The sequence below is a fragment of the Emys orbicularis genome, chromosome 21 (genome assembly GCF_028017835.1).
Source record: "Emys orbicularis isolate rEmyOrb1 chromosome 21, rEmyOrb1.hap1, whole genome shotgun sequence".
In the NCBI taxonomy this organism is placed as follows: Eukaryota; Metazoa; Chordata; order Testudines; family Emydidae; genus Emys; species Emys orbicularis.
Window position 1 is genome coordinate 2832553 of NC_088703.1, and position 61543 is coordinate 2894095.

Here is a 61543-nt window from a genome sequence, read left to right on the forward strand (position 1 = left end):
TGGAGGGACGTTTCCTGCATGGTGGGGGTAGGGAGGGTCGGTTGGCGGGTTGGTTATTTTCCTTGGCCTCGGGTCGCGCTGGGTCCCTGACGGAGGGGGGTGGGACAGGTAGAAAAGCACAAGCTCTGAGACTTTGATAACAGTCCACAGCCGAGTGGGAGAGGAGAGGAGGGATATATACAAAGAAAGCACATGTGTGGGGGGTGCCTGGGCGGGGGGTGACTCTTAAAGGGGCGGCCGCCCCTTTGTCCCCCTCCCACGGCTCCCCACTCCCCTAAGGGGACTGGGGAGGTCACCCTCTCCGCAGCTCCCGCAGCTTCTCCGCCACCTTCTTCAGCGCGTGCTCGATCTCTTCCAGCTTCTCCAGCTCCCGTTCCTGGATGGAGAGAAAGCACGAGGGGCCGTGAGGATGGGGGCCCCCCCCAGGGCTCATCCCTACCACCCCCCAGGCCACTACATCCAAGCCACCCACCAGGCCTCTGGTTTATCCCCCCCCCCCGGGCTTTGCACCTCTGGCTGCCCCGGTGCATTCTGGGATCCCCGCGGCACCTATCCCACAATGCCCAGCGCTGGGAGCGCAGGGGCGTTTGGGCGAATCCTCCACACGATCATGGGTGGGGGAGGACGGAACAAGGAGGCCCAGCTGACCCCCATGTGGTTGCAATGCCGCGGGCTGCCCCGTCTCCTCTCCGCCCAGCCGGCCCCGCAGCTCCGGAGCTGGGTGGGAAACCTCACAGGGTTCGGCATGAGGAGGAAACGGAGACCTTGGGAGGGGGAGAGCCCCACCGCAGAAGAGCCACTAGCCCCGGGTCAGATCACTGAGCTGGGAACCCAGAGTCTGGCCCTTGCTCAACTTGATTGGGAGCAGGGACTCGAACCTGGATCTGTCCCGCGCCAGCTGATGGCCTTAGCCACCGGGCTACTGACGCTAGGGCGGGGCACCCCCTGGTTCGGACCACAAATTCCCACCCGGGCCCCTGACAAGACTTGGGTGGCAACTGGGGTGTTCAAGCGAAAAATTCTCAGCCGGCTCCTTTCTGCCTACGGAGGCCTGGACCCCCAGGGCTCCCCAAGGCTCTGGGAGCTGGGAGTACACAGGGGAGATTTTTTTTCATGGGCACAAAGGCGGTTTAGCTGGCTTTCAGCTGCTCAGCCCGGAGAGCTGGCAGGCTCCCAGGCTGGAGGCTACCCCCAAGATCACTACCCATGTAGCGCATGGAAAAGAGCTGACCTTGTCCTTCTCAACCTCCCTCTCTTCTTCCTCTTCCTCCTCCTCCTCCTCCTCCTCCTCCTCCTCTTCTTCCTCCTCCTCCTGGTGGCCATGGTGCTTGCCCTTCAGGTGCCCCGCCTCATCCTCGTGGTGCCTCTTCTTCAGCGGGTGGCCGAGCGGCCCGTGGCGGTGGCCGTGCCGCCCCTCCCCCTCCTTCCACAGCCGCCCGTCCCCGTGGAGGTGGCTCTGCGAGTCGGAGATTTTCACGCCCTTCTCCTCCGCCTCGAACTGGGCCGTCTCCTCGTCGCTGGCCTTCTCGGCCATCCGCTTGGCCGGGCCGCCCTTCCGCCGGGCCGGGCCCGACCGCTTTTCCTCTTCCTCCTCCTCCTCCTCGTCCTCCTCTTCCTCCTGCCCCTCCTCTTCCTCCTGCTCCCAATCCTCTAGCCCCCCGTGCTGCCGGCCTCCATGGTGGTACGGCGGCTCCTCCTCCGAAGTGTCCTCTTGGCTGAAGTGCCTCTTGGCTGGCGGCCCCGTTTTCTTGCTGGCCCCGGGGCCCCGGATCTCCCTCAGCTTCGGCGACGCCCGCCTCACCGCCTCGTGCCTCCTCTTCCTCTCCTCCTCCTCTTCCTCGCCCTCCAAGATCTCCTTGGCCGCCTCCTCCACCTGGGTGCTGTCCTCCCCGTGCGAGACCTTCTCCTCTTTCACCTTCTCCTCGATCTTCTCCGTCTTCTCATACTCCTCCTTCCGGGCCTCGCCCTCCTTCTCCTCCACTGTCTCGGAGGCGGCCAAGCTCTGCTGGAGGGGCTTGTCCCGCTTCCTCAGCTCGTCCCCCTCGGGGCCCTCCTCCGTCTCCTGCCAGGCGCCGTGGCTCGGGTGGTGGTGGGCGTTCTCTGGGGGCAAGGAGGAGAACAGTGAGCTGTTCCCGCCCCGGGGCAGTCCCGACCCCGTTGGGGATGGGTGGACGCAGGCTGGGGGGCTCTGTTGGCACGGCAAGGCCCGTGTCCACAAACTGCCCGTGCACCCAGGTCCCCCATCGTCCGGGTGCCCCAGCCCTCCCCCATTCTCCAGACCCCTCTCCCTTGGCTTCTCTGCTCCGAGCGTCAGCTTTGGTGGCAAGTGGGCTATTGCCCTGAATCCCATCCCCTGACCCCCCCCCAGCCAGGTCCCCTCCACACGCACTAGGGTTGGATGAAACTGGCGTCCCCTCTAGGGGGCACCAGCTCCAATCTGGCCCCAGGGCAGGGGATTGGCTGGCTCAGGGGGGTGGAGAATGAGACACGGGGCCTGTCCCCTCTAGGGGGCGTCGGCTCCCATCCGGCCCCAGGGTGGGGACTGGTTGTCTCAAGGAAGCGGGGAGTTGGACACGGGGCCTTTCCCCTCTAGGGGGCGCCGGTTCTGATCCAGCCCCAGGGTGGGGAAACTGGCTGGCCACGGGGAGCGGAGAATGGGACATGGGGCCTTTCCCCTTTAGGGGGTGCTGGCTAGCTCGGGGTGGGGGGGTATGGGACATGGGGCCTTTCCCCTTTAGGGGGCACCAGCTCTGACCTGGCCACAGGGTAGGGGGACTGGGTGGCTCAGCAGGGCAGGGGCACGGGGCCTTTCCCGTCTAGGGGGCGCTGGCTCTGATCCGGCCCTAGGGCGGGGGGCTGGCTGACTCAGAGGGGACAGAGAATGGGATATGGGGCCTTTCCCCCCTAGGGGCTGCCACCTACTTTCCAGACCCAGGTTGGCGACAGAGCCAGGAATAGGACCCAGGCGTCCTGACTCCGAGTGCGGTCTCTGTAATTCGTGCAGGGAGGGGGGCCAAGGCAGGTACCTTCATGGACCAGCTCCTTTAGCTCCTTCAGCAGGTAGTGATGGTGCAACATGGCCAGGACCCGCTCGTCTGGAAGAGACAAGAGGTGAACCCCACTCGTGAGCTTGTGCCGAATTGGTGCCCACGGGCAAACGACCCGCCCAGGCCGTGGGCTAGGAACGAGCCGCAGCCAAGTGCGCGGGTATCACTGAACTGCCTTTCGCCCGCAAGGAACGTCTCGTGCAGAGACAGCTGGGAAAAACGCTCCCGAGTGAAAGGAAATTCGGGGGGGGGGGGAGATTAACTAAGTGAATTAAGGTAGCGCCCCGAGTTCTCTGAGCAGTGCTAGGGGCTATACACACATATCATGAAAAGCTGGTCCCTGATTACAGTCAGATTCCCAGTGTTTCTGGTAGAAATGGGGGGAGGGGACTATAACCCCCTTTGCTCTCCCCGTGTCCTGGGCCCTGCGTGGTCCTCAGCTCATGCTCCACCACCTCTGGGCCCTGGGGCGGGGGGTGGGGGGAGAGAATAGCCACAGCGCAGTGCACTCTTGACAAGCCCCCAATCCACCCCCTTACTCCAATTCCACATCACTTGCTTAGGCGAGAGCCTCAAGGGGCTTTTCCCCACCCACCCCCACCAAGGCCCCGGGATGCTCCCAGGGTAGCCCCGAGGAATCGGAGAGCGATCAGGAGCTGCCCTCTAAGTCCGTTCCATCACAGACGGGACTGAGTCCTTGCCGAGCTGTAGGGGGGTGTTTGGATCTCGAGCCAGCTCCGCTTTCCCCAGGAGCCGACGGCCACGTCCCCCGGCACTCACCTTCTTTCAGGATCTTCAGGCAGTCGTTGGCGACCGGAACCGGGCTAGCTTTGGAGAGGGTGTCAGCCAGAACCTCCGTGATGCATTTGATGACCTGGCCAAGGGGGTGGTAAAAGTGAGTTTGGGTTTACAGTGACAATACACCAAAGATTTCCCCCCCCTCCCCCCCCCCCCGGGGTTTCACCACCTCTCCCATCTTCCGGGGCTGTCAGCTTCCGACCGCGCAGGGCCAGCGCGATCAGAAAACGGGAGTGCCATCGCACGGCTGCGACGAACGGGGGTAATATTTTTACGAGCCAGCGGCGTGCCTCAGTTTCCCTGCGGCATTCGTACGGCCGCCCATTGAGCGCCACTGGGAACGAGGGGCCGGCAGAACCGTCCCCTGCTTTGTCTCAGCTGGAATCAGACAGCTAAACCAAGAACCGGCCTGAATCAGCACAGGTGAGCGGAGGAGCAGGAAGATAGAGCCGATGGCTGAGACTTTGACACAGCAATTTCCAGCACCGCTCTGCAGGGAAGCGGAGAATGGCAGCTGGAAAGAAAGGAAAGCCCAGACCCCGGGAATCCAGGACAGTGGGAAACGCTGATTTTTTTTTCTCCTGACAAGGCCAAAACCCAAAACTTTTTTAGGAACTGACCATGGTGCATCATGGGAGATGTAGTCTGGTTCATGAGGAGAATGGGGAGTGGGAGGGGGACGAAAGCATACAACTCCCATGAGGCACTGCAGGGGCTCGGGTGGGCGTCGAACGGTTCGATTTCCCGGTGGGAAGAATGCCACCAAAATGGAGCATTTCCCATGGAGAATTTCGCTTGAGAGGAAACCCCGTTTTCCCACGGGGAACCGGTTCGTTCTGAGTTTTCTCAGCAGCCCGAGTCCTTACAACGTTGGCGGGGGCTCCGTGGCGTCTTGTGCTGCCTCGCAAACGAAGAGCCGACATAATCAGCATCATTAATAAATAATAATCCCTAGCGCAGGGGTTCTCAACCGGTTTCTTCCCGAGGCCCCCGCGACACACAATAAAAACTCCACGGCCCAGCTGGGTCGCAACAACGGTTTTTCTGCATATAAAAGCCAGGGCAGCGTTAGGGGGTAGGAAGCAGGGCAGTTGCTCAGGCCCCACATCACAGGGGGCACCACAAAGCTAAGCTGCTCAGACTTCAGCTTCAGCCCCAGGTGGTGGGGCTCAGGGTCCTGGGCTGCAGTCCCTTGTGGTGGGGCTTCGGGTTTCTGCTCTGGGCCCTGGAGAGTCTAATGCCCGCCATGCTTGGCACCCCCCTGAAAACTGCTCACCGTCCCCCAGGCCCTTGGTTGAGAACCACTGCCCTAGCGCTTGGCATGGGCAGATCACAAAGCCCTTTCCAAAGGAGGGCAGCATCATTACTGCTATTTTACAGTGGGGAAACTGAGGCACGCGGCTGGACCACGACTTCCCCAGCAAGTATAATCTGCCGAGTCCTGTTCCAATGTGCCACCCACCAGCTCACACTGCCTGCCACGTGCTTATAGACGCCCATATGCACCTGAGAACACTCAGTGGCACAGGGGAGAAGAAAGAGGAAGATGATGGGGGAGAATTGTTGTTAATTATTTGTGTTAGCGGATCATCTACCGACCTCAGCCAAAATCAGGTCCCCATCGCGCCAGGCGCTGCACAATCGCCCGGGAGAAAGACAGCTCCTCCCCCTAACGGCATCCAGGCGCGTTGCCAACTCTCGAGAATTTAGTGGGACTCTTGAGATATTTGCTGATTTCTCGCTAGCCCCAGATCCTGGAATCACGTGAATTCCTCAGAATCTCATGGAATCATAGACACGTCGGGATGGAAGGGACCGTGAGAGGTTATCGCATCCAGCCCCCTGCGCTGAGGCCAGACAAAGCAAATTTAGACCATCCCTGACCACGGTTTGTCCAGCCTGTTCTTAAAAACCTCCAGTGACGGGGATTTCACATCCGCCCTTGGGAGCCTGTTCCAGAGCTTCACTCCCCGGAGAGTTAGGAAGTTTGTCCTGATATCTCACCTCAATCTCCCTGCTGAAGATTAAGCCCATTGCTTCTTGTCCTACCTCCAGCGGACATGGAGAAAAATGGATCCTTGTCTCCTTTTTAACAGCCCTTAATCTATTGGAAGACTTATCAGGTCCCCGCTCAGCCTTCTTGTGTCAAGACTAAACAAGCCCAAGTGTTTTTTTCCTAGGCCAATTTTCAGGAAATAAAAAACCCGCATGCTTGTAGGGAAAAGCCTTTAACATGTGAATCTTGCAAGGTTCAAACAGCAAAAGGTAAATCAAAGGAGCTGAAAGTTTAGTTTAAAAAAAATCTCATGATTTTTAAGACAAATCTCGTGAGTTTTGAATGTTTGAGGTTGGCAACACCACAAAGAGACAAGCCAGACAAATGCACAAAGAGAGAGGCCCCACAGCTCTGTGGCAGAGCTGGGGAAAGAACCCAGGTGTCCTGAGTCCCAACTCTCTCTACTGGACTGTTCCTGAAGCAGGGACCCCAATTTAACCCCGTCAGGCGTCTCGTTCATTTCAGTGGAAATGTTTGGTTTGGTCTAATTTCTTTTTCTTTCTTCCTGTATTTTTTCTTTTCTTACCTTTTCGTCTTCCTCCGAGAGCTGGGTGGACAATGGCAGCGAATTGGCTGCAAAATAAAAGAGAGGAGGCCGGATAGTATTACATGCTTTCATTAGCCAGCAAGGCAATCACTAGAACGCAGGCGCTCTGCCGCTTCTAGGGTGTTTTCATCATTAGGTGTATTGCAGTAACTCATTAAAGGCTCCAGTTGAAACCGGGGCTGCACTGTGAGAAGTGCTGCACAGATACATAGGAAGAGACAGTCCCTGCCCCCAAACTCTTATGATCTAAATAGGCAACTCAAAGAAAGGGAAACTGAGGCACACTGATTTTTTTTTTAAAATAATTTATCCAAGATCAGACAGGCACTCTCTGAGAGATGATTGTAGCCTAGTAGATTAGAGTAGAGGGTGGAAAACTGGAAGTCAGGACTCCTGGGTTCTAATCCCAACTCTGGGAGGGGGAGGGGTTAGAACCGTGGGGACAAGGAATCAGGATGCCTGAGTTCTATTCCCAGCCCTGCCACAGACTTGGCTGGGTGACCTTTGTATTCCCTGCTCTGTGCCTCAGTTTCCCCACCTGTAAAAATTGGGATGCAAGTTCTAACCCACTGAAGCTTTGAGATCTGTGCATGAAAAGTGCTGCATATAAATAAAGCGTACAATCATATCACTTATTACAGGTACTAGGGTAGTGCCTAGAAGCCCTGACTGAGGCCAGGGCCCTGTTGTGTGAGGCACTGCACAGACACAGAGAGTGAGAAGAAAGAGCTCACAGGCTATATCGGCAACAAGCGGGGGAGGGAAACTGAGGCACGGCTGCAGGTTTTAACTCTGAGCAAAGCCTGGAGGGGAATCTGAGGTTGAACTCCAGTTGCTGCGTCCTCACTGCTATTTTAACCCGAGTTAGTAACACCCCTTTGGTTGCAGTGTGGACATACCCAGAGAAGGCCTCGCCCCGAGGTCACACGCACGCCCGCTAGCGCAGCCTCCCTCGCGGGGTCATTCATTGCAACCTCACAACTGCAATGAATCCAGGGTCAGCTGACGATAGAGGTGGAAAAAAACCCCATTCCCTGCCCGTCTACCTACCCCTCACTTAGCACACGCTGTGACGTACGCAGTGGCTCTGCCTTCCCGATGCTAACCACCCTCCAGGCACCAATTATTTTCCCTTCCTGGGCCTCATGCAGTTTTAATGCACCGGGCTCTGCTCCCGCAGCGAAGAGAAAAGCTTTTTTTGTGATCGTTGCCATCATTATAATGAGGTCCCCGCAGGCGCTGCTGGCAGAACAGCAAGGTCTCGGGCAAAATAAACCCCTGGGCTTTTGTTTCTGAGCGAAGAGCAAAGCAATCCGAGTGATTGAAGGCCGGTGGGTTTACAGGCAGACAGGTGTGTTGCTCTTGGAACAATGAGGGGGAAATAGAGGGGTTGGGGGGAAGAAAGAAAGAAAGAATACAGAGCTCTCACTGATGGCACATCCATGGGACTCAAACCCTCTCCCTTGTTAAAAGCACAGGTCTCTATCGCTTGAGCGAAAGGATTCGCCCCATCAGCTGCTAGCAGCAGTAGGCTGTTATCCTCATATGTGAACCAGCCACTAGAGGGGGCTGCATAACACACAGGAGAGTCCTTGTGGAGTCAGAGTGCTGGAATAGCAAAAGCGCCCCCTTGTGACCAAAGGAGGCTAACGCTGGTGGCGTCCCAAGGCCTCCGAGGAGGAGGCTGAAGGGGAGATGAAGCTGCCTGGCTTTGCACAGGCCCCGGCGTGCCAGGCTAGCCGTGCATCCTTCCTCGAACGCCCTGCAGCTGCCAACGCCCCAGCACTCACGCCATGCAGCTCGCAAATCGGGGCACCTCAGGGCCTGATCCAAAACCCAGTGGAAAGATTTCCTCCCATGGACCGGCGCTTGATGGCTCTTCAGAGTGGATCCAATGGGGCCTTCTCTGGCGGGGGCAGAGCAGGTGGTAAAGGGCTGTGGAGGGGGGGCTGCACGCCCCAGCAGCAGGTGCCCACCTATTCTTAGCTGCTCTTAGCATGGGGCATATCCATCAGCTGTTCCGAGAGGGCCAGCTGCCCCGGCAGGTGGACGCTGACACCAGCAGGGACCCAGCACCCGCGGGGGCTGGAAAGGGCCAAGCAGGGGGTGGGGGCTGACCCCAACATGGAGGTTTCAGGGCAGCAGGCGGCTGCATTCCTGGGTACAGCGGGAGGGCAGAATCCCGGCGCCGATCGCAGTTACACTGGGGCAAATCGGCTTGGAACCTGGCCCCCAGGCAGCACAGGATTCGAGCCCCGGCTCTGGGAGGGGAGCGGGGTCTAGTGGTTAGAGCAGGGGGGGCTGGGAGCCAGGACTCCAGGGTTCTATCCCCAGCTCTAGGAGGGGAGTGGGGTCTAGTGGTTGGGGGGGGAGGCTGGGAGCCAGGACTCCTGGGTTCTATTTTCAGCTCTGCCATTGACTTGCAGTTCGACCTGGGCGAAGTCATTTCCCCTCCATGGGGGGTGAATGATACTGACCCCCCCAGCTGGGGGAGTGCCCTTGCGGAAAGGAGCTGTTGACGTGCCAAGTGTCCTCCAGGCCCTGCTCTCCCACTCTAGCTGCCCCAGGCCCTCAGGCCGAGAACTTGGAGGGGCCACCCCCACCCTCTCCTCCTTATATAGGCCCTCTGCAATAGCTGGGCCCCTCAGAACCCCCCCCCCCCCCTCCGGTGCGGACTGAGCTCACACCTGAAGCACTCCAATTCCTGTACCCAGCGCTGGCGTGCAGCCCCCAGATCCATTTCCATGGAGCGACCAACTAACCCCAGCCCTGAATGGGGCGCGGGGCGGCCCGTGTTCACACAGCGGCTGGGACAAAGATTCTCCCTCGTAGGCGTCCTCCTCCCTGGCGTCTGCTGCTCCTTGGCCCCCAGGTGCTGCACAGACCCCCACCATACACACACACACGCTAGAGAGCGGGGCCTTCCTTGTGCTGAATGTAGCCTGGATCCCACCTGAAATCAGGGCCCCCCGTTGTGCCAGGCACTGCCCGGACCCTGACCGAGAGCAGAGCCCCCAGCTATGTCTGGCCAGGCACAGACACGGAGTGAGACACGGGGTCCCTGCCCTGAAGAGCTTGCCATCTAAATAGACACAAAGGGAAACTGAGGCACAGAGCAGGCAGGTGACTGGCTCAAGGTCCTGGAGCAGAGCCAGCCCAGAACCCTGTTCTCCTGACTCGCAGGCCAGTGCCCCGGCTGGCTTTGGCCGAGGCTCTGTTTCGATAACCAAATGCCGGCCGGGTAGCACGTTCCTGCCGGGGGGGGCCAAGCGACTCTGTGTTTGGGATCTTCCTGCGACAGCCAGACAGACGCAAAGGGCAGTTCGTTCCAGCCCGGCCCCTCTGCCTATACCTGAGTCCAATTCCTGCCAGTAGTTGTATCTGAAACCCTTCTATGCGGATAATTTCACCCACTACTGAGATGCAGCCGCCTCTGGGCTGGAGCACAGCAGTTGCTTCTATAGGAATCATTTCACCCATTGCTATAATGCAGCCACCTCTGGGCTGGCACACAGCAGCTGTTTCCACAGGCATCCCTCCTGTCAAACAGCTTCCTTATGCACAAGTCCCCCGGAGTCTGCTCCTTCCCCAGCACGTGCACTGACAATCCGCCCCTCCAGGGGGCGTGCTATCCGCCCTCCGCCCCCGGGGTTGTCCCCCTCTCCACACACACAGGCCAAGTGATGGCCTGCAGCAGGGGAGCTGTTGCTCGGGAACTCAGAGGCTGCAGCGAGGGACGCACTAGCCTTATATAATGATATTATGTAATGCCGGAGGAAGCACAACAGGACAGAGACAGCAAGCGGCTGGGATCTGGCTGGAGGAAGCCTTGGCCAGGGCCGGCTCCAGCATTTCTGCCGCCCCAAGCAAAAAAAAAAGCCGTGATTGGCGGCGGCAGTTCGGCGGCAGGTCCTTCGCTCCTAGAGGGAGTGAGGGACCTGCCGCCCCCGAATTGCCGCAGGTGCTGCCCCTCTCCCTTGGCCGCCCCAAGCACCTGCTTGTTAAGCTGGTGCCTGGAGCCGGCCCTGGCCTTGGCCCACCTTGCTCCGAAATCGGGCCTTTGCTCCTGAAAGCTTGGGCCAGATTCTGGGGTAAATCAGCCGCCGCCGGGGTGATGCCAGCAGGAGAACAGAATGAGGCCCCTTGGCTTTGTAATGACCGTGACCTGCTCGGAGACGGCTGGGAAAGCCTGAGGGGGGTGCGAAGTGAAGTCTGCCCCGCAGAAACGGATGGGAACCGAGTGCTGCTCCTTCGAATGCAGCCGCGTGAGGAAGTTCCTTGGCCCTGCACGCAGATCGAGTGCCACAGACACCTACCCGACTGCACACACGTGTATGCACGCACACGCGTGTGCAGATCACCCCGCAGACCTTCCCGCACATGGCCCCAGACACACCAATCTGGTGGTGTGGGGACAGTGGGGGTGCTGAGAGCCATCGAACCAAACCGTAAACCCGGCATATGATGGAAACCACGTCAAGCCAGGGGGAGCTGCTGTGTCCCCAGCACCCCCAGTTCCAGCCCATATGTACAGATCTACACAGCCAAGCATAGAGGCACCCGGACGCCCTCTATGCACATGCTCGTGTGTACACAGATCTGTGCGCGCACAGGGACCCACGGAGCTCTGCACACCCAATCTTCCTCTCCCTCTGGTACACCCCCATGACCGGACCGGCCTTCTGATTAATATCAGCACGTCTAGTTTGAAAGCAGCCCTTTCTCGCCCTGATCCGGTCCCCTCAGGCCCCGATCCGGATTTGCCTTGAAACCTGCAGACTAATTGCAAATTCTCCCCCAAGCAGGATCCCAGGAGACGGCCGGGGAAGCCGTCCCCTTCCGAACGCGGGAGCTGATTTCGCGGTGCTTTCGCACAGCGTTTTGAGCGCCGGGATAGTTAACATGCAGCTCAGATATTCCTCTGCCAGATGACAGGGGCGGGATGCTGTCTAGGGTGCTGAAAATCCTTCCACCCCCTCTGCACCCGGGGCTTGGCACACACCGGCTGCTGCCCAGACGGACTTTCATTTGGTGCCATCCAGCGTAAAAGAGGACTTCGTCCCACCTCAAGCCGAGCACCTCCTGCAGAATATCCCCGGCCAAAGAATAAAGCCAGGCTGCTGGTGAGTGCGCGTGTGTGTTTTTGCCAATGCAGCATGTTCCCCGGACGGCACGGAACATGGATTTCTGGCAGATACACCCAGGGGGCTGCGTTTTCCCAGGGATCAAACAATCACCACCTGCCCATGCCAGCCCCGTTTTAAAGAGAAATTGGCCACCCGCTGTCCCAGCCCAGGCGGGATCGTCCCCAGAAGGCAGGAGAATGGGAAAGCAGGACTGACCCAGGGTTGTGAGTTCAATCCTTGAGGGGGCCATTTAGGGAACTGGGGTGAAAAACCTGTCTGGGGATTGGTCCTGCTTTGAGCAGGGGGTTGGACTAGATGACCTCCTGAGGTCCCTTCCAACCTTGGTATTCTATGATTCAAGCCAGAAAGCGCAGCGGAAACTGACAATGATCAGACAACAGGGCATGGAAGAGGCACTTGGGGGCAGATTTACAAAGGTATTTGTGCACCTAAGACGCAACGTTGGGCACCGAAGGGGATTTTCAAAAGCACCTAAGCAGACCAGGAGCCTAACTCACCTAGGCACTTCTGAAAACCCGCCTAGCTGTGTCTAGCCCAGTCTGGGCCTCGCTTTGCCCGGCTCTTACCGTGCCAGCAGGACAGGAGCAAGACGCAGAGGCCGACGGCCAGCATGTTGCGCGGGCGGCGAGTCCCGTACAGCTGCCCAAATTCTGCTGCCGACGACGGGCAGGGGAGCTCACGGGCAGCAGACGCGGGTTGGAACGGGCCGGGGAGGCAGCCGCAGAACGGCTGGTGAGCCAAGGCCAGCGAACGTGCCCGAATCCCCACAGGTGCAGCCTTCGCGCGTGTGTGAGCAGCGCTGCCTCTGCATCTGAGGACAGGCAGCGGGATTTTAAATAGGAGGCAGGCTGCAAAGGAAATGATGTCAGCTCCGGGGGGGGGAACCCCCCCTTCCCCAGATCTCCCCCTCCCTTCCTCTCTTCACACTGGATTTATTCCAAGCCACCCCGGTGCCTAGCCAACCCTGGCCAGCAAACAATCTAGCTTGCCTCCTTCCTAGCACAAACTGGTCATTGGGTTTAAGGCCTGGGTTACCAAGGTAGCTAAAAGGTCTGGGCGGGCCAGATTCTGACCTGACGTGTAAATCCAGAGTGACTTTGTGGAAGATAACAGAATGTACACCCATGCCTGTTTGATCCGAATCTACGTCCACACCCGGAGCTCTCAACCTTTCCAGACCCCTTTCAGGACGCTGATTTGTCTTGCACTGAAAAACGACTTGTTTGCCAAATCCGACAGAAAAATACAAAGATGTCCCAGCCACACTGTTACTGACAAGGGGCTTCCGGTCTCATGTTCACCATCTCATTCTAAAAGAAATCAACTGGAATATAAATCGTGTTCTGACATTTTAGTGTCTAGTATATAGAGCCGTATAAACAAGTCACTGTATGAAATCTTAGTTTGTACTGACTTCGCTAGAGCTGTTTATGTAGCCTGTAGTAAAGCCAGGCAAATCTCTAGAGGAGTCGATTTCCACTACATGCATCTGACGAAGTGGGTATTCACCCACGAAAGCTTATGCTCCAATACGTCTGTTAGTCTAGAAGGTGCCACAGGACTCTGTCGCTTTCTACAGATCCAGACTAACACGGCTACCCCTCTGATAGATGAGTTGATGTACTCCCTGGAAGACCTCTGGGCACCCCCAGGGGTATGGGTGTCGGACCCGATCTTGTGGACAGTTTCCAAGCCAGCGCTCGACCGTCCACCCTCCATTGTAAACCCGGCTTTACAACTGCTGGATCCGGGCCCGCCCTGCGCCACGCAGCCCGTCTGACCCGGGTCTGCGGCTTGAGCTGCATCCACACTGCAAAATAACAGGGCCTGGACCCGAGTCGCAACAGGACTCGGGGTCTAGAAGGGTCCCAGGAGCTGGGTCCTGAGTGTTGCTGACTGGAGTCAGACTGATTTGTGTGTGGACAGAAGCGGGTGCGAGACTTCATTAACTAAGCAAAGTGCCATGATAGTCACGCCAGTCAGAGTAGCCCCTGCTTCCCCAGCAGCTCCGGGGGAAGGCGCTTCCCCGGCTTGGGTGAAACTCACACAAGCATAAGCGATGACAAATATAAGACACTTCCCTGCTTGGCTCCTCTCGGGAAATATGAGCCAGCCCAGCCAACGACACCTGGGGCTTGAAAAATGCATCGTTCACTTTAATTAAATTAATTTATCATTTTGATCGCGCTGCTGGCCCTTTAAATCAACCCCCATTAATGACGCGCTTCCCTTCGAACACTTGACTCCAGCTCATCTTTTTTTAATGTCGTTCCTATAACAACCCTCTTATTTTTGATTCCGAAGCTGGGGCCAGATCCCCCCCGGCGTGAATCGGCGTCACTCCGTTGCAGCCAATGGGGCCAGATCTGCAGCCGGTGTAAAGCGGTGTCACTCCGTTGCCCTGATTCACAGCAGCCGCTGCTCCGGGCCTCATGGATTTACAGCTCCAGGTCAGTTTCAGTCTGAAGTCAGTTAAGGGTGATTCTCAGCTAGCTGCCTGCTCCCGGTGCTCTCCGGCACCCAGGGGGGTGGAATGGCGCCAGGGCTTAGCTATGGCGAGCAAAGGAGTCAGGCGGATGCCGGGACGCGGGCCGGAACCACGCAATGGTCCTGGCCATCGATCCGGAGTGACTCCGTAATAAAGTACATTACAATCAGCATCATAGGTTCTAAGGCTGCCTGGATAAGGATAATTCCCCCAGCATTACAATGCAGCCACCTCTGGGTGGAAACGTGGCAGTTGTCCTATGGCGAGCGTTCACCCAGGTGCAGCTGGCTCTGGGGGGCAGCTACTGAATAACTCACAGCAACGCTATGCAACTGCTTTCATCCAGGGCCTGATTAGCGCCACTTCTAATTGAATTGGTGGGAGAAATTGAGGCCCGCGATGATGTCCACCACCGTGGGAAGTGCTGCGGGAGATGCAGAAGGGTGAGCCACAGGCAGTCACCGCTGACCCCAGTGAGGCACTAGGGGGCACTCTCCCCTCGCAGTCACCGCTGGCCCCAGTGGGGCACTAGGGGGCGCTCTCCCCTCGCAGTCACCGCTGGCCCCAGTGGGGCTCTAGGGGGCGCTCTCCCCTCGCTGTCACCGCTGGCCCCAGTGGGGCTCTAGGGGGCGCTCTCCCCTCGCAGTCACCACTGGCCCCAGTGCAGTCCAGCGGGAGGTTCAGTAGTGGGCGCTTTCCCCCCACAATCAGTGCTGATTAGAGCTGAGCAAATGATTGGTCATTTTGGGGCCCGCTCCCCCCCCCCAAAAATCAGGTGGGTTTGAGCCAAAAATGAAGTTTTTTTGGTTTCTCACCGAAATGCAAAAAATAAAATAAAATAAAAATGACTGTTTGTGCGTTGGATCGAACGCTGTATTCAAACCAACCCCACCTCCCATTTCTTTTACTTGTTTCATTTAGAAATTTAGCTAATTAGCCTTTTTTTAAATGGCCAGTTTTTCAGCCAAAACTATTTGCCGAATTCAACCCAAATTTACGAACCGTTTTGGTGCCCTGAAAAATGCTCTTTTTGGGGGTAACTTGACTCTTTGCAAAGGAAAAAAAAAAAAAACCCCGCTTTAGTGCTGACCTCCATGCTAGGGGGCGCTGTGCTGTGGGGGGCAGTAGGGGGCGCTCTCCCCTTGCAGCCAGGGCTGGCCCCGCTGCCGTTCTAGGGGGCGCTCTCCCCTCAGACTCAGCGCTCTGGGGCATCGCGACCCAGTTCCAGGCCCGGCTTTGGCAGCCGAGTTTGAAGAATTTGGCTCCCGGCCCGAGCGCCTCGCGAGGGATAATAAATGTAGACGGGGACAGGGCCGTTCCCTCTCGCTATTGTTCAGCGCAGCCGGGAACTGGCAATTAGCAGCTGTTGTACGCTCGCCTTCGTAGACACCGCTGGCCTCTTTGTGGCAGAGCAATTGTCAGGCTAAGCCAGGCATAAAGGGTTGCAACCTGTTCCCTTCACGGGAGCAAAGCCGCCCCGGGGAGGACGCAGGAGTTGAATCAAACCGGGCAGCAGGGCAAATTTCTAAGCAGCTGTTAGGTTTTCACATGCACCTGGACTACTCGTCTCTCTCTGAAACTGGCCGGCAAGGGCAGAGGTGATGGACAAAACAGATTTGTCCTACCACGTCTCTGGGATCCCAACGTGGCTACCGCCCATCCAGTCGCACCGGGGTCTGTTGTTCTTTGAGCAGTCGGCATTGCTCAGCTGCTGCGTTCCACACCAGAAGCAGCTGCATCTCAGCCCAGGGGGAGCGATCCCTGTATAAACAGTGGCCATCTTTCCACCCCAGAGGTGGCTGCATCTCAGTGCTGGGTAAACAGTCCATCTATAAGCAGCTGTCGCACCCCCACCTCAGAGGCAGCTGCCTCTCAGTGGCGGACAGCAGTTCTGTACAATCACGAAGGGTCAGATCCTGCCCCGAAGGCAGGGAAACCACTGCCCAGGGGAGCTGTTCCAGTACCCTGCACCCCTCTAAGCCCCCTGTCCTGCAGGAGTCACTCTCCACCGTGGAATAACGGCTGGAGTACAGAGAAGCGGGGGGCGTTCCCTGGTGACTCTGGACCACAGGAACAATTATGATCAATTTGCCACAGTCGATTGGCGCCTCCCCCTCCAACGCAGCGGGACTGGAGATCTCAAGGCGCGGGGGCAAAGGGAATTCCCTGAGGCAGGAGAGTTTTCCCAAGCACATGACACCCGACAGGGCTGAGCCAAAGCAAACGGAGGTCAGGAGATGCTGGGTCAGGCCCTTCCAGACCAATTGTCCCTCCCGCCTGGCCGGGGAAGGCTAGGCCGAAGATCCACAAAGCCAGGAGGGGAGGGGTGACCCCCGTTCCATACAGTGGGAAACAAAGTGATTTTGTTCCAAGATCATGAGTCAGTGGCGGAGCTGGGAGAGAACCCAGGACTCCTGACTTCCAACCCCCCATGCTGTAACCCACTGGACCCCCCCTCCCCCAGCTCCCTTCCCTAACCAGCTTGTGTTTTAAGCAGTGACCCTTGAGAATAGAAAAACCTTTTTCAATTGCAGATTTAATGGGTGGCACAATCTCATTCCTTTGATTGGCGGCTCTAGTCACCCCATGACCCACCCTGGCACCTGCCCCACTCAGGTATCTCTCTCCCGCTCTGAGCTCCTTGGCTGGGATCCTGCCCCCCCTGCAGTCAGTCCAGCAACCGATCAGGGAGCCTGGATCCCCCTCTCCTTCCCCACAGCATGGGCAGCTGCAAGGGCGAACCTCCCCACTCCACACACTGCCCCCCTGCTTGGCTGCCACAGCCCCCGGGAGACCCTGGCTATGGCCAACAGGGGAGACCAGTCTCCATGGCCCGTTCTGCCTCTCTGCTGAGGCTGCCGGCGAGAATCGGTGCCGATCCAGCTCTGTGCGACGCGGCTCCACCAGGGATCTGGGCTGAGACCCGGCAAACTCGTTTCTCCAAAGGGCTGGCCGATGGGAACACGCCGCAGCCAGCGCCGGCCCGAGTCGGATGAGAACCGGTGGCCCGCGGGGGGAAAAGCTCTCGATCTCGTCAGCCATCAGCTCCGCCGGTCATGGCTGGTACCGGCAGGGAGGTCGCAGAGCAGGACACGGAGAGGGAATTGTTAAGGGGGGAATGAATCTAGCCGTGGCCCCAGCAAGCCCCCAAAAGGCCTGTAGGCCAGATCTCTCCTCCCCCTCGCCAGGGGTTACTGATGGAGGAACCCAGGAGTCCTGGGTAGAAAACAGCTCCCTGCCTCTTGCCAGTGCTGGGGTCTGGTTCCAGGCAGCACAATCTAGTGCCGGAAGGATCTTGGGGTTTCTGAAGCACCTCAGACCCCATCCACATCGGCCCCATCCACGTGCCGCAGACCAACTCGAGGGGGCAGGAGAAGGGACGGGTCCCATGGGCTACCGAGTCTGGGCGCCACCCAGGGGGGAAAAGGGCTCTGCTCCAGTCTCAGCTGCACCGCGGAGCTCCCACAAGCCACCGAGAATAACCCGGGTGCGGCTCAGAGCCGGAAAACAAACCAGGAAAGGCCCCTCTGAATGCTGCCGGGGTGCGCTCGCGTGTCTCGTCTGCGTCCGGCTGGGCTCCCCGACGGCTGGTCCCCGTTACGGCCGCTCCCGGTAGGCGGCTCAGCGGCGCTTGGGCTGGTTGGGCCCGATGTATTTCAAGGGGGCGTAGCCGGGTTTGACGATGGTTTCCATGCCCAGGAACGGCTGCAGGATCGTGGGGACTCGGACGCTGCCATCCTGGGGGGAGGAACGGGGCTGGGGGCGGTTAATATGCAGCACCGAGTGGGGGGGAATCCACCCCCCACGGCTAAACAACAGCGGTGACTGAAGATATTACCCGTTAGCTCCCATCTGGAGCCCACCCCACCACCCGGCTCCGGGCCTCCGTCCGCCTGGGCAGAAGGATGCTCCCTGCGCCCCCAAAAAAATTGTATCTAGGGTGGGGGAGGAAGGGGGGAAATCTACTCTGGGGCCCACACTGCTGGGCCACCCCTGATTTTCTGCGTTGCTCCCCAGCTGATGGAGAGAAGGGGGCAGGGAGGAATTTTCCCCCAGCTTAGCAGGGACATGGGGATTTTCCCCCCACACCCCACTTTCCTCCGTAGCGCGGGATCATCTGGGGAGATCTCCCCTCATCCATTCCCTGCAAGTGCAGGGGCACTGGGGGCCCCTGGCTCTCGGGGACAAACGCTCTGGCTTGCCCCATGCTGCGAGCGCAGTCCAGTGATCTCCGGGCGCTGCTTAACGGCCCGTGCGATGCAGGAGGTCGGCTCTGTCTGGCCTGAAATGGGAACCGGGAAAGTGCCTGCTACATTCAAACCCAGCCTGGCTCCGTTTCAGTGGGGAACCTCCCCTCTTCTCTACTCCCGGCTGGGGCAGAGAAACTGAGGCTGCCACAACGCTGCCCTTTCTCCCCGGGCCATGTGGCCCAGCCCCCTCCACCCTGCTGCTCGTCAGTGGGGACAGCTGTCCCCCAGGCCAGGAGGTGCCAAGCCCAGGAGCTGAACGCAAGGCACATGGGGTACGGATGTCCCCCCCGGCGGGACGGGAGCGCACCTGGAGCTGGTTGGACTCCAGCAGAGCAATCAGCACCCGCGGGACGGCGCAGGCCGTGCCGTTGACCTGGGGAGAAGAAGGGAACGAATGACAGGATGGGGGGGGGCGGGTTAGTCCCACCCTCCCCACAGCTAGTCACCAGCCAGTGACCCGCCTCTGCTGGCCTCCTCAGCAGCTCAGGGACCTGTAGCCATGAGAATCAACCCCGTTTGCTCGCCCCCAAGGCAGGTGGATTTATTAACATGCAACTTTCCCCCTGCATGATCCAACCTGACAGACAAAGGGACCCCTGGCCTGGTACTGAGATGCAGCCCCCTCTGGGGCGGAGGCTGTTCATACAAGGATCCACCGCCTGGCACTGATATGCAGCTGCCTCTGGGGCGGGGCACAGGGGCCATTTATACAAGGATCCCTCGCCCGGCGCGGAGATGCAGCCACCTCTGGGGTGGGGAATGGGGGTTGTTTATACAGGGACCCCTCGCCCAGGGCTGAGGTGCAGCACCCAGGCTCTGGTAGGTCTCCCACCCAAGCCCTGCTAGATCTGACGCTCCCGTGAAATCGCTTGAAACACCCCTCACTCCTTCTCCCCTAGGGTTTTCCTTTGGGGGGTGTGAGTGTTCCCCATTTCCCCGCCGCCCCGGGCGCTCACCGTATGCGCGTAGCGGAGCTGCCCTCTCCGGTCGCAGTACATAATGTTCAGGCGCCGGCCCTGGTAGTCAGTGCAGTTGGAGGTGCTGGAGATCTGGGGAAGCAAGGAGGGGCCATGTGGCGGGAGGCGGCTTGGGGGACGGCAGTCATGTGACACACAAAAGCAGTCACGTGACCTGCCAAAGGAGTTTGGGTGTCCCCACATCCAGACCAGTCCCCTCCCCTACCCCTGGCCTTTTCCCTACCTTCCCAAGATAGACCAGTGGGTCTGGTGCCTCCCCCCCACTCCCCCCCCAATCATCACAAATGGACCCACCCCCCCAGTGTATTTGCATTAGGGGTGTGTGTGATTTTATATCTCCTTCCTGACCCCTCACACGGCTATTCACCCCCACACCCTGAAGCATGAGGGTGGACAGCCGTTGTGGTTGAGATCCTAACCTAAGGGAGCCAAGGCACATGGGGCAGCAGGAGATATCAGCCAGGGCTGCCCCCTTCACCCCAGATCCCCTGGACAAGCTGCTCGCTTGGCGCCTGGATTCCCCCCCACGCCCACCGCTCCAGGTGGCGGCTCTCACCTCACCATACTTGTCCCTGCCGGGCATCCAGGCTTCGATGTCGTATTTCCGGTAGGCGGGCAGCCCGAGCTCCTGGGTGGGCATATCCAGGACCCTGCCGCAGAGAGACCAGTCAGGCAGGCGGTGGGAGGTATGGACTGATCCCAGCACTCGGGGCACCTGGTCCGGAGCAGGGCGCTGGTGCCGACTTCCCAGCCCAGCGGGGAAGCGGCCCTGAGCCGCCAAGGAGGGCGGCAGGGTAACCCTTGTGGGGGTGCCCCTCACCCCTGTCCCATACTCCCCTTTTGACAGGGGCCTGCAGAACTCCCAGCCTCCCCTCCCCTGCTCACCTGTAGTGCAGCCCTAGCTCGGAGAAGATCTCCTTCTGCAGGGCGAGGAAGTCCTCCAGCAGGGCGGCGCTCTCCTCCCCGCTCTCCGCCGCCGTCACCCCGAACATCTCCACCTGGGGGGGGAGGGAAACTGGCGCGTCAGGCGGGAGGAGCCGCTTCCACCCCGCCTGGTACTGGGTGCCGCTCCTCGCGCTGTCCCACGGACCTTTTATTGGGGAGGGGGTCCCAGGCCGCCTCCCCTCGACCTGCATCCACCCTGTCCCCCGGGGCTGGGATCTCGGAATGCCACTCTGCTGTAAATGCCCTGCGACGGGACCCTCCTGACCTGAAGATGCCAGGCTGGTGGGGAGTGGTGGGCCCAGAGGGTGTCGGTTCTGATCCAGCCCCGGGGAGGAGGTGCTGGCGGTCCGTTCCCTCAGCGGGTCAGAGGCTAGGGTAGGACAGAGGGTCTCAGTCCAGGTCCCAGGTGCCGACACAGATAAGCCCCCTCGGCCAGTAGCTGGAGCAGCCCAGAGCGGGATCCAATATGGAAACTAAGCACCTCTCTGCTCACCTTCTCCCCCCAAATCAGCAAAGGGAAGGTGGCCGTGGCTCTTGGAGAGGGGTCTAGTGGTTAGAGCAGGGGGGCGGGGAGCCGGGACTCCTGGGTTCTCTCCCCAGCTCTGGGAGGGGAGTGGGGTCTAGTGGTTAGAGCAGGGGGGCTGGGCGCCAGGACTCCTGGGTTCTAATCTCCCATTCCCCCTCTCCCCCCAGTTCCTGCTTTCCCCAAGGGAACGAACGGCCCCCCTACCTTGGTGAACTGATGGACTCTGTACAAGCCCCAGGGCTCCTTGCCGGTGTCTGTCTCTGTTCTGTAGCACGTGCTGGAACACACGGTTCTGGGAAAGGGGAAAGGGACAGGCCAGGCCATGAAATTAAACCCACTGCTCCAGCCCTCTCCGGGGGTGGGTGGGGGAAAGAAACCCCACAGCTGCCATGGGAGTGAGCATCATTAACCCCACTGGACAGAGTGGGGAAACCAAGGCACCGAAGTTCAGACTTTGCCCTGTTCGACTCCGAGCCAGGAACAGAACCCCAGGACTCCACAGGAGAGGGCTCGGGGCAGGCTGGGGAGTGAAGGAGGTTGGGAGCGGGGGGGGGGGGGGGGGGGGGGAAAGAGGTGCTGTGGGAGTCAGGATTCCTGGGTTCTATCCCCCCCCCCCCCCTTGCGAAATACAACAAGAATTTACTGTGCACACCGTCCCCAAACCCCTGGCAGGGAATAAACGACACTGGAGGGACAGAGAAACCAAGTGGGCCGAGGGAGGAAGGGCGGGCGGGCGCGATTCCGGATGAGCCAGAGAGCCGCCAGGATGGGTGAAATACGGGGCGTGTGCCCGGGGCGGCGAGCAATGCGGGGGAGAAGGCTCTTGCGCTGAGTGCGGTGGGATTGCATGGAGGGGCGGGGCCGGGAGGGGAGCAGAGAGACAGATCAGGAAGGAAGAAGCCGATTGTGAAAAACAAACCAAGTGGAGCAAGGGGGAAGGTTATTACCTGACTGGCATGTCCTCCAAATTCACGGCATGATCCATGAAGTAGCCTGGAAAAGGGGGGAGGATTTCAGTGAGGGGCACAGAAGAGGCCGATGGGGTGGCCCCCTCCATGCTAAGCCCTTCTCCTGGGTCCAGCAGCAACAAGACCAAGGCCCCTGCGCTGCTGGACGGCTGGAGAAAGCAGGGAAGAGACAGAGCCCCCTCTACCAGCGTTAGAGATTGCTTCCTGGGCTGGCTAGCGACCGTCCTGCTGGCGCAACGGAGCTAAAACATGTTCCCTGCAGGGGGAGTTTTGGGGGGGGAGGATTAATGTAACTCCCCCCCCATTGAAACAATGAACTCCCCCCACCACCACCATGGGGACAGCACAGGCTGCTCAGCCTGGCTCGAGGCCCTGGCACACGATGCGCTCGGAACAGCACTAAGTGCCCGCCCTGACCTAGGGCAGAGGGTCACTCTGCTCCAGCCCAGAGACAGGCCCCGCTGGGTGCCCAGAGGTCTTTGAGACCTGCCAGCTGGAAGACGGGTGAGCGTTGGCAGTTCCTGGTTTGGGGTTTTCCCCCCCAGATCTGTTCTCCCCGGAGCACTTTTGTTCTGAATAAACAGGCCGCGACTGGCCACCGGCTAACCCTGCCGCCAGGCCGAGAGAACAGACCGGCGGGGGCTGAGCTGCTGGTGGAACTGTGGCAGCTGGAGAGTTAAGGCTCCGCCGGAGCTTGGGTCCAATTCCCAGCATGGGCAGAGGTACCCGACGCCGTAATACCCAGGCCGTTCACCGACGACTGGAGAAACCCCCCCGGATTGGCGGAAGACACAAGCCTACGGCACGCTGGAGGAACCAGGCATAGAAATGGGACGGCGTTCGTCCGCTGGCCACTGTGTGACCGACCCGGCCTCGAGACGACTGAAGGCAGCATTGGCACGGCCGGGTGGACTGGCAGCGCCCGCCCGCTATTCCCCCGGCTGCACCCGAGTGCTGAGAACCCGGGGAAGCTCGGAGACGCCTGGAAGAAAGCCACGCAGCGTGGGCACGGCCGCTCGGTGTCTGAGCGCTCTGTTGGAGACATACCCGCCCTCGCTCCGGTCGCGTGAGCGTGCGAAAAAGTGCGGCCGGAGCGGAGTCGGGGATAGTCTGAGGACGTGCCTGGGGTCTTGGAGGGGAGGGGCCACACCGCTATTCTTAGCCCGCTGGCTCCGTCAGAGCTGGGAACGACAGCTCCCAGCTCCAGGGCAGACGAACTCAAAGCCTCCCGCCAGGAGGAAGAGGATGGTGGGATCCTGCCCCCACAAAGGTGCCGGCTGGAGGCCTGAGATCTAAGCGGAGAGGCAGGTGCCGGCAGAGTTCCTAGCTCCCGGAGCGTTCGAGGAGCTCGGGAAAGAAGCTGTTTAATCCAGTTTCTAAGGGCCTGGCCTCAGAGCCGCCAAACTTACAACTGAAAAATAAGTTTTCCCAGGCCTAGGTCTGGGCCCTTCTCTCTTTTGCTCAGTTTCCTTTTCCTGTTTACACACAGCCCCAGCGCGGGGCAGGGCGCACCGGGATTGCATCCCGGCTGCCAGCTCCAGCCGGTCCCTTAAAGGGGTAATATGCCCCGCCGCCGGTGTGGGGTCGGAGGTGCAGCGAATGCAGGAACCGTAAACGATCAGACATCAGCCCAGGGGCCTGGCTCCCCTTGGGGCTCAGGGATGAGACCGACCTCATCTCACATTGACCCTTCCACCCCATCCCCACTAGTGCCGCTGAAATGCGGCCACCTCTGGGGCACAGCGCGTTTTAGTGTTGCACCAGGAAGCGGAGGAAGGACACGGCCCGCCGGTTCCTGCCTCACCTGCGATGCCGACCTCGGAGGTGCCAGCCAGGCACAGGTCCTCGAAGCGGGACGGGTCGATGTTGTACACGGGGGACGGGACGGCGTTGGGCTGCATGCCACAGCCTTCCTGGAGGGCAGAGGTTGCAGAGCCCTGGTTATTTCCGTGGTGTCCAGCTCTCTGGCAGAGCACCCCAGCCCTGCACCTCCAGTCCTGGGTGGCCACCCTACCGGCTTATCCAGAATCACGCCTGTCCTCCCAAATTCCAGGTTCCGAGAGGTGGCCGGCCACTCTGCACGGCCGATGGACCCACGGCCCTGCTACGAGTGGGAGAAATGGAGGGCAAGGGAGACTGCAAGGGGCCTGGAGCAGGGTGGGCAGACCCCCGGGGAGCACCAGTAACACGGGAGGAGCAATGTATGACCCTGGGAATACAGGGCTTGGGCGAAGTTGGGTCAGCTGCCACTCTCAACGGAGAGCCGGGGGACGGGGTGGGTGCCTGGGAGCTGGGGGCAGAGAGGGACCTGGGAGCCGGCAGAGCTGGGGGCGAATAGGCACCCGGGAATTGGCACTGCTGGGAACGCAGAGACAGGGGCCGGGAGCCAGCGTCACTGGGATCCCAGAGCTGGGGGCAGGCAGGATCGAGCTGTAACAGGAACACAGGGATAGGGGAGGTGGGGACCAGCGCTGGGAACACGGCGCCGAGTCAGCCGGCCTCTGGGAGACCCTACTGCCAAGGCCAGCAGAGAAGGGGGGGAATCAGAGACATCCGTGTTCCTGGGCAGGGAGGGGCCGGGGCTCCGTCCTCAGGGCACTTACAAACACAGCTCCTCGCAGCAGGTCGGGAACAGCCATTGGAATGAAGCCCTAGGCGGGGAGAGAGAAAGGAGAAGATCCTACAGGCCAGCGCTCAGCAGCGGATCCAGGGCGACTGCCCCAGCATGCCCTGCAGGGACCCTGGGGAGATTGGGTGCCGTGACCCCATTCAGCCTCTGCGGAGGCTGCCGACCAGGGGGTTGAATTCTGGGGGCGGTTTGGCGTTGCCGACAGCAGGAGCTGGCCTGAGACCGACCAAATGCGGGACACAGGGTCTATCCGAGGACGCTGGCGGGGCACGGAGCAGCAACTCAGAGGGGAAAGCCTCAAAATCCTATTAATGAACCCAATCCTTGACACCCCCTCAAACACGGACTGGTCAGCGGCACAGTCTGGAACAGACGACTTGACGACGACTCCTCTCCCCTCCGCCCCCCGGCTGCTCTAACCACTGGACCCCACTCCCCTCCCAAGCCTGGAAATAGAACCCAGCAGTCCCAGCTCCCGGCCCCACCCTCCCCTTCCACGGCTGGGAGCAGAACCCAGGAGTCCTGGATCTCTGCTCTAACCACTAGATTCCACTCCCACCCTCCCCAAGCCCAGAAATGGAGCCCAACCTCCCAACCTGCCCTGTTCTAAGCCCTAGACTCCACTCCCCTTCCAGAGCTGGGAACAGAACCCTGGAGTCCTGACTCCCAGCCCCTACCCATTCCAACTACCAGTCCCCACTCCGCTCCCAAAGCTGGGGAGAGAGCCCAGACGCCTCGCAATCTGCTCCAACCACTAGACCGTGCTGCCCCCACGCCGCACGGCCGGAAGTACCTGTTTCACCAGCTTGCTGACAGTGAACTGGACGAGGGCATGCTGGAGCATGGCTCCGGCCCCTCGGAGATAATAGGAGCGGTGGCCTGAGATATGAGAGAGGCGCCTGTATGGGGAGAGACAGGAAGAGAGACCATTTCAAGCCACTTCCACTGGGCAACATGGTCCCGGAAGCATGGCGCAGCGGGCACAGCCCTAACCCAGAGCCCAGCTCTGCCGCTGGCTCCCTGTGCGATCACGGCCAAGTCACCTAGTCTCTCCAGACCTCAGTTTCCCCAGCTGTATAACAGCACCGCCCTACCTCACAGGGCGGGTCGTGGGGAGCTTCAGATTGTCAGTCACCATTCCAGGACGTTGAGCAACTGGAGAAGGCTCAGAGAACGATTAAAGGCTTGGAAAACCTGCCTTATAGCGAGAGACTCAATCTACACAGCTCAACCAAGAGACGTTTAAGGGGCAGCTTGGCCCCAGGTTATAAGTACCTCCGTGGGGAACAACTATTTAATAACGGGCTCTTCAGTCCAGCAGAGACAGGCCTAACATGATGTCATCGCTGGAAGCTGAAGCTGGACACATTCAGCTAGGAAACAAGGCGTACATTTTACAGGTGAGGGGAATTAACCACTGGAGCAATTGACCAAGCGTCATGGGGAATTCTCCATCACGGACAATGTTTAAATCAAGAGTGGGTGTTTTGCTAAAAGTTCTGCTTTGGGGCTGTTCTCTGGCCTGGGCTATACAGGGGGTCAGCCCAGACGATCATGGTGGTCCCTTCTGGAGGGGAATTTGTGCCGATCCAAGGGTGGTGGGCGAAGGAATGGAGACAGAAAGAGCTATTGTCCCGTTTAATCGACTCACGAAGCCAGGACACACGCGCCAGCCCCGTGACGCCCGGGCAGACGCGGAGAGAGAGGAGCCTTTTTCCATGACGGGCCATTGCCCTCACCCGAGGGCAGTGGGGGAGTCAGGGGAGGCGCGCCTGATGTCGGAAAGTGCCTGAGGCCCACAGCCGAACAACAGGGAGGATAAAGGGCAGCCCATACAACATTTATGGCCCCTCCATTCTGCAGGGGGCCGGGGCGTCAGCAATCAGCTAATGGGCACTGAGAGAACGACAGCTGATCTGCAACTCACGGCCCCTGAGGCATCCGGAAACAGCAGGTGGCTGATCACTTTAGTGCCGCCTGATGCCCTGGCTACAAGAACAACACGCCTATCGGAGGGTGCCCTGAGGACCAGGCAGGTCCCTCCTTTGATGTGATTAGAGCGGGGGTTTGGGGGCGCATCAGGACTCCTGGGTTCTATTCTCAGTCCAACCTCTGAATCCCTCAGGCAGCTCAGTCAAGTCACTGCCTCGCTCTGTGCCTCAGTTTCCCCACCTGGGAAGTGGAGAGAATAAGACATCCCAGCCTCTCAAGGGTGGGGTTTTTAGAGGGGCTGATTCAGGGTGGTGAAGCTCGAGATCTTTGCTATTTCACAGAGAGGAGGGAACTGAGGGGGGGGGGGAGGAGGGGGTGAAGGGACTTGCCGCCAACTCACACGGCAAGGCAGTGTCAGAGCCAGAAACAGAACCTGGGAATCCCGACTCCCAGCCCTGCCCACTCTAACCACTAGACCCCACTCCTCTCCCAGAGCTGGGAACAGAACCCAGGAATCCTAACCCCATCCCCCTGGTTCTAACCACTAGACCCCACTCCCCACCCAGAGCCAGGTACAGAACCCAGGAGTCCTGACTCAGGCCCCGTTTGCTCTAATCACTAGACCCCACTTCCTCTTTGTAATTCAGACCTAGGCTCTTCCATGAACATGTCCAATGGGACCCGTCTCCCCATGTCAGCTGGTAGCTGTGTGCTCCAGTCTAGCCAGAGCAGATCACGCTGTTAACTCCAAACAGGCCAGAGGTAGGTTCCCAAGAATCAGTGTCTGACAGCTGCCATTTTGGGAGACATCCCAGGGGGACTGAACCAGGCACCTGGAGAGCTGAAATCACAAGCTGCTACGAGCCAGGCCTCTCGATCTGGCTCTTAACAGACGCGCATCCCCTACGGACACGAGCCATGTAACACACATGGCCCAGCGCGTGGCACTTGGGCATTAAAGTGCCAGATCCGCAGCTGGTTTAAGCTACCAGAGCTCCAGTGAACTCCGTGGCGCTCCATCCCTTTGTAGCTGGTTGAGGACGTGGGTCGTTGACGATGGCGGTTTCTTTTCCTGCCTCCCCAGGTCTGCGACGTTCTACCTAGACAGCAGGCAGTTGCTCCCCCAGCAACCATCTGCCGCCCTGCCAGAGAGAGTTTACGGCTCTCCCCGCACAGAGCGCAAAAGATGCAAGGCAGATTTGCCTGATGGCGGACGGGCGGGCGACATTTACGAGTGATCGGCGGCTTCTGGGGGCCACCTTGTCTTGGCTGTTTTAAAGAGAGAAGCCCTTTGACTCAAACAAGCCCCAATCTGCCATCCTGCCTGGACTAAGGTTCTGCTCTCTTCTCCCCCAGGACTGCCCCGGTAGACAGCATCCCCAGGGCCTGATTTTCACAGTCCATAAATGGCTATTAGCCAGGATGGGTAAGAATGGTGTCCCTAGCCTCTGTTCGTCAGAGGATGGAGATGGATGGCAGGAGAGAGATCACTTGATCATTGCCTGTTAGGTTCACTCCCTCTGGGGCACCTGGCATTGGCCACTGTCGGTAGACAGATACTGGGCTAGATGGACCTTTGGTCTGACCCAGTACGGCCTTTCTTATGTTCTTATGTGCTCAGCACCCACAACTTTGAGGTCAACGGCTCAGCGCCACTGGAAGTCAAGCCCCCGGCCAAACAATCCTCAGCTCCCCCTGATTAGATGTGTTCTAGGAGCCCCACTGAAACCAGTGCCCTGCAGAGGCAGTCCCCGCCCCAAGGAGCTCACAGGCTGAGGTCAGGGTTGGGAGGGGAAACTGAGGCACGGAGCGGGCACGTGACTTGCCCAAGGTTACTCAGCATGTCAGTGGCAGAGACAGGAATAGAACCCAGGTGTTCGGATTCCCGTGCCTCAGTCCTTAGGCCATAACGCCTTCCTTGTTACTTCACCCTGCAGGAGACCGGAGCTTGTTCCCTGCCGGAGCTATTCAGAGCCTCTGGCCTCCATCGCCCGGGTTTCAAAAACCCGGCCCCCAGCATAGGGGGCAGATCAGGGACGTGGCCAGAGCGTACCATGCTGTGGTTATTCTCTGCCCCCCGCGGCCCATGGGGGTGGAACATGGGTTAGAGCGGCCCTGAAGCTTTGCACCTTATTTCAGTCTATTTGTCCAGCTTCAGCTTCCAACCAATGGAGCTTGTCAGAGCTTTGTCTGCGAGACCGAAGAGCCCTCTCTCTTGTCACGTTTCTGCTCTCCACATACGCACTTAGAGACTGGGATCAAGTCTCTCCTTAACCTTCTCTTCGTTAAGATAAAACCGCGATTGGGCTCTTTGAGTCTAAGGCAGGTTTTCTAACCCTTTCATCAGTCCCGCGGCTCTTCTCTGACCCCATTTACCCACATCTCTCTTGAATTGTGGGCCGCAGTACTGGACATGGGATTCCAGCAGCGGTCGCACTACCAAAGTGATATTCAGGGCATGGAGTCTCCATGCAGCCTTTCAGCACATGGGACCAGCAGCAACGGTGGCTTTTGCACACAGCAGGCTGAGAACCACAAACTTGGATCACTTTGGGGGGGAGGCGTTTAATTTGTCTCCAAATGTCCCTCCTTTTGGGGGGTGGGGGGGGGGAGAGAGAAGAGAAAGGAGGGAAGATGCATCAAAATTATTTTCCTGGCTTTGCTCTCTGCCTAATTTAAGGGAACTCCGTACCATTTAACGTGGAGGGCTCAGAGCCGGGCGGCCAAAGCCTACGTATCACGCAGGCCTTGGTCTCAGATTTCAACCCAAAGTTCAGTGTAACGTAGCCCTAACAACAAACCTTTCCCCCCCACCTGCCCCCTCATCTTACCTTTGTCTGATGATATCCAGGTCTTCCCCAATTTCCAGGTGCCCCCTCACTTTGAAATCAAAAGCTAAAATGAAGGGGAGGGGAAACAAAGTGTTAAAGTCACAACGGGGTCCCAGGAGACACGTCACAGCTGTAGGGGACTCTTCCCCTCCCTGAAATCAATGGACACAGTACTCGGCGGGTGCATCTACTGCGCAGGATCCAGAGAGCAAAAAGCACTTTGCAGTCGGGCAAACCACCCAGGAGATTGGGCAAGTGTTAGCCCCTGTTGCAGCTGGGGAAACTGAGGCACAGAGCAGGGAAGTGACTTGCTCAAGGTCACAAAGGGGGTCAGTGACAGAGCTGGGAAGACACGGTCAAAGTTGTTTTGTTTCTCAATTGCAGGACAGGACCCAGGAGTCCTGAAACCCAATCGTCCTCTGCTCTAACCCTTTAAATCCCACTCCCCTCCCATAGCTGGGGACAGAACCCAGGAGTCTTGTCTCCCAGCCCTGTTCTGCTCTAACCACTAGACCCCACTCTCCTTCCAGAGCCTGGGATGGAACCCAGGAGTCCTGACACCCAGACAGCTAATGCACGAATGACCATACACTCCGACTATCAGCATTCTCCCCTCACAGGGATGATGCATGGCTGCTCTCATCCTACATCTTAATATTTGGTGTCTTCCCACCCCGGAAACACACACACTGCTGCCGAAGACCTACAGAACCCAGGCTCTCTCTGCCTGTAAGCTGCTGCTCCCAGAGTTCCCCGGGGCTCATGGGGACAAAGCCGGTCTTTCCCCTTCTCCCCAGCAGATGTTCCCATCTCCAAGGCAGATTTGGAGAAGGCAGGTCACAACCAAGGCTAACCAGGGGCCAGATTCCCCCCAGCTGGGGGAAGATGGGATCAGGAATGCCAGCTGTAGATGGGCTTTGCAGCCGGCCTGTGTGACCCCCCCTCATATACGGGGTCCGAAACCCCCCTCTGAGAATCTGCTTCCTACCTGGTTTCTCTCCCACGACCTCCACCACCCTCGCTTGGCTCTCGTCTCCGATGGGCTGGAGGAAGGAAAGGTCAAAGGTCACATGGGACCACCACAAAGGTTCAAGAGAGGCATGGGGAACGCACTCCAAAACCAAAGCGGATGAGCCCCATAATTACATGGATCTCTCTCTCTCTGACCCGGCCTCGGGACACGGCACCACCTGGAGGCTAACTGAATTCCAGGGTACCGGAAAGGGAATTGTGGGAGTTTGCGCATTCGACCCAAAGTCCCACAATTCCAACGGCAGCGTGAGAAAAAACCCGCAATGCAGAGTGCGCAGCAGTGGAACACTGCATGCTGGAATACTTACCCAGAATGCAGCGCGCCTATTTACGATCTGCAAGGGAAGTAGCTCTAGCCGGATTAGCAAGGAAGTGTGGGCACACTCCTTTGGGTCAGTTATACCTGTATTATCAGAGCCAAGACACCCTTTCCGCAATAGGCAACCCTAAGACCATAAGAACAGCCATACTGGGTCAGACCGAGGGTCCAGCTAGCCCAGTATCTTGTCTCCGACAGCGGCCAGTATCAGAGCTTCAGGGGGAGCGTACAGAGGAGGGCAATTCTGGAGAGATCCACCCTGTCTTCCCCTCCTGGCAGTAACCGCACCCAGACTCCCTGATCCGCTTCTCCTGTGTCTGTGGAGGAGAGGCCATTGGTTAAAGGTGGGGAGCCGGGCACAAATCAATATAGCTAATGGGAGGGGAGCAGGGTCTAGCGGTTAGAGCTGCAGATACTCCACACCGTTAGCAAAAAAGTCAGGCCATGATATTGTAAGAACGGCTGTGTGCTATGCAAGGTGCAACACTCCCCTTAGTGGGCATATGTAGGATGGATGGATAGATAGAGAAGATTTTAAGGCCAGAACAAGGGAACATTAGATCATCTAGTCCAGGGGTGGCCAACCTGAGCCTGAGAAGGAGCCAAAATTTTACAATGTACATTGCCAAAGAGCCACAGTAATACATCAGCATCCCCCACATCAGCTCCCCCCTCTCCCCGCGCCTCCCACCCACCGGCCTCCCCCTCCCTCCCGATCAGCGGTTTTGTGGTGTGCAGGAGGCTCTGAGGGGGAGGGGGAGGAGTGAGGGCATGGCAGGCTCAGGGGAGGGGGCGGGAAGGGGTGGAGTGCGGGCATGGCCTCTGGCAGAGCCAGGGGTTGAGCAGGGAGCACCCCCTGGCCCACTGGAATGTTGGCGCCTGTAGCTCCAGCCCCTGAGTCGGTGCCTATATGAGGAGCCGCATATTAACCTCTGAAGAGCCGCATGTGGCTCCGGAGCCCCAGGTTGGCCACCCCTGATTTAGTCTGACCTCCTGTAGAGCACAGGGTGGAGATTTTCACCCAGCCATCCCTGTACGGAGTCCAAGCACTTGTGGCTGGCTAACGCGTCTTCCTGAAAGGCATCCAGTTGAGATTTGAAGCGATCAAGAGCTGGAGAGCTGATACCAACAGTTAATCACCCGCACTGTTTACCGGTGCCTTCTTTCTAACTGGACTTGGTCCGGCTTTAACCTCCAGCCGTTGGTCCAGTTCTGCCTTTCTCCGCTCGATTATAGAATCTTCTCACACCTGGTCTTTTCTCCCCGGGAAGGTATTTCTACACGGTGATCAAGTTACCTCTCCAGCTTCTCTTTGGGACACTGACCAGATTGAGCTCCTTAAGTCTCTTCCTGTCTGCCGTTTCTTCCCGCCCTTGGATCCCTTTCGTGTCTCTTCTCTGCCCCCTCCCTTGTACACGAGCAGCTGCTTAAGTCAAAGCTCAGGGACAGACTTGACTGAAATAAGGTGAAAGTTCCATATAGACATCTAAAGCCCGGGTGACTGAATCCACATCCATTACAGGCTCCTAGCTTTACCGAGATCTCTTCTGTACTCATAGAGTTTCCTCCCAACTCTCATTTTAAGCCTCGCAGTGTCTTGAGTGACTATTGTGTACCAGTACAGCAACCCTCTGTCCCATGACCCAGCAGCCCCACTTACCACATCAGGGTGGGTCCAGTTCGGCAGTTTCAGAGCCTTCAGATAGTACTTTTCATCCAGCTCCAGCTCCTCTTGGTACAGGGAATTCAGCTCGTGACGTATTTCCCGTCCTCGGTTCCGTAGCGCCTGGTAATCGGGAAGCTGTTTGGGGGAGCAGATGAGCATATAGGGAGGAGGAGTGAGTCTCCGACAGATCAAAGATTAAAAAGGAGCCTGATATATATCCAATGGCTGAGTTTTAGCGCACTCTTTGTGGTTCATTGCCCATATGCGCCTGAGTATTACAGGATCTTCCCAACAGCTTGTACCCGGTACTGTATTACAGCATTCATTTCCACTGCCTCTTTCAACCACAAACCTCAAAGCAGCAGCCACCTCCTTTGGAAATTTAGAAACTGGGCACAGAAAGGCGACCCGCCCAGCGTCACACAGCGGCAGACCTGGGAACAGAACTCGGACATCAGGCCAGCCAGTCCCATGTTCCAACAACTAATCCATGCGCCCCCTCCCAGAGCTGGGAACGGAACCATTCCACGGGACACCCATCACACGCTCTAACCACCGGATATCCCCTCTTTTCTTTAAAGCCCTGAACATCAGTGATTTGAATTGCAGTAAAGCCTAGAGGTCACAATGAAGACCAGAGCCTCATTGTATTAGGACAGAAAAGAAGATACAGTTCATGCACCAGAGGGCTTAAAATCTAAAGACAAACAAAGGTGGGGTAAATATAAAAGATGTATTATCTTCATTTTACAGCTGGAGAATGAGGCTCGGGGTCACACAGGAAGTCCAGTGCCCTAACCCCCATGCCCTGACTTCCTCTCAAAGCCACCTGGCCACGCTTCATCCTGTTGCCCCAACCTCCATCCTTCCGAGTGAAGGAGGATTTCTAAGGAGCTCTCCATATGCTCCTGCCAGGGCTTGTAAGGTACGAGGCCTTCTGCTAACGGCACATTCATGCTAAAAGCAGGGAGGGGCCAAAACCAGCGGCCACAGATCAAACAGGCCCTGCGGAGTCCTAAAAATGAAGCCTTTTAACACAGCTGATCACCTGCAGTTTTCTGTCACACAGCTCCACTAATACATACCTATTCAGGTAGCTAGCAAGAAATCCAATGATCTGTGCATGCTTAATGTCATAGTTTAAAAACCCAAGTCAGTTTCTGGACTAATAAGATGTGGCCTTTGGGCTTCTGAACGGATTATCAAAGCATATTTGGGTTGCTACAGTCTGATCAATTTCAAATTTTCAGGGAATATTTTAGGCATCAAGACACTGAGCCCAATTGATTTGGGGGGATTCGGAAAACAGGATTTCAGTGCTTTAAGTGAGAGCAAAGTCAGACTCAGTGTGGCCGTTTGCTGCAGCAGGTGGTGGACATCTCTCTGGCGCCCCCTGCTGCTGCTTATGCATCACAGGCAACAGCTTAATATTCTGCTCTCCTTGGGTTTACAGCTCAGTCTACTTAAGGAATGAAGTGTGTGACCCTCTAGCGCCCATCTGCAGAGGTCAAGCGTGCACTTAACGCTTCCTTCCGCTTCCACAGATTGTTACATTAGCAAAATCTGGCTCTTACCGCCTGCAACGTGCTCTTGTCCTGGGTCTCCTGGGAGGGAAAAAAGAAAAACAGTAGGTAGTAAGAGTTATTTCCTTGCTGAAGGGTGTGTGGCCTAAAGAAAACAAAACCAGGGGTGCCTGGATTGTATGAAAGTGAGCATTGTATGGAAATATTGTATTGCACACTGGGGCTGTTTGGAAACATAGGGGAGAAGGGGGCTGTCTGGGGCCTAGCAGAAAATCTCACCCCAGGGCCCGGGAGTAAATCTACACACTATGCTCCCGATTCCCTGCTAACTTATCACCAGTGTAACTCCACCCACTTCCCTGGGGTCGCTCCGGTTTTGCACCAGCGTGAGGGGAGAATCAAGCCCAAAGTTAGACAGCTGCTGGATTTTTCAAAGACCCACAAGCGTGAAATGGATCTTAAAGCAGGACAAAACCCATAGGGACGGGGTTAGAGAGCAGCGGGGGGCAGGGTTCGTCAATCATGCTTGGCAGGGGGTGAGGCGGAAGGAAAAAAAACTCAGACAAAACATGCACAAATGGCCCATAGAGTTAAACAGAAAAACCCACAAGCAGCAACTGGATTAAAAAAAAAAAAAAAAAACCACTTAAAAATCATCAAAGTCCAAAGTCATATTTTGAGCTACCATGGCAACCCACGTGGTCATACAGTGACAGACTGAAAGATGCACCCACTGAAGTCAATGGGAGTTTTGCCAACAGGAGTTGGGCCCAATTACAGTCCTTTGCTTTCTGGTAAAAGGCACTTGACGGACTCTCTAATGGATACAGTTCACCCAGCACTAAAATGAAGCCGTTGTCTCTAGAGCGATCAGCAGCCAGGATTAGTGACGGGAGGGGGAAGAAGATCTGACCCCCCCATGCTTAAGAAATGTGCCACATGGGGGTTTTAGTGTTCAGTTTCTGATCTCATCTGAACAATCCACATAACATAAACTACGGAGAATTTGAATTAATGGGAAGGATAAAGGTTTGCATCAACTGCTGGATCCAGGCTCTAGATCCAGAGAGTCCAGGGGTTTCAAAGCTGATGTTTGGTTCACTATGTCATCCCCTCTGGCTACAGTAGAGGGGACTGGACTAGATGACCTACGGAGGTCCCTTCCAGTTCTACATTTCTATGATTCTATACACACAGGCACCTTTTCAAAAGGGCCTAAAGTCATTCACGGCCGAGGAGATGGCAGCTGAGGCACATGAAGCCAGGATACAGTGAATAAGGTGTCTGTGCAATTTCCAGGGATGCCTCTCGGATAAGTTCTGCACTGTGACAGCCATGGGATGGGGGGTATTTTTATTTTGGGGAATAGGACGGGTGCTGCTGTGGAGACTCACCACGAGGTGTTTCACTTGAACGGAGACTTCCTCTTTCTCAGTTTCAAGTTTTCCAATCTCTTCCTGCACATTCACCAGCCTCTTCCATGTGGAGAGCTGGTGGGGATGGAAAACAGCAGCATGAGTGCTCATAGCGGGGGTTTCTCTAACAGTCGCTCCCCCGAACGCTACAAAGCGGCAGGTATTTTCCATTCTGCAGATCATTTTCCCGTCTCGCTCTCCCAAACCCTCTCTATCTTCCTTTCCCATATTTAAAGCAACACCTTCCCCCTCCCGAATCCAACTCTTCAACTTAACCTCCTAACCTTACACCCTTCCTGCCCAAATCCACCTCCTCTTCCAGCTTCCCCTTGCCCTGATCTGTCTCCTTCACCACACAGAGGCAGCTGCAGCATTGCTGCTTCTGCTCAGAACTTTATCCAAGCAGCAGAAATTGCAACCGGGAAATTTACAAGGCCCTAGTCAGTTTCAGGGCTGCTGTTCAGAGTCCTGTGAACAGCAGTGACAGAGCCCAGAATCAGGTCAGGATCACCCTGTTGCTTTTACTTCAGGAAGCTGGATCCATCTTCTCCCTATTAGCTGGTAGCTGATCTGAAAGATGGAGCCATCACACCCAGCAGGGGCCAGGGACAACGGCAGCACACAGGAAGGAAGTCAGTACCCTCCACTTCAGCAGCCCCACACACCCCATTCTCTGTTACCCCTTCCCCAAAGGCCCCTCCCCAGTTCTCTAAGCCCCACTTCATATCCCATAAACCCATCCACTGTAGACTCCCCTATCCCCATAAACCCCTCCCAATAGGCCCCGCCCACTCCTCTATAGTCCCCACGATGCTTACCTATAAGCCCCTCCCCTTCAGCCCATCCCATCCCCATAAACCTCCCACTCCTTTTATAGCCCCCATCCATGCTCCCCCATAAGCCCCTCCCCACAAGCCTCACTATAGGCCCCGCCCACTCTATAAATCCTTCTCATCAGCCCTATCCTATCCCCTCTCCACAAGACCCTCCTCCCTCTAGCACCTGCCTCAACCACCCATATCCCCTTTGCCAAGCGGTTCATTTCCCCTGCCCCCTCCCCTAAGCCCCACCCCCTTACCGCTAGTGTAAGCGGGGGAATGGTCCCGCTATTGTGGGGAACTTTCCTGGCTTCTGCACTACCCCGGTGAAGTGGGCTAGCGAAAGGATCCGAGTCCTCGCTCCCACTTCCTTTACCCAGAGGCCTCCCTGCCCTTGAGGACTCCCCTTCCACTCTCCTGTCTGGCAGAGTCCTCGTAAACCCCGACAAGGCTGGGCCCAGGATTCCTGGGGGGCTTGACCCCCAACCCTGCTGTGGTCACCTAGGACAGGGGCTAGGGTGTCCCCACTCCGGGGTACTCTCTTTGCACTGGGCACCTCCCTGACCCACTGATCATCTTATACAATTTAAAGCAAATACAAGTTATTTAATTAACAATTACTTTTAAAAAAGAATAAGGAAAAATGGAAAAGGTTAAAGGAAACACATCACCCTGCTCTGAGGCAGGGAATATCACAAGCAGTGTCTCTGGAACGTCAGGGCAGTTCACAGTCTGTTCCTTGTAGGTCCCGAGCCTCCTTCTCAGGCCCTGGCTGTGCTGCAGGGACGCTGTGGGTTGGACACTTGCTCTGGCGGTGGCCACACGCTCTCAGGCTCTAGGTGGCAGGACCCTTCTTCCCAGCGTCGCCCCCGCCCTGTCAGGGTTACGATCCCCCTCCAAGTCTGGCCTGCAAGGCCTCTTGGCTGAGGTATCTCCCTGCGCTGGGTCCACTGCCAGGGTCCCCCTCACTCTCCCCAGCTGCTCACCGCACCCAGCTCCGGACTGCTCCAGCCCCAGCTCCAGCTCCACTCTGCCTCAGCACGGCTGCTGCTGCTGCTCTGCCTCCAGCTCCCTGGGCTGCTTCTCTGGCCCCTCTGGCTCTGGTTGCTGCAGCTCTGCCCCCAGGGCAGGTCTGCTCTGCAGGCTGCTTCGGTAACTCTGCTTTGGGGCTGCAGCTCTGCTCCCAGCAACTTAGCTCAGGCCCCTGCTCTCTCCTGGCTGTGCTCTGGCTTTGGGGCTGCAGCTCTGCTCCCAGCAACTTAGCTCAGGCCCCTGCTCTCTCCTGGCTGTGCTCTGGCTTTGGGGCTGCAGCTCTGCTCCCAGCTCAGGATCTGCTCTCCCTGGGCTTTGTCTCTGGTTCTGTGGCTGCGCCTCTGGCCCCTCTGGATCTGGCACGGTTCTGCTCTCCAGCTCAGCTTGGGCCCCTGCTTTCTCCTTAGCTCGGCCCCACTCAGTCTGACCCAGGCAATTCCAGCTCACACACGGAGGACGGGACCTCCCTCGCCTCCTGACCCTCTGATTAGCCTGCCCGCCCTGTCAATCAGGCTGATCTGGAGCATTGGCCTCTCCCCATTGTTCCTGGGGACTGTCAGTCTCAGGCTCCTGATTTGCCATCGACCCTTCCCCTTTTAGTACTGGGAGCAAGCCAATCAAAACACCCCCACTGAATGTTAGTAAGGGGGCAACAGTCCCCTTACACTAGGCCCCTCCCATGTCCACAAGTCCCACCCATTTCCGCTGGGTCATTGCCCACAAGCCACACCCCTTTCCAGCTAAGCCCCGCCCCTGCCCACAAGCCCCACCCCCTTTCAGTTAGGCCCCTCCCCTGCCCACAAGCCCCTCCCCTGACTCACGATCTCGCGCAGATCCCGGGGCCCCAGCGGCCCCTTGCGGGTCTCCAGCTCCCGCTCCGCCTGCTCGGGCCGGGCGCTGAGCGCCGCCATGTCCAGGCGGGGCCGCGCGCTGTTCCCTTCCCGCACGTGCTCGTACAGCCGGCTCCGCCCCGCCGCCCCCTCGCTGCTCCGCCGCCTCCCCGCGCCGGGCAGCCCCGGCCCCGGCAGCGCCCGCCACGCCCGGACCCGCCGCAGCGCCCGCCCCAGCGCCATGGGCGCCGCCATGTCTGCCGGTCATGTGACACGCTCGCCCCGCCCCTCTCCTGCCTTTCCCGCGCGAGCCGACCAATCGCAGCGGGCCCCCACGACGAGGCGGGAGGGCCAATCAGAACAAAGAATCTGCCCCTCGCCCGAGCCGGCCCCACCCCTGGAGACTGGTCGCTAAGGCGGGAGCCAGCTGGTTGCCATGGGGACGGGGGGCAGGGAGGGGTGCTAAAGGACCAGGAGAAGCCATCCCTCCACCCCCAAGAGAGACCCCCCACAGCAGCCCTACATCCCCAGCAACCCCACCCCCCTCCACCCAAGGACACTGCCTCAGGGCAGGGGGAGACTCCCCCGACAGCCCCCTCTCCCAGAGACCCCTCCTGTATCCCCCAGCCCTCCCCAGGCCAGAACAGCTCCCCCAGGGAAAGCCCCCCACCCAGAGACCCACAGTGCTCTCCCTGTCCCTGACTCCCCCATGTGACCCATCCTCAGAGCCCTCTTGTGTACCTCAATCTGAGCCACACCCCAGAGATCCCCCCCTCCAGCCAAGACTACCTCCATCCAGACTGAGTGACTCCCCAGTGCACCATCACCCTGAGTGACTGCCCTGGAGACCCCCTGGTACCCTGCAGAGTCCCCCTATGTACCACAGCCTGATCAACACTCCAGAGGCCCCTCTCCCAGGAGCAGAGGAAGACCCCCCCCCACCCAAGCCTGAGTGACTCTTCCAAAGAGACCCCATAGCCAGAGACACCCCCTCATATGCCCCGGGAACTGAGACTACAACTCAGCGCCCTTGCTCGGAACACAAATTCATCCTGTCTCTCAGAGAGGAGTTCGAATTTAATGAGCATGGTCTGCGTGTAAATATCTCACAACAGTACAGAGCAAGTAGTTGTGTCTCTGGAGGATATCTGCCACGACACAAATGCAGACGTGATTAAAACTCCTTTCCTACGAAGCCGGGAACTTGACAATCCCACGACACCTCTCGGCACGGCGGCGCTTATTTCTTCTTCTGAACATGGGCGCAGTCATATTTCCCACGCACTATTTTGAGCTTCACCCCAGGCAAGTCCTGTGTCCTTCCACCTTCCACCAGCACAATGCTGTGCTCCTGCAAATTGTGACCTTCTCCGGGAATGAAGCAGATCACCTCCTTGCCGTTGCTGAGCCGCACCCGGGCGCACTTTCTGTTGGCAGAGTTGGGCTTCTTGGGCTTGCGAATCATGGTCTTGAGGACCACTCCCTTGAGCTGGGGGTTGCCAAAGGTGGGGCCGAGTTTGGGTGGGGGAAACTTTGGCTTGCCCTTACGGTGTATCTGGTTGAGGGTTGCCATGGTGCGGGTTTCCAGCTGGCCCAGAGCTTGGGTTAATGGCCATCTCCCTGGTACGAAGGCATGAGGGAAAGCATTGATACCTATAAGGAAGAGAAGTTTCATTAATTACCACTGGGGAACAATCCCACTAATCCAAGCTGGCATCCCTTTCTGTACCAATGGTCCATCTATTGCTGTAGGAGACCAGAACAATGGTCCATCTAGAATAATGCCTAGCTCTTACCTAGCCCTTTTCATCAGTAGATCTCAAGGCACTTTGCAAAAGAGGTTAGCATCATCATCCCCATTTTACAGATGGGGAAACTGAGGCACATGGAGGGAAAGTGACTTGCCCAAGATCATTCCGCAGGCCAGTGACAGAGCCAGGAATAGAACCCGGGTTTCCTGAGTTCTGCTCTAGTGCTCTCTCCACTAGGGATTATGTCTCATGCTGTGCTGGGCCCATCTAGTATAGCATCAGACATCTTTCTAATTCATTATCCCACCTCTTGCCATGCTAGATAGGACCGTGGTACCCTGCCTCCAAACCGTGCTTCAGAGAAAGGCATAGACCCCTGCCCAATTATTCAAATTGTGCAACCCTGGGATTATTTCTTCCTGTCCCCCAGCTGGTTGTTCCTGGAGCAACAAAAACGATAAGAGATTTAGAACAGAGTTTCTCAACGACCAGTCCGTGGAGCGGCGCTGGTCCCTGAGATCTCTCACACACAGTTTAGGAGGCAGCAAGATGGTCCCTGGTATCGAAAAGGTTGAGAAACACTGATTTAGAAGACCTATGAGGAAAGGCTGAAAGAACTGGGCACATTTAGTCTAGAGAAGAGAAGACTGAGGGAGAACAAATATGTACATGGGGGGGAGATAGCCTAGTGGTTTGAGCATTGGCCTGCTAAACCCAGCGTTGTGAGTTCAATCCTTGAGGGGGACACTTAGGGATCTGGGGCAAAATCAGTACTTGGTCCTGCTAGTAAAGGCAGAGGGCTGGACTCAATGACCTTTCAGCGTCTCTTCCAGTTCTATGAGATAGGTATATCTCCATATATTGATAAAGACAACTAATCAATTGTTCTCCATTTCCTCTGAGGGGAGGACACGAAGGAACCGGCTTCATTTCAAGGGAGATTTTGGTTTTATATTAAGAAACTTTCTAACTCCAAGCATGGTTAAGTACTGGAACAGGTTACCAAAGGAGGTTGTGGAAGCCCCATCGTTGTCTAACCTGTGCTTAAAAACCACCAAACACCTGCCAGGGATGGTCTATGGGTAGTTACACCTGCCATCCTGCCTCAGCATGGGGGAAAAGGCTAGATGACTTCTCGAGGTCCCCTCCAGTCCCACATTTCTATGAAGACTGGGAGCCAGTATAGTTGCTAAATGCACTTTTTGCATCGCAAAGCAATACAGAGCAACACTCCAGAATCAGAGTCAATGCAATGAACAGAAACAGATACGTACTCCATCTCAAAGGTGATGCCAGCAACCTCAGGAAACCCCTGCACGACATTCTCCGCATTAAAAGCTCACTAAAGCCCCAGAGACCATGAATACAAGTCCCCTGGAAGAAAGGAAAACAAGAAGTTAATATTTCTGAAGGGCAGGGACCTCACTGATAGGCATGGTCTCAGTCAAGTGAGACAAGATGGTTTATGGGATTGGTAACTGACTACAGAACTTACCATTTTAAAAATCACTAGCCCAGAAGAAAAGCGAGTGAGAATTGTTACTATCTGACAGGGGTTTGTTGCTGTACATGGCACGAGTCTGGCAAATCTCTGCCCAGTTCCTAGGCAAAATGACACATCCAGGTTACAAAGCTGCTCCTTTGCCAAGTACTAAGCGTCACAGACCCACTTTCCTAAAGCAGATTCCTGCAGATTCAGACTGAATGGTGCATGTGCATGGAAGGCTTAGCCTGTTCTCTACCTGTGTAGGGACACACCTGTCCCACCAGGGCTGGGAATCTGACAGTGGTTTTGAAAAAGGGGGCACAGTAATGGGGGCAAGGAAGGGGTGTGTGTGTGGGGGGGGGATTTTTCAGCAGGACAAATCAGCTGGTTTGGGGAGGGTACAAATCCCCTACACTCCCAAAGCAGCTGGGAAGGGAAGAGCAGGACAGGCCCCAGATTGTGAAAAAGGGGGTCACCCACATCCATGGAGGAGCAGCTAGGCGGGGACCACCAAGTGGAGAGGAAATGGGGTCCTCTCCCCAGCCCCAGAGTAGTAGTTGGGGGAGGAGGGGCAGCTGAAAGGCAGGGCACTAAGTGGGGAGGGGAATCCCAATCACAGGGCAGCAGCTAGGGAGGGGAGGGGAGGGGGGGGGAGAAACAGGAAGGAACTAGGGACACCAGGTAAGGCGGAGAATAGAGCGAAGTCAGGGCACCAGCGGGTGGGGGGGGGTCTCCCCCAACCACAGAGGGGCAACTGGGGGGGGGGGTAAGAGAGGACCCGGTGGGGGGGAAGCTGGCAGGAGAATGGGAGGTGTGTTCCCACGCCCCAGAGACGCAGCTGGGGGAGGGGGGATCCCCCCCACATCCACAGACCAGCAGTTATGGGGTCACCAGGAGAGCAAGGGGGGGTCCCCCCGCCAGCCCGAGCAGCAGCTGCGGAGATGGAGGAGGCTGGGCACCAGGCAGGACTGGAATGTTTGTGCCCCCCCCTCCCGGGGAACAAGTAGGGGGAGGGGCCAGGATCCTGGATGGGGGAGGGGGCTGTGTCGTCCCCCCCCCCATGCACCGGTGGGGATGGGGCGGCGCAGCCCCTCGCTCTCCTCCCCCCCCTCCACACTGACCTCACTTCTCAGCCGCCATCTTGCCGCCCCCACCGAGCCCTCAGCCGCTCGGCCCCGCCTCCCACTCTCTGATTGGCTCCGACCGCGCCGCCTCTTGGTTGGCCACACGGGAGCCCCGCCCATCCACCCTCTACCGGCGGCGCCACCGTTCTGGATTGGTCACCGCTGGGCTCGCTCGGGCGGGTAGGCCGGACGCAGCTGTCGCTCAGGGAGCCTTGCTCCTCCTGATTGGCCGGGGAGAGTCAGGAGGCGGGATCGTGGTGGGGTCCTACGGGACAGCGCTAGGGTCATTCCGCGCACCAGTCACAGGCCTGACTGCAGTGTAGCTCTGGGAGTGGGGTCTAGCAGTTGAGGTTGGGGCTGGGAGTCAGGACTCCTGGGTTCTATCCCCAGCTCTGGGAGGGGAGTGGGGTCTAGTGGTTAGAGCAGGGGGCTGGGAACCAGGACTCCTGGGTTCTATCCCCAGCTCTGGGAGGGGATGGGGTCTAGTGGTTTGAGCAGGGGGCTGGGAGTCAGGACTCCTGGGTTCTATCCCCAGCTCTGGGAGGGGAGTGGGGTCTAGTGGTTAGAGCAGGGGGCTGGGAACCAGGACTCCTGGGTTCTATCCCCAGCTCTGGGAGGGGAGTGGGGTCTAGTGGTTTGAGCAGGGGGCTGGGAGTCAGGACTCCTGGGTTCTATCTGGGACTCTGGGAGGGGAGTGGGGACTAGTGGTTGGGGGGGGGCTGGGAGTCAGCTTTCCTGCTGAGTCCCTGTGTGAGCTTCAGGCCACGTCCTCTTCCCCTGTCCTAGCCAGAGCTTGTCCCACTGCAGAGTGGGTGGGAGGACGGGGAGCAGCCAGGGGGCAGTAGGGCTGGGTCGCTCGCTGCCTGGGGAAGGCTTTGGGGAGCCTTGGGGCACTAGCCACACCCAGCGCACACACCCCGTTACTGGCTGTCAGGGGCGCTGTCATCCCAGTGGGTGATACTGAGGCAGGCGCCTCTCGCCCAGCCGCCCCCCAGCGATGCTTCGGCCTTTCGTTGCCCCTGAGAGCTTCCTTGGGAGCAACGTGTCCCTGCAGAGCTGTCTCAGGCTTCACACGCTGTTTCGTGCACCCCAGTCCTACCTGCACGATCCTGAGCTTCGCCCCCCTCTCTGGACATGCCGGGCAGCAGCTGGATCTCACTGCGTTGAGCAGCAGCATCTCCTTGGATGGCTTCTCGCCAGCTTGCAACCTGCTGCTGAGGGAACTCAGGAGGCACAACTGCCTGCCCCTCCTGGGCCAAGCCGCCCAGCACAAACTCGGGGAGAAGGGAAAGGGGGAGAGCTCTTCCCGTACAGCCCCCACACTGCATCATTTCATTACCACCACACCCCACTGCAAACTCCTGTCTGCTGCCTCCTGCTCTCTCTCAGCTGTGCCTGGTCCCCAAGTTTCTTCCTCTCATTGAAGGGAGAAGAACTGGGCCATTCAGCTTGGGCCTGTCTCACCTTCAAGCCAGCTAAGCTGTGAAAGCACCCACACCACACGCTGGTCAGAAAAGCGCTTTAATCTTCATTAACAAGCCGCACAGCTGGTTGTATCATCTTCAGCGACTCCATTTCGGGACAGAGCCTGTGAAACTAACCAGTAAATACATTCCCTGGCCCCCCTTTTCCGGTGGGGGACCAGCTCAAAACTTCCAGGCCCTTTTATTAATATAAACAATTCAGGTGAACAGGAAACCCGTTAGCTCCTCAGTAACTAACCTACTGGGGATTTCAGCCCAGGCCCGTGGGATCATTTTAAACAATAACAGCCTGACCCAAAGGGCCACCATCCATCCCAGCTCTCTGCGCACCAAGGGAATGGGCTGGGAGGTTGCTCAGCGCTAGGACTGAATAGCTACCCTAGTTCCCTTCTCGTTCTCTCCGGTGTACACCAGGCCTAAGTCCATTGGAGTCAGCAGGCCTCATTCTTCACTCAATCATTTGAGCAGTAGGAGAATTAGAGCCTCAGACTTCAGTGGGGGCAGAATTTGGGCTTTTTTTGAGAGAGGTAACACAGAGCACCAGATCCCCCAGCATCATGCCTCAAAGTCAATGGGACGGTATCCCCTGCTGGTGTAAGAGCAAAGACACCAATGGCAGGACATTAGTTCATACCAGCGGACGTTCTGGCCTGTCTTTACTAGCAGGGCTAAGGCCCATCCCGATGACCGCACCCAGGACCACCTGAAGCACTGAAGGCTGTAGCTGGGCCACGTGGCAGAAATTACACCCCAGTCCCCTAGAAAGGTCTTGCCCCTCAACCCCTGCTGGGAGTGGGTTCTGTGGCTCCGCCTATAACCCTCTGCCCATGCCCCGTGATCATGCGTTAGTACAAGTGTGGACTTTGCCTTACGCCCACATTGTCCCCCCAAAATGGCGAGGGAACTGAACCAAAGCACTGCTAGGCCCCGGTTCTGGTCTTACGTAGACCTGTGTGAATCTGGAGTCACTCCACTGGAGACTTTCCAGATTTACAGACTTCAGAATCCGACTCTTGGTTTATGTCAGCAAAAGGCCTGAGCGTCTACCACGCCCACTGGCTTTGCTGGGATGCGAGAACAGACCCGAAGGTTACGTTCCCCATAAACTCCTGGCCAATCAACAAGCAGCAATTTACGTTTGTCTAAGGGCTGCCCGGTATGGTATTCTCGTGAGCACTGCACTACCCAAAACTTGCAGGAGCTGGGTTCTAACCCACCTTCCCCAGAACCATGCAATCTAATTAGCATGGGGGGGGGGCGTATTTTGCTCACCTGCCTGTGAATCTGGTTTCACATCAGACAGGCAACACCACAGGCATCAGCTGGCAGAAAAAACTCTTCCGTTAACAGAACACACAGCGAGGTCCCAACCCACCTCTCTGCAGCTTCCTAACGGAAACGTGGCAGAGAAGAGCTGAAAATTCCTCTGTGACATTGCACTCTATATGATTTTATGAAAGTATGCTGATGAGTGTGAATATAATGTAATTGAAATATGCTTCATGCAAAAGGTCTCTTGTAAGGTATAATTACAATGCTTATAATCTTCTGAGTGTGGTCATCCTATTTGTATAAATGTATCACTCTTGTATCTGAAACTAGAAATATGAAATATAACTCTGAGGGCCTATTGTAATTATGCAAAGTGTGGGCCATTAATGGTGGTTTGGAATCTTGATGGCTCCCATTAACCAGGACAATTGACTGTGGATGGCTCTGTTTGCAGGCAGCCTTCCTGTGAGTGAGCCTGGGAGAAATGAAGGCTTGGGGGTCTTACAGTGACATGTGATCATGTCACCTGAACTGGAATCCATCTTTAACCTGGTGCTTTTCCATTGAGAAGGAGGGGGTGGGAACCCAGAGAGGGACAAAGGATTCCCGCCTTATGCAAAAGATATATAAGGGGGTGGAACAGAACAAAGGAGGCAGCCATCATGAGAAATCCCCTAGCTACCACCTGAGCTGGAACAAGGGCTGTACCAGGGGAAAGGATTGTGCCCAGACTAGGAAAGCATCCAGTCTGTGAAAGAAACATCTCTGAGGGTGAGATTTTATCTGTATTCAGTTTTAATACTGTATTAGGCTTAGATTTGCGTGTTTTATTTTATTTTACTTGGTAATTCACTTTGTTCTGTCTGCTATTACTTGGAACCACTTAAACCCTACTTTCTGTATTTAATAAATTATTAATTAACCCAGAGTATGTATACCTGGGGGGGCAAACAGCTGTGCATATCTCTCTATCAGTGTTATAGAGAGCAAACAATTTGGGTATGTCTACACTACGAAATTAAGTTAATTTTATAGAAGTCGATTTTTAGAAATCGATTGTATACAGTAGATTGTGTATGTCCCCACTAAGCACATTAAGTTGGCGGAGTGCATCCTCACTACCGTAGCTAGCTATCCCACAGTTCCCGCAGTCTACGCCGCCCATTGGAATTCTGGGGTAAGCTCCCAATGCCTGATGGGGCAAAAACATTGTCACGGGTGGTTTTGGGTACATGTCGTCAATAGCCCCTCCCTCCGTGAAAGCAACGGCAGACAATCGTTTCGCGCCTTTTTTCCTGGGTTACCCGTGCAGATGCCATACCACGGCAAGCATGGAGCCCGCTCAGCTCACCATCACGCACTTTAAAAGCTCGCTGGCGCTGTTTGCTGACTAGGTCAGACCTCAGCACAACCAACATTCCCATTGTTATTGCTGCTTGCTGTGTGCTCCATAATATCTGTGAGAGTAAGGGGGAGACGTTTATGGTGGGGTGGGAGGTTGAGGCAAAGCACCTGGAGTCCGATTTTAAGCAGCCAGACACCAGGGCGTTTAGAAGAGCACAGCAAGGCGCGCTGCGCATCAAAGAGGCTTTGAAAACTAGTTTCATGATTGGCCAGGCTTCGGTGTGACAGTTGTGTGTGTTTCTCCTTGATGCAAACCCGCCCTCTTTGTTGATTTTAATTCCCTGTAAGCCAACCACCCTCCCCCCTTCAAAATAAAGTAACTATTGTTTTGAAATCATGCATTCTTTCTTTATTAATGAGATAATGAACAAGGTAGCCTGGGTGGGGTGGGGGAAGGAGGGAAGGACAAGGCCACATTGCTTATTGTACCTACATTAAATTGTAGCCTTCTGTTGCTTGGGCCATCCTCTGGAGTGGAGTGGCTGGGTGCCCCGAGGGGCCCCTCCCACCCCACGTTCTTGGGCGTCTGGCTAAGGAGGCTATGGAACATGAGGAGGAGGATAGGTGGTTATACAGTGGATGCAGCGGGGGGTCTGTGCTCTTGTTGGCTTTCCTGCAGCTTCAACAGACGCTTCATTATGTCCGTTTGCTCCCCCATTAGCCTCAGCATAGTGTCCTGTCTCCGCTCTTCACGCTCACTTAATTCTTTCCTGGCCTCTGCCACTGAACACCTCCATGCATTAAGCTGTGCTCTATCAGTGCGGGAGGACTGCATGAGCTCAGAAAACATGTCATCACGAGTGCTTTTTTCTCGCCTTCTAATCTGCGATAACCTCAGGGACGGAGATGATAGGGGGAGCGTAGAAACATTCTACGCTCTACGATTCTGGGGGGACTGCATGGTCACCACTGCTGCTGAGTTTGCCACGCTGACCAAACAGGAAATGAAATTCAAAAGTTCCTGGGGCTTTTCCTGTGTATCTGGCTAGTGCATCGGAGTTCAAAGTGCTGTCCAGAATGGTCACATTGGAGCACTTTGGGATAGCTCCCGAAGGCCAGTACTGTCGATTTGCATCCGCGCTACCCCAAATTTGACTCAGCAAGGTCGATTTTAGCGCTACTCCCCTCACCGGGGGGGCAGTACAGAAGTCGATTTTAAGAGCCCTTTAAGTCGATGGAACGGGGTTGGTTGTGTGGACGCATTCATTTAAAATTGACCTAACGCGGCTAAATTCGACCTAACCCCGTAGTGTAGACCCGGCCTTTCTGAGTTTACCCTGTATAAAGCTTTATACAGGGTAAAATGGATTGATTTGGGGTTTGGACCACATTGGGAGTTGGGCATCTGAGTGTTAAAGACAGGAACACTTCTTAAGCGCCTTTCAGTTAAGTTTGCAGCTTTGGGGCACATGGTTCAGACCCTGGGTCTGTGTTGGAGCAGACTGGCGTGTCTGGCTCAACAAGACAGGGTGCTGGAGTCCGAAACTGGCAGGGAAAGCAGGGGCAGAAGTAGTCTCAGCACATCAGTTGGCAGCTCCAAGGGGGTTTCTGTGATCCAACCCATCACATCCTCATCATGGTGGTTAAAAAAACCCACCCCAAACAACTATTTTTTTTAACCCTTTCATGCCCTGATGACACAATCCCAAATAGAGGCACAAGCCCAGTTGTTTCCATCTTTAAAGACTTGTTGCTTCTGCCGTGCAGGGGCAGGGTCACACTGACCGAAGTCAGGCACTAGGAACCTAAAGATTCGCCCCGGTGCTCTTTGGTCCTGCGCAGGACGAGGCTGGCCAGAAAGAACGGAGCGAAGAAGCTCCTCAGGCAAAGGGGCGTATTAATTTCAAGGAGACGCATCCCCCTGATTTGTTCTCGGACGGGAGAGGAGCTCGCAGAGGCAAATGGGGATCATCATTCCGGCTCACATGAGAGATTCATAGACCCGCTCCGGGCTCTCAGTTGAGCTTCACCATGACTGTGGAGTTGGTGATCTGTGCGCCGTAGCGTCCCAGCCTGAAATGAGCGTCCTTCCCTCTGTGGAGGAAATGCACATACCGGACGCCGCGGCCGTACTGCCTGAACCGGTAGGACACCTGGGAGGGAAGGAAAAGGAACCCAAATTGATCTCTGGACCCTGTCACAAATCCATGTGCTCCAGAGAGAGGAGGTAGGGGCTACAGAGACTGGGGAAGATATTCTTGCAGGGCAGGGGCTGGGCAAAACGGAATAGCTCCTGTGCAGTGACAGGGGGGGTCGGAGAGCAGGCGCCTGCCCCACACTGCCCCCAGAGTGGTGGCCTAAGTTCCCTGTAAGGTGCTTGGCCGAGCAGCAGCCTATTTAGCGCTGTGCAGGGGCTCAGGGAACCCGCCCTCTCTCCCTGACATAACCCCAGAGCACCCTCCTGCACCCCAAACCCCTCACCCCCGGCCCCACCCCCAACCAAAGCCCTCACACCCCTCTGCCCCAGCCCTGAGCCCCCTCCCACACATCCCCTCCATATTGGTGCACGTAACCAGGGTGGATAAAAATCAATGGTTTTTTAAAAAATAAAATAAAAATCTTTCTTTTTATAAAATACTTTTTGAGGAAAAAACTTATCTAAAGCTAGTTTTAATTGCGATATCTTTGAGCTGTAATGTATCTCAGCATGGAATAGGGATTATACATTCTAATTCTATAGTATGAAACAATATATTCATGTCATGTTGAAGAAAAGTTTTGTAAATGAGTTCCAATAGTTCTTGGATTAGGGACCCAATCTTATGGGGTTCCAGGGCTTCTGTATAGATTATTTAGGTCAGAGGTGGGCAAACTACGGCCCGTGGGACCGTCCTGCCCGACCCTGGAGCTCCCGGCTGGGGAGCATGCCTGCGAGAGCCGCCGGCTTGCCTCGCTGCTCTAAACTGCGCGGCGGCATGGCTGGCTCTGGCTGGGCGGCGCGGCCGCCAGTCCTGGTGCTCTGAGCATGGTAAGGGGGCGGAGAGCAGGGGGGTTGGATAAGGGGCAGAGGGTCCCGGGGGCCAGTCAGGGGACAGGGGGTGGTTGGATGGTGCGGAGGTTCTGGGGTGGTTAGGGGATGGGGAACACGGGGGTTGGATAGTTGTGGGAGTCCTGGGGGGCCTGTGAGTGGGCAGGGGTGTGGATAGGGGTCGGGGCAGTCAGGGGACAAGGAGCAGGGGGGGTTGGATGGGTCGCGGGTTCTGAGGGGGGCGGGAAGTGGGAGGGAGCGGGGGACAGGCTGTTTGCGGAGACACAGCCTTCCCTACCCGGCCCTCCATACAGTTTTGGAACCCCAATGTGGCCCTCAGGCCAAAAAGTTTGCCCACCCTGATTTAGGTCTTTCTATCTACCCAATGGGACTCAGTCTAGAAGATACCATCAGAGATGCTTAGTTTTGCAGTTCTCAAACTGTGGATTTGTGTCTCCAGAGATAACATGCTTGTTAACAGCAAAAATGTTTTTAAATAAATAAAATAATATATAGAGGTGAGAAATAACAGACCTCAACCCTATTGTCCCTCTGCAAATGTATGTACACACAGTCAGCCCCTTAACTCTCTCTAAAAGTGCAAAGTTTCAAAAAGTTCAATGAATAGAAGATTGTTGGGGGCGGAACAGATCTGGACAAGGAGAAGAAGTCTGGAGATAAATGTGAGACAGGAGGGACAGGCAGTAGTGAAACTGTTTGAGCAGCATATTCCAGAAATCTTCAGGTCTTTCTGAGTGTAGTCTTCATTGATTGGCTATCTACCATACCATTCTCTCAGTACAAGGGAAAACCTATAATGGCAGCAAGCCATAAAAGAGACCCAATTTGGGTCTCATCTATCTCTGAGTTCTGAAGAATACGTATCAAGGTTATAACAAGCAACAAGAATGCACTTTTATGTAGAAATCCATGATTAAATAGAGTCTTCCTGACTAGTGATTTAAAGCCATTCGATTTAAATCATATCCACCCTGGATATAACAAAATTCATTCCGCACATGGGGGGGGGGAAATTAGAGGGAGCACTGGCGGTGACTCCCATCCCCCAGGTCTGGGCCCGGCTCCAGCCCTTGCAGAATTCAGAGGAGCCCCCTAGAGCATCACGTAACACGAGTGTCCATGCACAGGTGGGGCCATTCCTGCCTCCTTCCTGGCCCTGGTGCAGTTGGATGCAGAACTTTTCCTGCCAAGTGGGGCAGGCAGGAATAGTTTGGGGGGTGGGAGGATGAGCGCCCACTAGCCCATACCATCTGCCGCCTGTGGTGGGCTAGTGGATAGAGGACTGGATGTCAGGAGACCCATGTTCTATTCCTCTCTCTGCCACCACCACCTGCACCTCCACTCCTCCATAATAAAACATACATAATTTTACAAATTACGCCCACTTCATCCCTACCGCTTTTCCATGGTAGATCTCAAAGCGCTTTACAATAGAGCTTGGTATTGTTATCCCCCTTTCACAGGGAAACGGGGGCACAGGGAGGGGAAGTGACTTGCCCAAAGTCAACCCAGTGGCTGAGTCGGTTCTAGAACCCAGGTGTCCTGACTCCCAGTCCCTAAACGTTCCCAGAGAGCTGGCAACGGAGCCGGCTCACCTGGTGATACTGCGAGTCATTTGACTGTTGTAAACCATCGGGGCTGGCCTGGAATTCAGCGATTACAGTACTTCTGTTGGCAGCCAGGAGCTTGACGCAGATGGAGTATTCACAGCCACACCGGGTGCCCCACCTGCGGGACGGGAACAGACGTTGGGGAACAAGGAACCTCAGGGGGCAGCAGGAGGGAGACAGGACACAGCCCCCCGAATGTAGAACGTAAGAGGAATCCTGGGAACACACACAGACGAATCCAACACACGCAGCACCACCGGCTTTTTGGTTCCCATCAGTCAGGGGATTGCACCAGCATCTTAGCTCGAAGCACTGTAACATCCTCACCCGCTGGTCTTGTCTAGCCCAGCAACTTCAGGGAAGCCCGACTACAATCCTAGCCAGCAAGTCCGAGAACAGACGTGACCTGCGACGTGCATTTGACGCAAGCCCCTGACCAAGAGTTGGGCAGGAGAAACTCACTGTTAAAAATCCAACCCTTCTCACTGCTTTAATTAAAGGCTAAGAGGGCTCCCAACCCACATCTCTGGGTGCTCCGAGGGGACCTCCAGCAAAAAAACAGATCAAACAAGGTGCAACAGGCTTGATATTTTTAAGGCCTTTGATTCTGGGGCACAGGTGGCCCCTGTAACTAGAAATGAAGGAAACCTCAGAGGTCTTATTTTAGTCATCAGAAATCAGCAGCAAAGACACAAACCCATTACTTTCAGCAGGTCACCATTAAGGGCTCTAGGGAGAAGAGGGTGAAACTTACCAATCGGAGATGTAGATTTCCGGTTGGTAGGTATCCAGCAGTTCTTCCCACAATCCCTCCTTTAGAAGATCTACGAGCTGCGATTTGACGCACCAGCTACAGAGAGGGAAAGGAAACCCTAATGAGATATTGCAAGAGCACCTAACTGAGATCAGGGCCACATTATGCTGGGCGCTGCGCAGACTCTGTGGACTCTAGGGGAAAGAAAAAGGTATTAGTGCACAGGTGTTGAAATCCTACTGTAGATAAGGCAGCTGTGGGTTTAACATGTTGGCAGGTCAAGATGAACTCTAGGAAGAGAATCGCTGTCCCAAAGAGTTCACAGTGCAGACATGGTGGGCAAAGGGTGGGAGGGGAAACCGAGGCACAGATAGAGGAAGTAGTTTTTGCTCAAGGTCACCCAGCAGAGCCAGGAACAGAGCTCAGGTGTTCAAGCCTCCGGGCACTGCCCCAGTATAGCTCCCTGTGTAGACAGGAAAAGCTGCCATAAGCCATGATTTGAACTCATGGGGTCAGCTCCCCCAGTGCAAATAACGTCTGTTATAGGAGTTTGCCAGGGCAGCTACGCCTGGGGCTGGAATCGGGGCAAATCAGCAGTGCAGAGAAGTCCTCGTAAATCTGGAGCGACACCGTTCCCAGTTCTCGCCTGCCAGACACCTTGGGTCAATACCGACACCTGGGTAGAGTGTGTGTGTTTGTGTGTCATGATGACACAAGGGCAGCACAGAGTCAGGGCCTGCATCTGATCTTGGTTATACCGCTGAAAATCCGGAGCGACTCCACATTTACTAAGGGCCTGTCTACACTGGCAAGTTTCTGTGCAGTGAAGCAGCTTTTTGCGCTCAAACTGCAGACGTGTACACACTGCCGAGCCGCTTTGTGCGCAGAAACTCCGCAGTTGCAGCACTGAAAAAAACACCTCGCCGAGTCGTAAGGCTGTTTGCACAGAGGCTCCAGCGCTCATTGCCAGTGTACACACTTGATTGCTATTGCGCTGTAATTGGCTTCCGGAGCTGTCCCATAATCCCTCAAGTGACATCCCAGGGTTTCCCCCTTTCTGCGCCTCAGGACTGGTTGCATCCTGCCACTGTCTGAACTTAGAAGACAGCATGTGACACCCTCTCTGTCCCCCAAAACACACTGTCTCTCTCCCCGCTTCCCAAAGCCCCCTGCGGCCAGTTGCACAGTGGGAAGCGACCACAATGCACTGCTGTCTTTGCCCTTGCAAGAGCTGCTAATGTGGATGTGCTCCAGCGTCACACGGAGCACATTGTGGACACGCCACGGCGGTTTAATTCCAGCGTTTTATTAAAAGTGACTAGGAGTGCGGTGGCACCTTAAAGACTAACAGATTGATTTGGGGATAAGCTTTGCCCAAGACTAACAGATTGATTTGGGGATAAGCTTATGCCCAAATCAATCTGTTAGTCTTTAAGGTGCCACCAGACTCCTTGTTTTTGTGGATACAGACTAACACAGCTACCCCCTATACTTAATGAAAGTGGTGTAACTTGTGCTGCAGAAGCTTGCCAGTGTAGACATATCCTCTTAGACCATGTCCACAGTAGGAGCACTTTGCCGGTATAAGAATCCCAGGACACCCTGCTGGCAACTAAAACCACCCTCCCTGAGCGAAACAAACTCTCCTAGTAACAGTGCACCGTGCTGTATCACTGAATCCACACTGCCTAGCACAGCTCTCTTCCCAACGCCTGACCGACAGATCTGTGCTGGCAGAAATCTGTAGCATAGCCCTGGCCTAAATCCAGAGCCACTCCGGATTTACTGGTGTGTACATATATTCGGGACATGACGGTACAAGGCGCAGGGCAGACTCCGGCCTGGCACCTCTGGGTCTCATTTATGCTGGGTCAATCCAGAGTGACTCTGGATTCACAGGGGCACATGCAAGATCAGGACCGATCTGGCCTTTGGAAAACGGGTAGCTCTCTGCCGCATGGGGAAGGTGGGGGGCAAACGGGAAGGCCCAGGGGACAGACTCACTGATAGGATGAGACAAAGCAGGTCTGGGCCGGGGCGCCCTCGACCGGGCAGCGGTTCTCTTCCACCTTCCAGCCATGGCCCCCATGCTCCACCTGCCAGTGAGAGAACTGATCTGCAGGAAGAGGATGCATCAAAGGGGGGGTGCGAGGTGCAGTGGGAGCTGGTTTGATGGTGCGGGGGACAACACCCTGGTGGGCACCGATTCCCAAGGGAGAGGGAGGAGTGGGTTAATGTGGCTCTCGAAAATAAACAGGGAGAGAAATAAATATCGGGAGGGGAGTTGGGGAGGAGGGAGACTCCACCCCCCCTCTTTCCTGACACCCCTCCCAGACACCTTTTGTCCCAGTGCCTTCATCACCCCCTCCCACACCAGTGCCAATTTTCTCCCCCTCCCCCACTCTGGTGCTCCCTCTTTTTTGCCCCCCCAACCCACACTCTCCCTGGTGCCCCTCCCCATATACACACTCCTCAGTGCTCCCCATTCACCTCCTGCTGTCCCACCTGGTCCCCCCTCCTCCAATGCCCTCTCCCCACCTCACCCCCCTGTGGCACCTGGCATTGGCCACTGTCGGAAGACAGGACACTGGGAGAGATGGACCATGAGTCTGACCCACTGTGGCCGTTCTTATGGTGACCCCCCCAACCTGCCCTGGGCTCCCCCCCACCCCCTCCCATAATGCCCCCCATCCCCACCCCTTCCTGTCCCATGCCCCCCCCGGGGGCTGGCACCCACCCTTCCCTGGACTTGCCTCACCTCCTCCCATAACCCCCCCTCCCTCTGCTTATCCCCTCCCATGTTCCCATCCGTCCCTACCCCCCCTTTCCTCACCCCCTCACATAACCCCCCGCCCCCTCCCCTGGCCCCGCGGCTCTTCCCGGTCCGGCACCCACCCTGCCCGCAGGGGTTCCGGAGCAGGTTGCGCCCGAAGGGCTCCAGGAGGCAGATCCGCCTCCACTGCGACGGGAGCCAGTAGCGGGCGCCCTCCGGGGTGGCCCCCAAGCGCAGCCACTTCTCGCCCTGCAGCTGCCAGACCGTGGGCCCGTCGATGAGGTCCCGCCAGCGGCGACACACCAGCCGGCAGCAGGTCACCAGGACGCGGCCCGGGACCCACCTCAGGATCCACGCCAGCAGCTCGTCCGGCAGCCGGTTCAGCTCCAGCGGGGCCGGGAGAGACGGGGGCGCCGACTGTGGCCTATCCGGGGAAAACAGGAGCGCCGAGAGCCAAGCCCTCTCCGGCCTTGCCCCGAAAAACAGGAGCCCGACCTGGCGCTCCAACTGCCGCCTGCTCTCCTGCTGCTGTTCAAACTGCCAGTGCCGCTTCAACTGCCGCCTGCTCTCCTGCTGCTGTTCAAACTGCCGCTCCAACTGCCGCCTTCTCTCCTGCTGCTGCAACTGGCGCTCCAACTGCCACTTGCTCTCTTGCTGCTCCATCAACTGCCCCTCCCGCTCCATCAACTGCCGCTCCCGCAGCTCCAACTGCTGTCTGCTCTCCTGCTGCTGCTCCATCAACTGCCTCTCCCGGTCCATCAACTGCCGCTCCCGCAGCTCCAACTGCTGTCTGCTCTCCTGCTGCTGCTCCATCAACTGCCTCTCCCGGTCCATCAACTGCCGCTCCCGCTCGATCAACTGCCTCTCCCGCAGCTCCAACTGCCCCCTGCTCTCCTGCTGCTGCTCCAACAACTGCCTCTCCCGCTCCATCAACTGCCGCTCCCGCAGCTCCAAGTGCCGCTGCAACTGCCGCTCCAACTGCCGCCTGCTCTCCTGCTGCTGCTGCAACTGCCGCTCCAACTGCCTCCTGCTCTCCTGCTCCTGCTCCATCAACTGCTGCCTGCTCTCCTGCTGCTGCTGCAACTGCCGCCTGCTCTCCTGCTCCTGCTCCATCAACTGCTGCCTGCTCTCCTGCTGCTGCTGCCGCTCCAACTGCCGCCTGCTCTCCTGCTGCTGCTGCAACTGCCGCTCCAACTGCTGCCTGCTCTCCTGCTGCTGCTGCAACTGCCGCTCCAACTGCCGCCTGCTCTCCTGCTCCATCAACTGCCGCCTCTCTCCTGCTGCTGCATGTCCGGGGGAGCCCGACTCTCTCTCTGACGCACAACGGCCTGGCTCGCTCAGGCCCAGCTCCCGCTCCTCGCTGCATCCGCTCATGTGATCCCCGGCCCTGCCTTGGAGCCGCCCCGGCCTCGTTTACACGGGTGCAAAGCGAGCACCGGATTCCCCCCTTGCCCGCCAGGGGGCGCCTGGAACAGGCTGCGGGAAACGCCCCGAGCTCCGGGTTCCCCGCTCAGCCCCGCTGCGGGGTCTGACACCGGCTCTGGTCCCGGCTGCCAGCCGGCAAAGGCCACACACGGGAAAAGAAGCTGGGATGGGGGGGCCTCAGGACTCCTGAGTTCCCTGTCCAGCTCCAGGAGAGCGGGGGGGGCGGGGTCTAGTGGTTGGCGGGTGGGGGGGCTGGGAGTTTCTGGGAGTGGCCAATGCCAGGGGTGGGGGGACCAGGTGCGGGAGCGCTGTGCGGGGGAGGGGGGCACTGAGGAGTGTGTACGGGGGTCACCAGGGACAGCGGGGTTGGGGGCGACCCCGATTTACACCAGCCGGCGACCAGAGCCGGTGTCGGACCCCGCAGCGGGGCTGAGCGCGGAGCTCGGGGCGTTTCCCGCAACCTGTTCCAGGCGCCCCCTGTCTGGCAAGGGGGGAATCCGGTGCTCGCTTTGCACCGTGTAAACGAGGCCGGGGCGGCTCCAAGGCGAGGCCGGGATCACATGAGCGGATGCGGCGAGGAGCGGGAGCTGGGCCTGAGCGAGCCAGGCCGCCCCCCCGGCCATGGGGCAGGCAGAGAGCCGGGCTCCCCCGGACATGCGGCAGGTGTCGGAGCGGAACCGGCAGTTGGGGGTCGGAGCTGGAGCCCCTGATTTGCAGGGCAGGGCGCGGCGCTCGGAGCCCCCGTCTCCCGCTGGGTCTGACCCCGCTCCCGGACGAGCTGCTGGCGCGGATCCTGAGCTGGGTCCCGGCCGCGCCCTGGGGACCCGCTGCCGCTGTAGTGTATTAAACTGCTCCGCCTAGCAATGTGCTACCGGTAGCACTGACCGATCCGGATCCAGGGCAGGGCCGGTTCCAGGCACCAGCCCACCAAGCTTGTGCTTGGGGCGGCACCTGGAGGGGGGCGGCGCGGCGCTCCGGCCGCCGGGGGGAGAGCGGAGCCCCCGCCGGGTCTCGCCGCCCTCCCCCCAGGGCTCCGGCCGCCCCGCGGGGCGGCAAAAAAGCCAGAGCCGGCCCTGCTGGCAACTAAAACCACCCTCTGTGAGCGACACAAACTCTCCTAGTAACAGTGCACCGTGCTGTATCACTGAATCCACACTGCCTAGCACAGCTCTCTTCCCAACGCCTGACCAACAGATCTGTGCTGGCAGAAATGTGTAGCATATCCCTGGCCTAAATTCAGAGCCACTCCAGATTTATTGGGGTGTACATATATTTGGGACATGACGGTACAAGGTGCAGGGCAGACTCAGGCCTGGCACCTGTGTGTCTCATTTATGCTGGGTCAATCCAGAGTGACTTTGGATTCACAGGGGAACACACAAGTTCAGGACCAGTCTGGCCTTTGGAGAACAGGTAGCTCTCTGCCGCATGGGGAAGGTGGGGGGCAAACAGGAAGGCGCAGGGGACAGACTCACTGAAAGGATGAGACGAAACAGGTCTGGGCTGGGGCGCCCTCGACCGGGCAGCGGTTCCCTTCCACCTTCCAGCCATCGCCCCCATGCTCCATCCGCCAGTGAGAGAGCGGACCTGCGGGAAGAGGATGCATCAAAGGGGGGGTGCGAGGTGCAGTGGGAGCTGGGGACAACACCCTGGTGGGCACCGATTCCCAAGGGAGAGGGAGGAGTGGGTTAATGTGGCTCTTGAAAATAAACAGGGAGAGAAATAAATATCGGGAAGGGGGCTGGGGAGGGGGGAGACTCCACCCCCCCCTTTCCTGACACCCCTCCCAGACTCCCAGGTACCTTTTTGCCCCAGTGCACTCTCATCACCCCCCTTCCCCACCAGTGCCAATTTTCTCCCCCTCCCCCACTCTGGTGCTCCGTCTTCTTTGCCCCCCCAACACAACGCACACTCTCCCTGGTGCCCCTCCCCATATACACACTCCTCAGTGCTCCCCATTCACCTCCTGCTGTCCCACCTGGTCCCCCCTCCTCCAATGCCCTCTCCCCACCCCACCCCCCCATGGCACCTGGCATTGGCCACTGTCGGAAGACAGGACACTGGGAGAGATGGACCCTGAGTCTGACCCACTGTGGCCGTTCTTATGGTGACCACCCCCAGACACTCCTCGCCTCGTCCCATAACCCCCCCCCCGCCTGCCCGTCCCTATCCCCCCTTTCCTCGCCGCCTCCCATAACCCCACCCCGCCCCCTCCCCTGGCCCCGCGGGTCTCCCCTGCCCCCGGTCCGGCACCCACCCTGCCCGGCCCGAAGGGCTCCAGGAGGCAGATCCGGCTCCACTGCGGCAGGAGGCAGAGGCGGGCGGCCGCCAGGGTAGCCCCCAAGCCCGGGCACCTCTCGCCCTGCAGCCGCCAGACCGTGGGCCCGTCGATGAGGTCCCGCCAGCGGCGACACACCAGCCGGCAGTGGGTCACCAGGACGCAGCCCGGGACCCAGCTCAGGATCCGCGCCAGCAGCTCGTCCGGGAGCGGGGTCAGGTCCAGCAGGACCGGGGGAGACGGGGGCGCCCACTGCACCACCGTGAACTGGGCAGATTGTAGCCTGAACTCCCGCTCCAACAGCCGCTGCCGCTTCAACTCCCGCTCGATCTCCTGCTGCGGTTCCCACTGCCGCGGCCGCTTCAACTGCCCCCTGCTGTCCTGCTGCTCCAACAACTGCCCCCGCTCCACCTCCAACTGCCGCCGCTGCGCCATCAACTGCCACCGCTGCTCCTTCAGCTCCCGCTCCCGCTGCTCCAACTGCCGCCTGCTGTCCTGCTGCTCCAACAACTGCCTCTCCCGCTCCATCAACTGCTGCTCCCGCTCGATCAACTGCCGCCTGCTCTCCTGCTGCTGCTCCAACAACTCCCCTTCCGCAGCTCCAACTGCCGCTCCCGCTCCATCAACTGCCCCCGCTCCAGCTCCAACTGCCGCCGCTGCGCCATCAACTGCCGCTCCTTCTCCTGCTGCTCCGAGTGCCGCTTTCTCAACTGCTCCTCCACCTGCTGGCTGCTCTCCCCCTGCCCCATGTCCGCAGAACGGCCTGGCTCGCTCAGGCCCAGCTACTTTCCTCGCTGCATCCGCTCATGTGATCCCGGCCCCGCCTTGGAGCCGCCCCGGCCTGGTTTACACGGGAGCAAAGCGAGCACCGGATTCCCCCCTTGCCCGCCAGGGGGCGCCTGGAACAGGCTGCGGGAAACGCCCCGAGCTCCGGCTTCCCCGCTCAGCCCCGCTGCGGGTAGGGTGACCAGATGTCCCGATTTTATAGGGACAGTCCCGATTTTTGGGTCTTTTTCTTATATAGGCTCCTATTACCCCCCACACCCTGTCCCGATTTTTCACACTTGCTGTCTGGTCACCCTAGCTGCGGGGTCTGACACCGGCTCTGGTCCCGGCTGGTGTAAATCGGCGTCGCCCCCAACCCCGCTGTCCCTGGTGCCCCCCCCCATACGCACTCCTCAGTGCCCTCCTCCCCCGCACAGCGCTCCTACACCTGGTCCCCTCCCCTCTCTCCTCCAATGCCCTCTCGGTCCCCCCAGCACCTGGCATTGGCCACTGTGGGAAAACTCCCCCCCCCCCCCGCTCTCCTAGAGCTGGGGAGAGAACCCAGGAGTCCTGGCTCCCAGCCCCTCTGGCTCTAACCCAGGGTGGCCAAACTGTGGCTCAGGAACAACATGCGGCTCCTTGTATAGGCACCGACTGTGGCTGGAGCTACGGGTGCCAACTTTCCAATGGGGGCGGGGGGGGGCTCACTGCTCAACCCCTGGCTCTGCCCCCTCCCCCACCCTCGCTCCTCCCCCTCCCGTCCAGAGCCTCCTGCAGGCCGGGAAACAGCTGATCGGGAGGTGCAGGGAGGGAGGGAGAGGGCTGATCAACGGGGCTGAAGGTGGGTGGGAGGCTCTGGGGGCTGGGAGAGGGGGGAGCTGCTGACCTATTACTGTGGCTCTTTGGCAATGTACATTGGTAAATTCTGGCTCCTACTCAGACTCAAGTTCGCCACCCCGCTCTAATCACTAGACCCCACTGGCCTTCTAGAGCTGGCGATAGAACCCAGGAGTCCTGAGGCCCCACCTTACTTTTCACCACCCCTCCGTATCCCACCTTCTTTTCCAGTGTGGGGCCTTTGCCGGCTGGCAGCCTGGGCACATGCCCTGTCCAGGGAGTGCGGCTCTGTCCAGGGGCCACCAGCCCGCTGCTAGGTGCCTCCTGCGGACTGACGTCCTTCGGCCTATGCCCTGCAACACCAGCTGGTTGGGCTGCGGAGGGAGCCGACAACAGCCAGGGCAGCCCGGTGCCTGCATCAAGCTGACCGGACTCAGCCCTGGGAGGACAGTGGGGGAGTCCTGGCCGTGCGGGGGGCTGAGGAGCGAGGTAAACGCGAGTGCGGGGCTAGGGAGACCCCTAGCCGGGCAGGGGAGTGTGAGCGAGTGGTTAGAGCAGGGAGGCCTGGGAGCCAGGACTCCTGGGTTCTCTCCCGGGCTCTGAGGGAAAGGGGGGTTCTACCGTAGTAATTAGAGTAGGTCAGTGTTATTGACCTCCCAGGGCTGGGTTCTATTCCCTGCTGTCTCACATACTCCCCACGTGACTTTGGACAAGTCCCTTCCTACATGCTGTGCCTCAGTTTCCCCACCTCCACAAATGGGGCCAGTGACACTGAACCACCTCCCACAGGGGGTGACTGAGAGCAGCCAGGGAAGGACTGACCATGTCGTCAGCACCGAAACTGGTGTCCAGCAACTTGCAAAGCACAGGCATGGAGCTGGGCCCTGCCCCAAGGCGTCTGCAGTCCGGCTGCTGCCCTGCGTGGGAATGCCACAGTGGGATAGAAAGCTCCCAAAGCGAGAAATGGAACCCAGGAGTCCTGATTCCCAGCCCACACCTCCTGCTCTAACCCGCTCCCTTTCCAGAGCTGGGGAGAGAACCCAGGAGTCCTGCCTCACATCCCCCCACGTGCTAACACAGCGCCCTGACCTAAGAAGCACTAGATCTTTCTTCCCCATTTCTCCCCCCATCTCCTGACCTGCTCTAATGTCGCGACACCAACCATTGGATAACCCAGCCGGTCAGGTCAAGCCAGCGTCTCCGCCTGCCTGCACCCCGTCCCCGCCCGCATGGAATCCTTGAGGTGGATCCATCCCTCGGCGCTTCTCCAGTGACTGATTTCTTGGGCCTTGCTAGGTTGTCCCATCACCCCTCGGCTAAGGGAGCTGGGGCTTTAATAACCCCCCGTAACGAGGGAAAAATCAAATGTAAATGGACCCCAACGTGCCTGTTTCCCTTTTACAGGTACAAGAACCAAACAAATCAAATCCCCTCTATGGCCTCCCGCTAATCCCATGTCATCTCTGGGCAGGGCAGAGGGTAGCGAGCGGTGGGTCCAGGACTGTCTACCCTCGGGCCGAACGCTGCCCTTTGGGGAGGACGCTGGATCTTGGCGGCAGGATGGTGACAAGCGGCTGGGACCGGAGCTGCTGATGGACCAAAGGACCCTGGAGGGCAGGTAAGTTGTTGGGGTCACAGGATCCTTCCCAGCTCTCGATCCGGAGACCCGGGCAAAAGCCCGACCGCACACGGCTGCCCCCTGGCCGGACAGCGCTGGGCCGACGGGCACAGGTCCTTGTGAAGGGCGAGGGGCGGGAAAGCACTGAGTGGACGGCAGTTACAAGCCAGTTCCAACCGGTTCAAACCAGCTGTTCG

At 57.7% G+C, this 61543-nt stretch overlaps 4 protein-coding genes across 5 annotated transcripts; all 4 read right to left on the minus strand.

Annotated features, from left to right (window-relative positions):
* Positions 1 to 292: 292 nt before the first annotated feature.
* CCER2 (coiled-coil glutamate rich protein 2) lies at positions 293 to 12207 on the minus strand. Its single transcript, XM_065420788.1, has 6 exons — positions 12162 to 12207; positions 6428 to 6474; positions 3828 to 3921; positions 3027 to 3095; positions 1247 to 2100; positions 293 to 376 (listed from the first exon to the last, which is right to left on the minus strand). Exons 1-6 carry the CDS (start codon positions 12205 to 12207, stop codon positions 293 to 295), a joined length of 1194 nt encoding a protein of 397 aa, XP_065276860.1.
* A 5497-nt stretch (positions 12208 to 17704) lies between these two features.
* SARS2 (seryl-tRNA synthetase 2, mitochondrial) lies at positions 17705 to 38031 on the minus strand. The gene is made up of 16 exons (XM_065420783.1): positions 37768 to 38031; positions 35076 to 35171; positions 33733 to 33762; positions 32153 to 32293; positions 30130 to 30184; positions 29142 to 29205; positions 25172 to 25277; positions 24353 to 24400; positions 23554 to 23662; positions 21729 to 21774; positions 20986 to 21073; positions 20196 to 20308; positions 19867 to 19960; positions 19290 to 19382; positions 18641 to 18706; positions 17705 to 17821 (listed from the first exon to the last, which is right to left on the minus strand). The coding sequence occupies exons 1-16, from the start codon at positions 38029 to 38031 to the stop codon at positions 17705 to 17707; spliced, it is 1530 nt and encodes a 509-aa protein (XP_065276855.1).
* Positions 38032 to 38835: 804 nt separating this feature from the next.
* Positions 38836 to 42190, minus strand: MRPS12 (mitochondrial ribosomal protein S12). Of its 2 annotated transcripts, XM_065420794.1 has the most exons (4): positions 42135 to 42189; positions 41023 to 41129; positions 40802 to 40901; positions 38836 to 39429 (listed from the first exon to the last, which is right to left on the minus strand). In XM_065420794.1, exons 2-4 carry the CDS (start codon positions 41023 to 41025, stop codon positions 39017 to 39019), a joined length of 516 nt encoding a protein of 171 aa, XP_065276866.1. In that variant the 5' UTR covers positions 41026 to 41129; positions 42135 to 42189; the 3' UTR covers positions 38836 to 39016. The 2 variants fall into 2 exon arrangements, with proteins under 2 accessions (XP_065276866.1, XP_065276867.1); XM_065420795.1 differs by lacking the exon at positions 41023 to 41129 and having other exon boundaries at positions 42135 to 42190.
* Positions 42191 to 48252: 6062 nt separating this feature from the next.
* LOC135893292 (F-box only protein 17-like) lies at positions 48253 to 58654 on the minus strand. Its single transcript, XM_065421090.1, has 6 exons — positions 58106 to 58654; positions 54546 to 54585; positions 53655 to 53766; positions 51651 to 51746; positions 50882 to 51014; positions 48253 to 48390 (listed from the first exon to the last, which is right to left on the minus strand). The coding sequence occupies exons 1-6, from the start codon at positions 58652 to 58654 to the stop codon at positions 48253 to 48255; spliced, it is 1068 nt and encodes a 355-aa protein (XP_065277162.1).
* Between the last annotated feature and the right edge of the window lie 2889 nt (positions 58655 to 61543).

Bases quoted from the DNA above. Each gene is read 5' to 3' on its own strand.
- CCER2 (XM_065420788.1), bottom strand. From the start codon at position 12,207: ATGCTGGCCGTCGGCCTCTGCGTCTTGCTCCTGTCCTGCTGGCACG. The intron at 3,096-3,827 runs GTGAGTGCCGGG...TGTCTCTTCCAG, and splicing joins CCTGAAGATCCTGAAAGAAG to ACGAGCGGGTCCTGGCCATG. The intron at 377-1,246 runs GTTGAGAAGGAC...CTCTCCATCCAG, and splicing joins AAGAGGAAGAAGAGAGGGAG to GAACGGGAGCTGGAGAAGCT.
- MRPS12 (XM_065420794.1), bottom strand. The intron at 39,430-40,801 runs GTACGTATCTGT...TCTTCCTTATAG, and splicing joins GGCATCACCTTTGAGATGGA to GTATCAATGCTTTCCCTCAT.
- SARS2 (XM_065420783.1), bottom strand. From the start codon at position 38,031: ATGGCGGCGCCCATGGCGCTGGGGCGGGCGCTGCGGCGGGTCCGGGCG. The intron at 30,185-32,152 runs GTAAGTGGGGCT...TCCTTCCTCCAG, and splicing joins ACTGGACCCACCCTGATGTG to CCCATCGGAGACGAGAGCCA. The intron at 19,961-20,195 runs GTGAGCAGGGGA...TCTCTGCGGCAG, and splicing joins GAGCTAGGGCTGCACTACAG to GGTCCTGGATATGCCCACCC.
- LOC135893292 (XM_065421090.1), bottom strand. From the start codon at position 58,654: ATGGAGCGGGAGAGGCAGTTGTTGGAGCAGCAGGACAGCAGGCGGCAG. The intron at 51,747-53,654 runs GTGAGTCTGTCC...CCCTCTCTGTAG, and splicing joins TGCTTTGTCTCATCCTATCA to CTGGTGCGTCAAATCGCAGC. The intron at 48,391-50,881 runs GTGAGCCGGCTC...CTTCCCTCCCAG, and splicing joins ATGACTCGCAGTATCACCAG to GTGTCCTACCGGTTCAGGCA.